General features: G+C 43.9%; 2 protein-coding genes across 6 annotated transcripts in view; one reads left to right on the forward strand and one right to left on the reverse strand.

The window, feature by feature from the left end:
* The window catches only part of LOC309853926 (cationic amino acid transporter 3-like), a gene marked incomplete at its 3' end in the record, with an annotated part of 4894 nt that extends 3512 nt beyond the window's left edge, over positions 1 to 1382 (forward strand). The window contains exons 8-11 of the mRNA XM_082712528.1: positions 156 to 358; positions 534 to 694; positions 985 to 1093; positions 1261 to 1382. Coding sequence (XP_082568654.1) covers positions 156 to 358; positions 534 to 694; positions 985 to 1093; positions 1261 to 1382 — 595 coding nt within the window. The remainder of the gene's footprint in view (positions 1 to 155; positions 359 to 533; positions 695 to 984; positions 1094 to 1260) is intronic.
* Positions 1383 to 9524: 8142 nt separating this feature from the next.
* On the reverse strand, positions 9525 to 22987 carry ZNF331 (zinc finger protein 331). 5 transcript variants are annotated; one of them, XM_082710019.1, is made up of 7 exons: positions 22568 to 22987; positions 21796 to 21859; positions 18801 to 19525; positions 18414 to 18577; positions 15128 to 15172; positions 13782 to 13908; positions 9525 to 11357 (listed from the first exon to the last, which is right to left on the reverse strand). In XM_082710019.1, the coding sequence occupies exons 5-7, from the start codon at positions 15134 to 15136 to the stop codon at positions 10171 to 10173; spliced, it is 1323 nt and encodes a 440-aa protein (XP_082566145.1). In that variant the 5' UTR covers positions 15137 to 15172; positions 18414 to 18577; positions 18801 to 19525; positions 21796 to 21859; positions 22568 to 22987; the 3' UTR covers positions 9525 to 10170. The 5 variants fall into 5 exon arrangements, with proteins under 5 accessions (XP_082566145.1, XP_082566146.1, XP_082566147.1 ...); XM_082710020.1 differs by lacking the exon at positions 18801 to 19525 and adding an exon at positions 19678 to 19847 and having other exon boundaries at positions 18414 to 18499; XM_082710021.1 differs by lacking the exon at positions 18801 to 19525 and having other exon boundaries at positions 18414 to 18499.
* Positions 22988 to 72089: the final 49102 nt, after the last annotated feature.

Raw genomic sequence — 72089 nt, forward strand, 5'->3', positions numbered from 1 at the left:
GACTCATGGGGACTGGATGAGGAGCTAGTCCTCTTCTGCTTCATGCTGCCTCCTAAGCATACTACAGCACTCAGGGTAGGAAAAGGTGGATCAGGATGCCTGATATTGGACGAGCAGGGGCTGGTGTTCATAGTGCCTTAATACCTCTCATTCAGGTACCAGCCTGATGAGAATTTAAGTAAGAACAAGAAAACAGGGGTGGAAATAGTTGAGATAAAGCCTGCACCTCGAGCAGGTTCTTTGCAACCTGTACCTGAAGCAGGAACCATGCAGGCTCCGCCCAGTCTGCATAACCCAGACAAGACCACCCCAACTCTAAAATCTGGCCGCATTGTCTACGCATGCAGCTTACTGCTTGGTGAGCAGTGGGGTTTCTGTCTGTGGAGGGAGAGGGTGGGAGTGTGTCTTTGGCAGCTGAGGAGGAAGCTCAGAGAGTCGGTGGCCCTTCTAGATGGGGCAGTTTTGGGGTGGGGTGTCTTGACATATTTGGCTTCTGGAGTTGGACCTGTTGTCCTCCAACTTGACCCTTGCAGCTCTCCTGCTGATGATCCTGGACCTAATACTGGCCCAATGGCCCAGCCACCTGCTGTCTGGAGACCCGGTGTATACCACAGGTGCTGTGCTGCTGCTCATTATTGGGCTCACTTTCATCATCTGGAGACAGCCCCAGAACCCCACTCCTCTTCACTTCAAGGTAGGTGACCTTTTGTCCCCAGACTCTCCACCCTGAGTGCATGAACTCTGTATGCTTTGAAGTCTACCACTCTTGGCTGGGTCAGAGAAGAAAATGGTCAGTTGCTAAAACAAGAAACTATTGTTTCGCATTCAGTACTTGGCTACCTCCATTCACCAACACCCACTCCTTTGGGAGCACTCAGTGGGATAAGAGTAGGCACTGAAGGTGCAGCGTAGGACTGGGGTCTTTCTTCCCACCCAGGTGGGGTAGGGATCTCCCTTCAGACATCTGTGCCGTGTTGCCCACAGGTTCCTGCTTTGCCTATGCTCCCACTGCTGAGCTTCTTTATGAATGTTTACTTAATGATGAAGATGACCGCTGGGACCTGGGCCCGATTTGGCATCTGGATGGTGATGGGTAAGTGGCTTTCTGGGGGAAAAGAGGCTTCTCAAGGGCTACCACTCAACCCTCTTGCTACTGCCTTTCCCCAAAACTGTCTCAGAGGCCATGGTAGAATGCCTGTTGGGCACTTCTAAGTGGGCGGAGTGCCTACTTTTCCATGATTGGTCTCATTTCTCTACTAGGATTTGCCATATACTTTGGTTACGGGATCCGACACAGCTTGGAGAAGGACAGTGATCAACAGCCACCTGCCTCAAGCTCCCAAACTCTTGGCAAAAACATCCCTAGTGCTGAATTAGCTTAACCACAGGAAATAGATGCTATGTGGAATTCCTCTGTACACTGGAGGTATCTTCTGTTTCAAGGGAGACTTTGAGCCTCTATGGAGTGAGCCTCTGTGTGTTTAGAGCACTGTATTTTTTGCCAGTGGACAAAAATACCCTTAATCTTGTTTAAAATTTAAGTAAACCTTTGAAAGCATAAAATAAAAAAAAATTGCATACTTCATAAATGTGCAGTGGGATGAATTTTCACAAGGTACCAACAATGTAACCAGCAACTAGAGGAAAGGTAAAATATTACCTGCACGTAAGAAGTGCCTTCTTGTGCCTATTTCCAGCGAAAACAGAGATTGCCACATGGGAAGAAAATGCAGGTTTCTCCTCTGTATTGTGTCAAGAATTGTACTTAATTTTTTATTTTTTAAATTTAGTTAAAAAAATACTCTCTGTGAAGTGTGCAAACCTGGTGATTCACAGACCTGTACCCCTGGGGATAAAAATATATGTTTATAAAAAATAAAAAATTAAAAAAAAAATACTCTCTATCCCCAGCACAGGGCTCAGACTCATGACTCTGCAATCACAATTTGTGTGCTCTACCAACTGAGCCAGCCAGGTGCCCCTGAAGAATTGTACATTAAGTTTTAGGGCCCCCGGGTGCCTGGGTGGCTCAGTCATTAAGTGTCTGCCTTTGGCTCAAGTCATGATCGCAGGGTCCTGGAATCGAGCCGTGTCAGGCTCCCTGCTCCATGGGAAGCCTGTTCTCCCTCTCTCACTCCCCCTGCTTGTGTTACCTCTCTCGCTGTGTCTCTGTTAAACAAACAAACAAACAAACAAATAAATAAATAAATTGAAAAAAAATTAGGGCCCTAACAGACTGGAAGCAAAAGGAAGAGACACATCTTGCAAGTGCTAACAGGAAGCTGGCATAGCTATGTTAGTGTCAGACAAAGTAGACTAAAAAAGAGCATAATATCACATGAAGTGGATCATTTCAAAATGCCCAAGAGAACTGGTTGTTTTTATTTTCCTACCAGCTTTATTGAGATATGACTGACTTATAACCTCATGTAAGTGATCATCTTTCTTTCTTTCTTTTTTTTTTTTTTTAAAAGATTTTATTTATTTATTTGACAGAGAGAGAGATCACAAGTAGGCAGAGGCAGGTAGAGATGAGCAGAGAGCCTGATGCGGGGCTCGATCCCAGGACCCTGGGATTATGACCTGAGCCGAAGGCAGAGGCTTTAACCCACTGAGCCACCCAGGCGCCCCAAAGAGATCATTTTTCTTTGCATTTCTGTGGTACTCCTAGAGAGGCTGATGAAGAAAAGTTGTTGAGTTGAAGAAAACAGCATTTCCAGAAGTGGGGGCAGTGTGGGAAATAATGGTGGTTGATGCCGTTGGGTGGAATGAGAAGACAAGATAGCAGAACACAATGCGTGAAACTGAGATTCTAGATGCTAAAGATGTTGGTAATAGTCAAGGACAGAATTGTCTGTGGGGTGAACGACTCAGGGAGAGTGACCATTGCAGGGATGGAGGTCAAAGAAATGGAGTAGCAAAGTCATTCAGTGAATTTAAAAATGTAGGTGGAGGATTAGTAGCATTAGAAATAGCACCATTCTGCAAGTCCTAGGGAAATGATAGGGCTAGGGCAGCATTGGTTAATGGGACAAATTAAGATGAAAGTCTGATGGAAAAAGGTTGATTACCATTGTCACCACTAACATGGGACAACCAGATACATGTGCATCCTAGAGGGCTGCCATAGGCAACAGTGCTATCCATAAAGTGTTCGTGACAAAAGGAATCAGAACATAATCAAACCACACAATCTCCCCTCCCCCAACTCTCCAAGGGAAGTCAATGATCAATGAAATTTTCACCGAGACCCTGAGAATAAGAAGAGGTTCTCTGGAAAGGTGATATGTGTAATGGTATAAAAATAATATATTCTTATAAGTGGAAAGGCTGAGTCAGACCATATACACTTAAAAGTTTTGGCAAATTTCGCCAAACTGCAGCAGTAGAGTATTGTGCTGTCCAAACAGACCTAAAGAGAGCACATAGGTAATTGAAGTGTTCTAGTTTCATGTTAAAAAAAAAAAAAAAGGCGGGGCCCCTGGGTGGCTCAGTGGGTTAAAGCCTCTGCCTTAGGCTCCGGTCATGATCCCAGGGTCCTGAGATTGAGCCCCGCATTGGGCTCTCTGCTCAGCCAGGAGCCCGTTTCCCCCTCTCTCTGTCTGCCTCTCTGCCTACTTGTGATCTCTGTCAAGTAAGTAAATAAAATCTTCTTTAAAAAAGGCAAAAAAACAGGTGAAATTAATTTTAGTAATAGATTTTATTTAGCTCAGTATATCCAAAATGTTATTTCAACATGTAATACATGTAAAAATTATTAATGAACTATTTTACTTTTTTATTTCTGGACAGTCTGCAAATCCTAGTATATATTCTACACTTAGTTTACCACCTAGCCACATTTCAAGAGCCCAATGGTGGTATGAAGCTACTGGCTACCACACTGGATAATGCTGTTCTAGAATTTTCTCCCATGCTCAAATGTTGGTTTAGTGCAGCAGTCAGGTAATCTATAGTCCATGGCCCCAATACTGCTTGTGGACCTATTTTTGTATGGTCTAGAGACTAAGAGTACTTATTTTTAAAAACAAAACAAAACAAAACAAACAAACAAAAAAAAGAGGATGAGCACATGTGGCCTGCAAAGCCTTAAGTATTTACTATTTGGTTCTTGGTAGACAAAGCTTGGCAACTGTGGGTTTGCAGGAACAGAATGTGTTCAGGTGTGTTTGTGCATGTGCTGTGTTGATGAGCTCAGATTGACCTTGGGTTTGGAGGACCTTCACTTTAGCCACCTATGCCTAGAAGAGATCAGAAGCATCGCTGGTGATCTCTGCCTTTCCTTTGGATAATTACTTTATTACTTTCTTCTCTTAGCCTGGTCAAAGCCTTGTCAGTTTTGTTGATTTTTTTTCCCCAAAGAATCAATTTTTTGTTCCGCTAATTCTTTGTACCTCTTTTATTTATTTTTTAAAGTAGGCTCCATACCCATGGGCATGGAGCCCAACAGGGGCTGAACTCACAACCCTGAGATCAAGACCTGAGCTCAGATCAAGAGTCAGACGCTTAACCAACTGAGCCACCCAGGTCCCCCTTTGTGCCATTTTTCTATTCTCTATTTCATTTTTCCTCCACTCCAGTACCTGCTATTTTCTTCCTTCTGCTAACTTTGTGTTTAGTTTGCTCTTCTTTTTGTGGTTTCCTATCTTTTCAAAAACAGGTGTTTACTGCTCTAACTGTCCTTCTGAGCACTGCTTTCACAGCATCCCATTTATCTTGATTTTTACTCCCGTTTTCTAGTTTCCTTGTGAGCTCTTCTTTGACCTGTTTGTTGTAGTGTGGTTTAATCTCCACATAGCATTTTCTTCTCTTTCTGTTGATTTCTCATTTGATTTCCCTTGTGGTTGGACAAGATGCTAGGATGCCCTACTTTTCAGTTTGTTGAGACTCGCTTTGTGGCCTAACATGATCTATCCTGGAGAAGGTTCTGTGTGTATTCTGTTGCTGGTGGTGCTGTGTCTGTTAGGTCTACTTGAGTCTGTACGGTGGTCTTTTATTTTTTGTTATTTTTGTATTTTATTTATTTATTTATTTATTTTTAGAATTTATTTATTTATTTGACAGAGAGAGATCACAAGTAGGCAGAGAGGCAGGCAGAGAGAGAAAGGAGGAAGCAGACTCCCTGCTGAGCAGAGAGCCCGATGCGGGACTCGATCCCAGGACCCTGGGATCATGACCTGAGCCGAAGGCAGTGGCTTAACCCACTGAGCCACCCAGGCGCCCCTGTATTTTATTTTTTAAAAGAGTTTATTTATTTATGACAAAGAGAGATAGAGAGGGAACACAAGCACAGGGAAGCTGGAGAGGGAGAAGCAGTCTCCTTATTTTTAAATAGACTTATTTATTTATGTGAGAGTGTGTGAGCAAGGGGAGGTGCAAAGGGAGTTTTATAGGATTTATTTTAGGGAGCGATGGGGAGGTGGGGGGGAGGGCATGCATGTGAGTGGATGAACAAGGGAGGGCAAAGGGAGAGAGAGAATCCTTAAGCAGACCCCTTGCTCAGTGTGGAGCCAAAATCAATTGTTGGTTGCTTAACTGACTGAGCCACCCAGGTGCCGGTCTTCTATTTTTTCAAATCAATCTCTCATCCAGATATTCTAACTGTGGTTGAAAGCGGGGGTACTGAAATCTTTAACTATGACTGTAGAACTGTTTCTTTGGTGATCAATGTTCATTTCATGTATTTGGAGGTTCCTTTGATGTGGATATAGTTGGTATATGAACTCAGTATATTAATATAAGATATCCTTTGTTTCCTATAGAAGTTTTAGACTTGAGGCCTGTTTTGTCTGATTAATGTAGCCACTCCAGCTATCTAGTGGATGAGGAATTCATACTTATAAAGATATTTTCTTAGTGATTACCATGGCAATTATAACTGACATCTTATGTTTGTAACAATCTAGTTTGATTAGACTTCTAGAATCAGTAACAGAGACACTGTGCTCCCACTTAGCTCTTACCCAATGCCTGCTTATCATGGTCAGTTACAGCTTCAGACATGTAGCGCCATTAACCCAGACTCATCATTTCTTATGCATTTATCCTTTAAATCACGTAGGAAATAAGAGGGATTACAAACAAAAGGCGTATCACTCACTGTGTTTTATATTTACCTGAGTAGTTACTGTTTCTTTATATGCCTTCAAATTATGGTTGAAGGTCCTTTTGTTTCAGCCTGAAGGACTACTCTTTGGTATTTCTTATGGGGCAGATCTGTTAGCAAGCAAACTCCTTTTCCTTTTGTCTTAATTTCTTTTTTAAAAATATTTTATTTACTTGACACAGAGAGATCACAAGCAGGCAGAAAGGCAGGCAGAGGGAGAGGGGGAAGAAGGATCCCTGCTGAGCAGAGAGCCTGATGCAGGACTTGATCCCAGGATCCTGGGACCATGACCTGAACCAAAGGCAGAGGTTTAACCCACTGAGCCACCCAGGCGCCCCTCTCTCTTGTTTTTGAAGGACAGTTTTGAGAGATAAAGAATTCTTGGTTGGCAGCCTTTTCTTTCAGCACCTTGTATCATTCCTCCCTGCCATGAGACCTCATGAAGTCTTGCAGTCCCTTTTAGACATATCCTTAATGATAAAGTATGTCTTATACTCATATAGAGGAGAATCAGCAATTCATGCATTAATGAGGCTCAACAAAATTCATTTGTGAAACAAACATTTCTTGACTGCCTACAATGTATATGGTTCTCACTGTTCAAAGGGGTAAGGAGTCAGAGGTGAGCAAGCCAAGACAGGTCACAGGATTCAAGAACCCACTCTCTAATGGAGAACTCAGACAATAAACTACTGAACCAGTAGAAACTTCAGTTTTGGATATGCACCAGAAGCAAAGGAATAGTGATGTAACAGAGAGAGCTGCAACAAGATGCCTTAAACCTCAGTCTTTCAACAACTGAGCCTGAAGCAAGGGTTATGTACTGACACTTTGATATGCAGCAAGAAAAAAACTTCCCAGAACTCTGATGCCAGAGTGGCAACTGCTGGGAGACTGCACTCTTCAAAACTAGATTAAGAAAAGAGTCCAAAGAAAGCAGAGTTTGAAGGTTTTTAATGTTGAAATTGTGGAACAAATGGGGGGCTTTGTTGTAAAGGAAATGGAAGTCAAATGTAGAGTATGAAATTCTGAGATGGGACTGGCTCCCAGGCCAAAAATGGAAACCTTTGTTGAGTAGCACAATACTGGGAACTTTGGTGATTTTCAGGTAAGCAGTGCTAGCACTAGAAAAAAGAATCTGAACTGAGTGCAGGACGTGGCAAACAAAGTAATACAGTGTGTTCTGGAGGCCCATAAAATGGGCCACTTTCAGACGGACGTGTCAGAAGTATAAAATATGGTGTTAGAAAATTACACTAGGCATTCACACAGCATATGCTTCTAATCCTTGATGGATTAGTGGAGTACAGGAATGTTCTGTGTAAATTGGAAGCTGCAATTTTATGATGAACTCTGGAGCACCCGTAAACAGGCCAAGGGTGCACCATGTGACTAGCGACTTAAACTCTTGGCTTTTACGGACCTCCTTTCATCTCCAATCCAGGATTGTACTGCTCTGTAAGGGTGATTTTAAAACTGAAGAGGGACCGAAGAGCTGAGAAGCTGCCTCCACTTCCTTGCCCCACACAGACCAGCAGAGGGGTTGTCAGCCACTTCCGAATCCATGCCCTCATCTAGTTGCAGGAACGTTCTGATTCCTGGCCTGGTGTGGAGAGCTGCTGATTCTGGTGTCTGGTATCTGGCTGACATATGTGAGGGCTCCTGGCATTAGGTTTCCCAGCCCCACCCTGTGTCCGTAAGCTTTAGGTGAGCTCCAGAGTGGTTATAAGGCTTGGGTGGCAACTGAGATGTTTCCAATCCATCCTGCCATGGGCAAAGTTTCCAGGATAGATTCATGAACCAGTCAGTCAGCGAGACTCTATTCTGCAAAACCTGTGGAAGGGTCTGGGAGACTTTCTCTTGTGTTATGAGTCCTAAGAATGACGAACCTGGCATGGTGAGGACCACTGTGTGCAGCATCAGCAGAAAAGCTACCCTAGGAAAGCAGAGCACAAACTCAGGGCAGGTATCTTGAGGTGTTGTGTAGAGGCTATATCACAGTGACTCCTCTGCACAAGCCCATTTTTTTTCTCCCCACCCTACTCCCTTTGGCTACTTTCAATAGGTTTTTGTTCCTTGAACTAGGAGTCCTGATGGACATATAATCTTCTGGTTTCCTTCTGTGGATCACCCTTGTGTGTCCAGACAGTGTCCTGCATCTCCCCTGGGGCTTCCAGTCTGTCGGTGTTGTCTCCACTGTGACCCTCCTGTTCCTCCTCTTTATGGTCCCCCATGCTACCCTTCCAATTCTATCCCCTCATGTCCTTTCCCCACCATACTCCTCTCCTTACTCCTCCACCTCCTCCATTTATTCAGGACAGCACCCACCCACACCTGTAGTCTATGGATACTGGCACCCCAGCCCTGGGGCAAACCACACATAAGCCCTATTTGTACCCCCGACTCTGGATCCTTGTTGACCTCTGTGAGACACTCCTCTGTGCTCTAACCACACAGCCAGCATGGTGCCAAGGCTCTGCTTAGGTCTCCCAGGCCACACTCATGAGCATTCAAGTCTTCCAGCTCTTGAAGGCTATCCTGGACTCTCCTTGAGTCTCCCAGGACCTGTCTGAGCACTAGCCATTCCTCCCCCCAACACCAGGCCCTTCCACCCCTCTTCCTGCTTCTCAACTCACTCCTGTGGGCTCTCTAGTTCTTTCCACAAAAGGACCCATACCCTTCTCTCCAGGGCTGACAACTTCAGATGGCTTAGGCCCATCCTGAGTCTAACAGCTCCCTCAACTCTTCCAGGACTGGATCCTGGGCCCGGGCCCCTCCCACAGGACACAGTCACTTGCCCTCCTCAAGCATCACCTCTTTGCCCCTGCTGCAGGACCTCCAGGATCTGGTGGAGGTCCCGAGTACTGGTCCCATTCCTTCCTGAACAGATCGCATGTGACCACCCAACAAAGTGACAGGCTCATGCGTGATTTTAATGGTAACTATTCTAGTGAGTGTCTAGTTAAGCTGCATGGTGGTTTTACTTTGCATTTCCTTGATGAAAAATGAAGTTGAGCCCATTTTCACTTGCTCACTGACCATTTGGCCAACTTCTCTTGGAAGTGGTTATTTAAGTCCCCTCACCCCTTTAAAACAGACTTTTTACTGACTTGGGGGATTCTGTGTTCTATATGCATCCTGTCAGGTGCATGGAGAATTATTACATTGCCCAGTATGCCTCTGACTTTTTTCAATCTTTGAGGTGTCACTCGATGAACAGAACTCTGTACTTTCGATGAAGTCCAACGTATAAACTTTTTATGTTTTGCATCTTCTGTGTACTAAGGAACACCGTCCACCCAAGGCTGTGACAGTAATCTCCCGTATTTCCTTCTACAAGTTGGACCGTCTTTTCTAAATTCTTGTGCCCACGGGGGGTGTTCCTGTAGGAGTTCACTAAGAGCAACACTAACGGTGATGATGGTAAGAACAACAGCTAATATTTATTGAGCATACACAGTATTCCAGATACACCGTCAGAGTTTACATGTACCAAACTCAGTCACCACAACAGCAGTATTAGGCAGGTGTGATTGTCCCCATCTCACACACAACGCACAGGGGTAACAAGGTCATTTTTCCAGTGTGTCACAGGAGTAAAGGGGTGGGATGGTGATGGTAAGGGAGGGTGTGTACCATGGCGGGACGCTCTCCCACATGGGTTACATTAGCAGAGTTATTCCCTAGAACAAATCTGACATAGAGCTTGAATGGTGGAGGGAGGCTTTTATCCACCCATGAAACCAATTCAGCAAGACAAAAAACCCCACAGAAAACAAGTCTACACTTAGTGTGTTGTGATCATGAAGAAGTGATTTCTCCATTCTCCAAATCTGCCTTGAGCATGACTATTCTGAGATGCTATAAGCAAGCAGGAGAGTGACCAGTGAAGGCTTTCCCATGCTAAACTGTATCATGGATTTTCCTTGTGCTGTGGAAGGAAGGAATGCTGTATAGAAACTTCTGTCCTTTCTTTTCGTTCAAAAGGTTTATCAGCAGCGTGAACACTTGGATGTTCTCTACGATGGTTCACGTGGTGACATGCCTTCCCACATTCCTTACACTCAAAAGGACTTCTCACCAGTGTGAATTTTCTGATGCTGTGTAAGTTGATGGCCATGACTAAAGGCCTTCCCACACTCTTTACACTCATAGGGCTTTTCCCCTGTATGAATCCTCTCATGTTTAACGAGGCTTGACCCATAGATGAAGGCCTTCCCACACTCCTTGCACTTGTAAGGCGTCTCACCCGTGTGGATTCTCTCGTGCTGGGTGAGGTGGTAGCCACAATTAAAGGCCTTCCCACATTCTGTGCATTTATATGGCTTCTCACCAGTATGAATTCTCTCATGTTTAACCAGGCTCGAACCCCAGCGAAAGGCCTTCCCACACTCCTTACATTCGTGAGGTTTCTCACCAGTGTGGATTTTCTGATGCTGGGTGAGATAATTGACTCGAGTGAAGGCCTTCCCACATTCCTGACATTCGTAGGGCTTCTCACCAGTATGAATTCTCTTATGCTGAACGAGGCTCGAGCCACAGATAAAGGCCTTCCCACAGTCCTTACATTCATAGGGTTTTTCACCACTATGAATTCTCTTGTGCTGAATTAGTTTATACACACGGCTAAAGGTCTTGCCGCAGTCTTTGCATTCATAGTCTTTCTCCCCAGTGTGAAATCTCTGGTGCTGAGTGAGTTCGTCACCACGTCTAAAGGCTTTCCCGCAGTCCTTACATTCATAGGGTTTCTCTCCCGTATGGATTCTCTTATGAATGACGAGGCTCGAACCCCATCTAAAGGCCTTCCCACAGTCCTTACATTCATAGGGTTTCTCACCAGTGTGGATTTTCTGATGCTGAGTGAGCTGATTACCCCAACGAAAGGCCTTTTTACAGTCCTTACATTCATAGGGTTTCTCACCCGTGTGAATTTTCTGATGCTGAGTGAGCTGGTAGCCACGACTAAAGGCCTTCCCACACTCCTTACATTCATAGGAATTCTCCCTAGTATGAAGTCTCTGCTGTGGTCTAACAGAGGTATTTTCTCTACAAGCAGGCGTTTTCTCACAGTTGATTATCATTTGATTGAAACAGCCCTCTTGAGGGCCCCGTGGTCTTTCACACTCACCTTCACACATCCAGTCAAGGCCAAGGGATTTACTTTTTCCATTTGAGTTCCATTTGGATAAATTCATTTCATAAAGGCCCTTTTCTGTAGGCAAACTCTTGGTCCCATATGGTGACTCTAAATCTGGAAAAAATTAACAGTTTGTTTCATTTTAAGGAAAATTAAAACGCAAACGAACCTAACCACAAACCAAAAACTTCTCTGACAGAAATAAAACTTTTCTAGGAGAACAACACAAGTCACCTAGGGCTCTCATTAAATGTATGGCTCCACTGTACTTAATGAGGAAACATTGCAGACGCTCCTGCTGAAGTCAGACAAGGAAGAGGAACCGCCTCTTAGCCCGCCGATTTCCTATGAGCTGCCATAATTAAGGAAAAAGCAATTGGAGGGGCAGATCTTAAAAACAGAACACAATGTGTGGATGATGTGATGATGCACCTGGACAAACCCAGGAAAATCAAATATAGAACTAATGTGAAAAACAAGAAAATAACCTGGGTATAAAACTAACATTCTGAAGTTAAGGTACCTGTCAGTCACATAACGAAAACGATTCTGGACAAAAAGACCCACCATCAAAGGCAATGAAAGGGACATTGTAGGAGTAACTGCAACAAACATGGTCAACGCCTGTGAGGGAATGTTTTGGGGGATCTGACCGTCAATGGGGACACTTAACTCCACCAGGCTGCAAAACCCAGAACGCACTTAAGTGCATGACTTCATAATGGTGCCAGAAAGTGTCAGATGATCAGCTTTGGGGCATGCGAGCCAACCAGCCCTTTATTACAAGAACTAACAGTTTTTCCTTTAAAAACAACATTTTTATCCATTACGAACAGTGTCACTACATAACCAAGTAGCAGATACAGCACAGTTCTCTGTAAGAACTGGGAGCGCAAAAAACCAAGCAGTAACAGAAGGGCGCTCGGTGCATGCCCGCTGAGCTGTGGGTCTGCCTACTGGGTGTCGGTGAGGGCTAACCGCACAGGAAGAACCATACTGGATGACGTCCTGTGACGTCAGAATGTAACAGCATCCAGGAAGGAGCATTAGCGAACATTAGAGAAAAGGAAAAGAGCACTCAAGGCTAGGATACCAACCACCTCGCAGGAGCTACGAAGGGCATGGGGTCATGTGGTCTGCACAACTGCTACTCAAGGCATGGCCCACAGACCAGCAGCATCAGCAACATGGGAAGCAGGAGTAAGGGAGAAGCAAACCAGTAAGAGGGGAATGGGACGAAGATCAGGTTCATGGTGGTGACTTCTTCCCCAGAGGCCATCCGTGGCCTTCATAGGGAGCTTTCCAAATGCCCAAGGGGTACACCCGTTCCTGCCTCACAGAGCTGTTTACTGAAGCGATGGCTTGTCCCAGCCAGCCCAGCTGTCATTCTCCTCGGCACTGTGCTCCCTCTCAGCCATCAAGGCTCTTTCCCTTATTCCCCAACACAGCAAGTCACATCTGGCTTAGAAATGAAAGGTCCTGCTTTCACAAAAAAAATGTCACATGGTGTAGAATTTGAGAAAAAAATTATATGCTCAAAAGTTCTTTGGAGGAACGCCTGGGTAGCTCAGAGGGTTAAGCATCTGCCTTCGGCTCAGGATGTGATTTCCAGATCTTGGGATCAAGTCCTGTCTCTGGGGCTCTCTGCTCAGCAGGGAGCCTGCCTCTCCATCTGCCTGCTACTCCCCAACCCCCCGCCATGCTCTCTCTCTCTCAAATGAATAAATGAAACCTTAAAAACAAAACAACAAACACAAAAAAAACTTTGATGGAGACTTAGAAATTTATGTCAAGCTGAAAGTCAAAATGATGAGAATGCAGAAAAGAAAAGGGATTAAAGAACAGGCAACCAGAGAGGAAAGGTCTTATTTCAAATTCTGAGGGTCTTACCTTTGGAGGCAGGACAAGAGGGGAGGTGACAGTGTGGATTCTTGGTTCTGCCTCCCCTGTCTGATCAAGTCACTCCGTGTCTGAATAAACTCACCCACAAGTTCGACACAGCAATCGTGCCTACCCCACAAACTCGTGGGACTGAGGCCAAGTGTAGCAATCAGCCACTACTATTATGGCTGTTACCTCTCTAATAGAAAAACAAGACATAGCCTGAGATGTATATAAGATGTTTCCTCCAAACTGTAACTCAGAATTCAGGAATTGTAACTTTCCGCTTCACCTCAGGTACAAAGCACAGCCCCTGGAAAACGCCGCTTCGCTCCACTTCCAATGCAGGCTGGCTTACTAGAGGAAGTCAAGCTCCCTGAGGTGGCCCCCCAGAGTGCTGCAGACCACTAGCAGCAGTCGGGCATGAACACACCAAGCCGGGGTGCAGCTCAACTCTGAAGACGGTTAGAACTGGAATTCACCCTCTGGTCACTGAGGAGGAGAGGGGCTTAGAGGAAGGGCCCGGCCAAGATGGGAAGAGATGAGACAAGGCTCAAGACACTTCTTGAGAAGAGGAAGAAATTCAACCCATTCTTGGAAATCAGTCCTGACACTCGCAGTGGAGGGAGCAGACATTCCAGCGCACAGGCAACTCACCCAGGGAGACCAGGTTACTGTAGTTCTCCAACATCACGTCCCAGTACAGGTCCCTCTGTGAGGAGTTCAGGCACGCCCACTCCTCTTGAGAGAAGTTGATGGCTACATCTGAGAATGTCACCAAACCCTGAAAACACAAACCCACACCGTCCCTGAGGAGAAAGACAGCACAGAGAGGGCTCTGCTCTGGGTTGGGCTGGACTCAGCAGCAGACCACAGGACGCACAGTGGGGACTGGGACAGAGCAGAGCCCCTAATGCTCCTGAAGAGCTCGCTGCTGCAGAGAAAGCGCACACCCTGCGCAACACCTCATCACCCCAAGCTGTCAGGAGGCACGAAACTATCCCGGGCTGCTCCTGTTCACAAGCACGGGGCCCGCTACGGGCCTGCCTCGTTACATCTCGGCAAGCGTGGATGCCTGCGGCACCTTTCCACCCTCCCAGGGAAGGAAAAGGCCTAGGCTTTTGATTCTGAAGTGTGAAGTGAGAGCTTTTATTTTTGAAACGAGGGTTTATGTGCCTGAATATTCTCAGCCTCAAGGTCATCATTTTGCCAAGGTTTTAAGCATTCTTCCTATGTGACGACAAAAGCATTTTCTTATTCCATCGCAGGGATGGACTGGACTTAATTCTTAGTTGTACACTTAGGTACAACCAAACATCTAAGGTTTTCCCCAATTCTGGGGGTATATGATCACCTGCAACTTCTGCACTGGGTGGCCGTGACAACCTACCACCCCGGGCTTTTCTCTGCTCCTGATTGAGAGAACTGCTGTCAGACGCTGTGGACGCTGGCTGGTGTGGAGGGTGTGCTCAACAGGCGCCCTTCATATCCCCTGGTAACCTCGCGGCCTCTCAGCGCTCGGGCCCCCATCATAGTCCAAGCCAATCCCAAAAGCCTCACGGAGATCCAGCTCTCACCACCACTGACCCGGAGAGCCGCCAACGTGAACTTTCCCTCCCCTCCGCCGGGGAAAAACGCCGGTGGAGAACGGCAGCGAGTTTCCGTTTTTGCATGCGGTCAAACGGGGACCAACATCTGCAACTCATAAACCACACCCATGACTCGTATTTCTCCCAAGGGACTCTCCTCCCCTCCTGCTCCCGCATTCCTCTTGACGGCAAGGTGAGCACAGAGGAGACACGGAATGCCCAGCTCGGGGGTGAAGAGAGCATTAGTCACACAGGTGGGCAGGGGCTATACGGCACTGCCATTCGCCAGAATAGGAAGAACCTGGCAGTGGGTCATTACATGGGCCTGGGATGGGCAGGAGGCTTCAGGAATATTTCACAAGAACAGCCACGGGACCTAAATACATTTTAAGAAGGAAAGAAATATATACTTACGTGTGCCATAGTTCTAGAATCAACTGATCTGTCCTCTTGGGGTTTCTTTTATCAAAGACACAAAATCCAGAGAAGCCAGAGATAGACGAGAAAAAAACAGGCATTAAAATAAGTGCACCTTGGTCCCCAAATGACTTAATACGAGCTTACTGGTCCTCCATCTTTGTTTCCAAGCCTCCCGACCCTGGCTGTTTCCTCTCCCACAAGACACACACACCAACATGATGAATCCAGAAAGGATGAAGAAGGATGTGAACAAAACAGAAAAATAACCTTCCTGAAGCCCTGTAAAACCCAGCTGTGCACACAGAAGAGTTTTTATTTGTTTTTGCCTTGAAGTCATACCTACTTTTATCTGTTGTTTCTCAATGTAACTTAAAAACAATTTTTTTTTTGAAGTATGCTCTACTGCCCACATGGGGCTTGAACTCATGACCCTAAGATTGAGAGTTGCATTCTCCACCGAATAAGCCAGCCAGGCACCCCTCAACATGTTTTTTCTTACCTGAACTATGCTGACACACGGTATTAGTGTCAGGCGTACAACACGGCGATTCCACAAATCTGTACATTATACTGTACATGCCACAGGTGTAGCTGCCTTCCGTCACCACACGTCACCATGGACTATGTTCCCTATGCGGTGACTTCCCTCCCCAGGACTCACTCCCTAATTGGAAGCCTGGGCCTCCTGCTCCCCTTCACCCATTTTGGCCCCCCTGCTCCCTGGAAACTATGTTTATCTGTTTTCTGGATTTATGGGTTTGTTCTTGTTTACGTTTGTTCGTATGATTTATTATTTAGATGCCACGTATAAGTGAGGTCATATGGTTTTTACCTTTCTCTTTTCACTGAGCATCATACTCTCTAGGTGCATCCATCTTGTTGCAAATGGCAAGATCTCATTCCTTTTTGTTTTTTGTCCCCTACTTCCAAGAGGTAATCTACATTATACCTGATAGGAAGGTCTTGGTTTTGACCAGTCGTAGGGCGGGAACTGACTACACCAAGAAGACCCACCAGGAGATTCAGGGTGGCGCTTTGGGTCATGCGGTATCAACTGGCCTGGGAACCGAGACTGACACGTAGATGAGTCAGCCACATCTGGATGATCGATCAGTGAACTGTGCCTAAGTGCTGAAGCCCCAGCGGAAACTCTGGGTCGTGAAGCTCGGTGACCTTCCCCGGCTGGCAATCCTCTATGCATACTGTTCTACATCGATGCCAACAGAGCACCCAGTCCCAACTCCAGTGGGAGAGGACACTGGAAGCTCCGTGCTGGGGATACTCCGGGACTTGAGTTTATAGGCTTGTTTCCCTGGCTGGGGTGAATCTACATCCTCTCCCTGTATTTACTGGGAACTCTGAGTAGAATGGCTCTCAAGGGACTACTAGGAATCCTTCTAGTTCCGAGGGAGATATAAAACAGAAACAGAGAAACAGCAAAAAAAAAAAAAGAAAAGAAAAGAAAAGAAAAAGAAAAGGCCTGGGAAGGTCACGATCCCTTGTGCCGAAAGAGTCACGAGCAAAAACTGCTTGTGAGACTGGCCCATGACTGGACCTCCAGAGGGTCCCCGCGGTTCCCTGCCTGACAGGAGTGGCTCATGGCTCTTCAGCTGTTTGTATGAATGATGTGGTTTATCCTGCTGAGCCCGTGCTTTCCTCTGGGAGTCTGGAACTTTGGTATGTGCCAGAGAGAGGGTCCTCTGTGACTGATAAAAACCCTGGCCTTCCCCGCCCACATGAGCTTCCCTGGTGGACAAGGCTTCGAGGGTGTTGCTGTAACTTGCTGCTGGAGTGATTATGCGTGTCCTACTTGCCTGCACTGGGAGAGCGCTCTGGGAAGCACGTGCCTGGTTTCCTTCTGGTGTCGTCTGTCCCATGCACCTGTCCCTCTGCTGATGGTGCTATGTATCCTTTCATTGCATAAATCCTGGCCTTGGACAGGACTACGTGTTGAATCCTGTGAGTCCACCCAGAGAAACAAGAACCTGGTGGTGGTCCTGGTGACACCCAGACACACCCTTTGACCTTGCTTTTCTTCTTTTTAAGTACACCTCATGGGGTGTCTAAGAGGAGCAAGGCATTGGCCTGACATGTGTATGTGTGTGCGTTTCTTTTTAATTCATGAAACAACAGACTCTCAAAAAACTTCTTTTTAAACAGTTTCCCTCTGAGGTATCTTTGCATTATTTTACTCACAACTTTTGTTTCCTTTCGCTTCCTAACCCCTAAAGCAACTCTTTGATGTCTACCTACACCCACATATGTCAGGGCACTGACTAGAAAAATGACTAAGATTCTGAAGGACGTTCTGTGCGTGCTGACGGCTATCTGGGTGGGAGGCTGAACTTGACTGAGCTTTTTCCTCCAGCCATGGCGTCCTGTGGAACCCTACACCACGGGACCCTGTAGGCTTCACTTTGCATCAACATCATTAGAGAAAACATGTATGGTGTAACACTTAGCAAACAAATTCCGCTGTACTCCACACAGAGCCCATGTGTTCAGAATGATCCTGTCATGACCTGACAAGAGAATGATGTCCCCTTCCCAGCACCTCTTACGGCACAGTCACCTAGAAGTCTCCACAGGCCGTGACCACAGGCTGCCCTGGGCTTCCATTCAGTTTCCCTTTCCAGCTGGCTCATAAGAAATGGGCAGGGAACAATGTCCTCTCAGTCACCTGCTATTCTAAGCACTGCTATTGTATTGCCGGCACTTAACAAGAGTATGGCTCGGCTGCAGCATTCTACTTTCTGGAGTTATCCCTTGGAAATAGGTAGAGTAGTGCACAAATGTATGTATCAGAATGTTCAAGGGCTAGGTTCCAAAAAACTTTCTGAACTAAGTGTAGATTCATGTGCAGCTGTAAGCAATAATACCGCAGGATCCCGCACCCTTCCCCCGACTGACCCCAATGGTAATCCATCACAAATATGTAGTACGATGTAACGACCAGGACATTGATATTGATGTCAGCCACCAATTTTATTCAGATTTTCCAGAGAATCATTTTAAAAAATGAAAGAAAAAAAAAAAGCAGAGATATCTCATATAAAAGAGATTAAATAAATTATGTCTGCGATAATTGCATCTAATGTGCTTACTAATAACGATACTGATTTATACTATTTGAGAAAGAAATTTAAGCTGAAGTGCTAAGTGAAGAAGGTAGGTTTAATAATGTATGCATAATGTGGGAGGAGAGCTCTTGGTGAAAGTAAGAATAAGGCTCTGTGGTCTGACTTTCAGGATGTGAATCTGAGCTCTGACCATTACTAACCTCATACTGTCTCTTCCCCGCGGAAGACTGGGGTTAGAAACAGCACCTGCCAGGTTAAGACTGCATTGAACTTTTAGGAAGATAATCTACATGAAACACAGTAATATCAACAGTTACTTAATACAATTTAGCAGTTATAATTGAAAATCAGTAAATTGGGACGCCTGGGTGGCTCAGTTGGTTAAGCAGCTGCCTTCGGCTCAGGTCATGATCCCAGCGTCCTGGGATCGAGTCCCACATCGGGCTCCTTGCTCAGCAGGGAGCCTGCTTCTCCCTCTGCCTCTGCCTGCCATTCTGTCTGCCTGTGCTCACTCTCTCCCCTTCTCTCTCTCTGATAAATAAATAAAATCTTAAAAAAAAAAAAAGAAAATCAGTAAATTACACAACCCTTAATCTGATTTTATAGAAAAAACTCAAGCCTGCCTTCTCTTTTCTTCTTATGCTAAAACACGCACTTACAACTGTGGCCTCTATAATCCACACTAACTCAAAACTTTCAGAGCCTCTTAAAAACGAAGTTCTTTTATATTAGCATTAGCAAAAAAAGAAGGGTCTAAGACATATAAGGAGGAAATGTTCCCTCTCCATCCGCAGAGAGGGACAGACATGCTTCTGCATGGAAAATCCAGCTCAAAGAATGTAAACTGAGGGGCGCCTGGGTGGTTCAGTCTTAAGTGTCCAACCCTTGGTTCTGGCTCAGGTCATGATCTCAGGGTTATGAGATCGAGCCCCCCAAAAGGCTCCATGCTGGGCGCGGAGTCTGTTTGAGGCTCTCCCTCTGCAACTCCCCTGCTCACACTCTCTGTCTAAAATAAATAAAATAAAACAAACTGAGGAGAGGCCAAACTGAGAACACTAGCAAGTGGCCAGATCTTTTATTCCAAGGAAGATTTCTGTGAACACTTTAATTTAAAAAAAAATAAACAATCTTTAAACCCAATATGGGGTTTGAACCCATGACTCTAAGGGTCGCATGTTCCACTAAGCCAGCCAGGTGCCTCTGTTTACATGAACATTTTAAACTACTGTCTTCTTACATTTTTCTCAAATATCCACTCATGGAAATGTTACATGCAGTTCGTATTTGTAGTATCAGTGACTCCTGTCATGCTCTGTGAAAGAAAAATTAAAATCCTAGAAAATCAAATTTTGAAAGCCTGTCTTTACTGATCATGTGTTCGTGGCATTAGTTTCAAATGATGTCTTTCTAATCCTTTAAGGTGTAAATGTATGAGAGGTTTTTGGAAAGCAAGATGTGACCCACCGGTACACCACTCTCCTCTCCACATGCACACAGGTATCACGTCACCCGCAACGGAGCTGGACTCCTCTATAAACCAAGATTTGGAGACTGTTTGGTTCAATTATGTATCAGCAGGATCCAATGCTCTGGAGACATATATGCACACACCCATGCATGGGGCGGGGGAAGGGCTGGAAACACACATACCAAAATATTAACAGCAATTATCTCTGGATGGTACAGCTATGGGTAATTTCAAGTGTCTTCTTTACGAGCTCCTTAGGAAACAACCTTTTGCTGCAGGCCTGTATTAATTCCATGATAAGAAACAGGATTTAAGATAGTCCCCAGTTTAAAACAAATCAATAAAGAAAAAATCCAGTTATGGGGGAGTGGGTATATTGTGGTCATGAGCCTAACTGTGTGTGGATAGGCCTGTCTCCCCAACATGTCCATGTCCTAACCCTGGAGCCTGTGAACACATTATATTACATGGCAAAGGGGAGTTAAGTTGCCTTGGACTTGGGGTTGCTGGTCAGCTGACTTCAAGACAGGGACGTAGCCCAACTTACGCCAGGTAGGCCCAACATAATTGCAGGGGTCCTTACAAGTGAATGAGTGGGAGAGAAGAAAGAAAGATGTGACCACTGAGGCAGGGTCAGGATCAGTGTGACTAGGTTCTAGTCTAGACAGGATTTCTGAAACATGCAGCTGTTCCCTGGGGAGACCTGGTCTTTGAAAAATGGGAGTAGCTTCATAGTAGAGAAAACTGACAAACCACCTCAGCTAGATAACCAAGCACACACTCCGCAATCATAAATCATGCTGACGGTTTGTCTTCCTGCCACGACATGACGAAAGTAGTTATCCCAAAACCAAAGGCCCAGGCCAATCACGAGAAAAGCATCAGGTTCCAAGACAGGGGCATCCTACCAAACACCTGTACCTCTTAAAACCTTCAGGGTCATCAGAAACAAGATAAGTCTGAGAAACTGTCACAGCCAAGAGGAGCTTAAGGACACATGACAATGAAATGTAATGTGATCTCCGGGATCGCATCCTGGAATACATGAAGAATGTTACATAAAAACTAAGGAAATCCGAATAAAGCATGAACTTCAGTTAACGTATCAGAACAGGCTCACCAATTTTAACTACTACCCCATACTAAGGTAAGTTGTTAACAACGGGACAGTGGGTACAGGGTATCGGGGAAGTCTCCCTACCAACTTTGCAATTTTTTCTGCAAATCTAAAACCACTGTAAAAATTAACAAGATCAATTGAATAAGAAGAATATGGAACCATACGTAGCCTACAAAGCATGAACTGTTCGATATGTGACCTTTCAGAGGGAAAGCCTGCCAAGCCCTGCTCTAAGTCCCAGAACTCACACTTAACATCAAGCCACATTGCTTCTCGCAGTTCATGCAAAGATACAACTGAAACAGACTGAAGGTGTCAGACTTCCAACAAGATGTGGACAATACAACAAATTTCTATTTACTGATCAGTGAAAAAAAAAAAAAAATCCCTGGCTTTGATGATAAAGACCTTTGTTCAAACCCCATTTTTATTTATTTACTTATTAAAATAATGGCTCAATTCCTTCGAATTTTATTTCATTTTATTTTTTAAAAGTTTAAGTGGGCTCCTTGGCAAACGTGGGGCTGGAACTCACCACCCGGGATCAGGAGCTCCACGCCCCACTGCTCGCTGGGGCAGCACACTTCCTAATAGTTGCACACTCTACTCACTGGGCCAGCCAGGCGCCCCTCAAACCCCACTTTTAAAATTTTTAAATTTAAAAGCATCACCAAGCTGGAAACGTTGTTATTTAGTGGCCACAAGAATCAAACCTTCTCTGTTCTCACTGTACTCTTGACAGTCAGGCCTGTGGGAAAGACAGAATCCCACCTTAAAACAAGTATCTTCCTAACCAAACCACAGGCTAAAATCAAGCACAAGGCGAACCTCCCGGCCCTGTCCTTCTGTTCTGTGCATACAAATGCAAGGCCCCATCTCGCCTCTCCGCAAAGAATTCGTCCTGGTGGGGGGCATTTCAGGCCAGGGAGAGCAAATATTCCAGAGTCCTCTCAACACCAGACATGTACCGAACGAAAAGGTAACTCATCTGAACCTTGACTTTAAGATGCGTTAGGAGTCTTCTTCCTTCAGGGTGCTTGTTCCGGAGGACGGCTGGCCTGGGGGAAAGAGAAGGAGATACTAGGGCCTTTCTGGAGCACACGTGGGATCAGAAAGCTCCGTCCAGACCAACGCACCCTAACTCAACCCGATCGCAAACAAGGGGGAACTGCGATCTGGTATCTCTGAGCTTTCTGGGGACCAGGCCGCAGTAAGAGGGGTTCTGAGGTATGCAGCAGCCCCCTGCCCGCATCTCCCGGTTCCCTCCTGCTACTCAGGGAGCCAGGAGAGCGCTGCTCCCCTCAGTCATCTCAGCCCTGTGCCTGCGCCCTTCCTGCTGGTCACTATCTGCGGGGCGCGGGCTCTCCCCTCCCTCTGAGACCACTGCCCCTGAGTTGGCCTGCGAGGCCGGAGAAGGCAGTCAGACCTCAGAGCTGCAGGCTGCACTGTCCCCCCGCCCCGGCCGGTCCCCCCAATTGGTCCCGCGGCCACCCCCGCGGCGGCGCAGGGGTCCCTCCCCGCGCGCAGCCGCTGCCGGGCAGCGCCGCCCCGCCCCCACACACTCCCCGAAGTGCGTCACAGCCACGGAGCCGGGGACTGTCCCCTCCCCGGGGTCCCCGGGCCCCAACACCCCCGCCACCACCGCACTCCTCTACCGGGCGGCGGGCCCCGGCTCCGCGTCCGGCCTCCTCTCCCGGGGCGCCCTCCTGGCCGCCCTTTCCCGCCGCAGCGCGCATGGCTTTCCTGCCAGGAGGCCAGTCTCTCACCTCTCGGGACCCCAGGACTCAGGGCGTCGGGAGGGGGCGCAAGGCTGGATGTCAACTCGGGACCGCGGCCACGGGATGCTGAACCCAGACAATCCTCCGCGCAGTAAACCTCTCCCAGCAGGCACCTCGGGGCGCTCCGACTCCGGGCAGAGAGCGGCGCAGGGGTCTCTGGGAAATGTAGTTCAGCAGCCCGGGAATACGCGGAGCTGCACTTGAGGCGGTCTACTTCGCCAGCATGGAACCCTACGCGGCCCACAAGGAGCTGTGCCTCACAGACTTCTGGGAAATATAGTTCAGAGCAAAGAATTGCTTGGGGATGAGAGACCAGCCCTGCTCCCAACATGCATTTCGCTCTCTTACGTAAGGGTGGCTAGCCGTCTGTGTGACGTTACTCATTGATCAGTAATTGATTTTAGAGTGATTCAGACTTGTCCTTCGTTATTTGATTAAAAAAAAAAAACCGTTTTTCTAATTCTGACATCCCTTCTACATCCATTAATATCCATTATAAGGGAAAGTAAGTCTTTCCCTTACAAAGGTGGACGATGTGGTTCTACTCTAGTATTGATCCCTTGTAAAGGCAGCATCTTTGTCTTCTTAACCCTTTTTAGAGTCATCAGTCACTTTTAAAAGCTACCTTTAGTGATGATAAGTTGTCTCTGGCTTTTTCTTGTAGGCACACTTCATTTTTTCTCAGAGATTTTATTTATCTGAGAGAGTGTGTACACAAGTGGGGTGTGGGGAAGGGCAGAGGGAGAGGGAGAAGCAGGCTCTCCACTGACCAGGGAGCAGGGAGCCCCACGTAGGGCCTGATCTCAGGACTCTGGGATCATGACCTGAGCTAAAGGCAGAGGCTTAACCAACTGAGCCACCCAGGCCCCCTCTTGTAGGCTTACTTTATTCCTTCTCTGTCCCAGATGCAGAACCAGCCACTTCTCCAAAAATCCCTGGCTCCTGTTGTTTGGAAATGACATTAGAGAACACAAACTCTGTACTTTTGGGTTGACAATCCTTTTAGGTATTTCCAGTGAACAGAAGTGGGAAAAGAATCCTTGTGTTTCTATTCAAGTATTTTCAAATAAAACTTAATCTTATAGCATTGTTCCCTCATTAGGGTCTGAAGTCAAAGGCCAAAAAAGAATTCTTGAGATGTCTTTGTGCCAAAAGGTTGTTTTATTAAAGCATGGGGACAGGACCCAGGGGCAGAAAGAGCTACCCTGGGGTCATGAGGAGTGGCCCATTATACACTTTCAAATTGGGAGGGGGTTAGGGATAGTACCAATCTCTAAGAAATTTTGGAAGCAAGGTTTCCAAGGTTTCCAAGACCTTTAGTGGGCTCACTATTGTTGGGAAAAAGTTATTTATTACTAATAAAACCTGAGTCATGAGACCCTTCAGATGTATATCAGTGGATCATGTGTTTGGGGGATGATTGCCCATCTGTATCTTGAAGGGTAAATACAAAGGAAGTTTCCAATGGGATTTAAAAAAAAAATATTTTATTTATTTATTTGACAGACAGAGATCACAAGTAGGCAGAGAGGCAGGCAGAGAAAGGGCCAGGGAAACAGGCTCCTTGCTGAGCAGAGAGCCTGAGGTGGGGCTCGATCCCAGCACCCTGGGATCACGACCTGAGCTGAAGGCAGAGGCTTTAACCCACTGAGCCACCAGGTGCCCCTCCAATGGGATTTCTATATGCTAAAGTAGACTTACAGGATCCTGGGGGTTAAGTGACAGTTGGTTGCCTTTTGCCCTTAGCAAAGTATTAACATTGAGGCAGTTCCCAGAGGAATGTCACTCTGCTTGTTTCAAGGACTTGTCAATGGGCTGTAGGTGGTAAGGGAATTTAGTAATTTTTCTTCTTCTTGTGGCACCTGGGTGGCTCAGTGGGTTAAAGCCTCTGCCTTCAGCTCAGGTCATGATCCCAGGGTCCTGGGATTGAGCCCCGCATCGGGCTCTCTGCTCCACAGGAAGCCTGCTTCCCCCTCACTCTCTGCCTGCCTCTCTGCCTACTTGTGATCCCTCTCTCTCTATCAAATAAATAAAATCTTAAAAAATAAAAAAAAATAATTTTTCTTCTTCCTTTGTTTCCCACATCATCAACTTTATAACACAATTATTTCCTGTTACCTACAATATATACTTTCAGAATAGTAATGTCAATAGTACTATGAGTGATGTAACTAAAGAAAGTTGGAAATGTTCTCTGTAATTCCTTTTGTCTTTAGAATGGGTAAAGCCGATGGGGCACCTGGGTAGCTCAGTTGTTGAAGCACCTGACAAAGACTCAGGTCATGATCTCAGGGTCTTGGGACTGAGTCCCATGTCAGGGCCTGTGCTTATTAGCAGGGATCTGCTTGTCTCTCTGCTCCTCCCTCTGCTAATGTTCTCTCTGTCTTGCACAAATCAATCAATCAAATACATAAGTAAATAAAAGATTTTACTTATTTATTTGAGAGAGTGAGTGAGTGAGAGAAAGAGAGCGCAAGTAGGGTGAGAGGCAGGGAGAAAGAAGCAGACTCCCTGATGAGCAGGGAGCCAGTCATGGGGCTTGATCCTCGGACTCTGGGATCATGACCGCAGCAGCCTAGGGCAGATGCTTAACCGACTGAGCCACCTAGATGCCCCTAAAATCTTAAAAAAAAACAAAAACAAAAACAAAAATAGGTAAAGTCAAGATACTGTACTGTTTCTTCATCAGTAATGAACTATGTAAAAATTGTGCTGGAATGACAAGAGTAGTTATTTGGAGAAAGATCAAATTCACTCACTATCTCAAACTATATATCAGAGATGTAAATGTAAAAAAAAAAAAAAAAAAAAGCCCCCCAAAAGCCAAAAATAGAACTATCCTAAAACTCAGCAATTACACTACTAGGTATTTATCCAAAGGATACAAAAATAGTGATTCAAAGGGACACATGCATGCCAATCTTTATAGCAGCAATGTTCATAATAGCCAAAATATTAAAAGAGCCCAGATGTCCACTGAAAGATAAATGGATAAAGAAGATATTAAATATATAATGGAATATTACTCAGCCATCAAAAAGAATGGAATCTTGACATTTGCAATGATGAAACAAGAGGGTATTATATTAGGCAAAGTAAGTCAGAGAAATACAAATACCATATGGTTTCACTCATGTGGAATTTAAGAAAAAAAAAAAAACAGATTAACAAAGGGGAAGGGAAGGAAAAAATAAAATACACTAAAAACAGAGAGTCAAACCATAACTCTAGGAAACAGGATTGCTGGAGAGGAGGCATATGGGGGAATAGGGTAACGGTGGTGGCCATTAAGCAGGGCACAACTGAGCACTGAGTGTTATATGCAACTGAGGAATCACTAAATTCTACCCTTGAAAATAATAACGTACTATATGTTAACTAAATTGAATTTAAATTTAATAAATTTTTAATAAAAATGTCATAGGGCACCGGGGTGGCTCAGTGGGTTGAGGCCTCTGCCTTTGGCTCAGATCATGATCCCAGGTTTCTGGGATCAAGCCTAACATCTGACTCTGCTCAGTTGGGAGCTTGCTTCCCTCTCTCTCTCTGCCTGCCTCTCTGCCTACTTGTGATCTGTCTCTCTGTCAAATAAATAAATAAAAAATCTTTTAAAAATGTCATAAACATGATAAAAATGTGTCCATAATATGGAAATAAGATCATTTCTTTTTTTTTTCTTTTTTAAGATTTTATTTATTTATTTGACAGAGAGATCACAAGTAGGCAGAGAGGCAGGCAGAAGCGGGGGGGGGGGGGGGGAAGCAGGCTACCCACTGAGCAGAAAGCCTGACATGGGATTCAATCCCAGGGCTGTGAGATCATGACCTGAGCTGAAGGCAGAGGCTCAACCTACTGAGCAACCTGGCCGCCCCAAGGAGATAATTTCTAATTCAATTCAAAACCCAGAAGTTGTAAGAGACACATCATAAAGCGTTGAAAGCAAAAGACAGAAAGAAACCGTAAAGCAGTTAGAGAAAAGACTCATCACATTGAGGGTAACAACAACAGGACAAATGCCTGGCTTTTCATAACTAATAGTTAACAAATGAAGGCAAAATCAAAGAGGAATACTATATCCAGCAAAACTGTCCTTACAAAATTAGGGCAAAATGAAGACACTTCCGGGTGTGTAATATGCAAAGAACTTTTGTAACTTATGAAGAAACCAACCCAATTAAGAAAGAAATAGGAGGGCGCCTGGGTGGCTCAGTGGGTTAAGCCGCTGCCTTCGGCTCAGGTCATGATCTCAGGGTCCTGGGATCGAGTCCCGCATCGGGTTCTCTGCTCAGCAGGGGCCTGCTTCCTTCCCTTCCCCTCTCTCTGCCTGCCTCTCTGCCTGCTGTGATCTCTCTCTGTCAAATAAATAAATAAAATCTTTAAAAAAAAAAAAAAAAAAAAAAAAAAAAAAAAAAAAAAAAAAAAAAAGAAAGAAATAGGAAAAAGACTTAATAGACATGTCACCAGAGATATGTGAATGGCTCATTAGCAAATGAGAATATGCTCACCATCACCAGGCATTAGGAAAATGCAAATCAGAACCAAAATGCAATATTACACCCACTCCAATGGCTACAATACAAGAGTGAAAGCATTGTTATGAAGGCTGTGGAGAAACTGGAGGCCTAACGTATTTCTGCTCAGAATGTAAAATTGTAAAGTACTTCCTATTTTTATTTTTAATTTATTTTTAAAAAAGATTTTATTTGACAGACAGAGATCACAAGTAGGCAGAGAGGCAGGCAGAGAGAGGAGGAAGCAGGCTCCACACTGAGCAGAGAGCCTGATGCGGGGCTCAATCCCAGGACCCTGGGATCATGACCCAAGCCGAAGGCAGAGGCTTTAACCCACTGAGCCACCCAGGTGCCCCTGGAATCAAATTTAAATGAAACTTGAGGATACAGGGATAGGAAAAACAAAACAAAATGAAACAAACACAAAAACAAAACAAAAAAACAAACCCCAAACCCAAAACTCTTTTATGGGGAAAACCCTTTCCAGTGGGGCACTGGGGCTGTACACACTCCACTGAAAGAGAACTTTGGGTGCCTCCACTTTGACCTCAAAATTTCTGGTTGGGTTCTTCTTTCCAGCTCGAGTCTCAGCTCACATGGAAGATCCTGAGAGCAAATCAAAATCATCCTGAGGGAAACTGAAACCACCCCCTTAAGCAGTTAAGGATGGCCCTGAGCCAGCAAGTCCGCACCAACTATTGACTCACAGACGCCATCACTTTTGACTTCCACTGCTTACCTGCACTACTCATCCATCCACCTTTGCCCTACATTTTCCTTAAAAACATTCTTAGAAATTCCTGGGAGTATTTTCAGTACTTTGGACACAGTTTTTGAGAGGCTACTCTGCTGTCTTCCCACTTCCACCTCCCCGAAGCAAATCCCTTTTTCCTTTCACCGCCACTGGTTTCTCTGCCTTTGAATTTTGTCAGTGGGAATGGCAGAACCTGGTCTGTTTGGGACCCCAAAAGATGTGGATCCCAGCCCTCCACTGTGATATGGGAAACAGGCAGAAGAGAAATTATTAAATGCCTTTACTGTTTACAGCCCAATGACAAGTCCTTCAAACAGAGAGACATTCCTCTAGGAACTCGGCTGCCTTGATGTTAACACTTCGCTAAAGGCAAAAGGCAATCCCAGCCTGACCCCTACCTGGATCCTGCAAGTCTACTTTAACATGTAAAAATTCCTTTAGAATTTTCCCAATGCAGGGCTCAGACCTGAGCCTCAGGCAGACAATGACTGAGCCACCCAGGCGCCCCTAGAACTACACCGATCATGCTCTGAGAAAAGGGAGGAAGGTCCTGCACAGTGGGGAAACAGCTTCCCTGAAGGATCATCCAACCACACCGATCTGACCTTGACTGGGATTTTCTACCTGGGAAATGGCTTGTAAGCAACCACAGCTCATGCCTTGCTGATCTGGCCTATGCCACTGTCATAAGTCTTCTTCATCCCACATAATTCCATCATCCAACACCCTCTTCCATCCCTTGTCATGGATCTAGCCAGGGGAACTTACAGTAATCACTGATATCCAACAGCATTAGTCTTCAGGAAGACACAGGAGGTCGATCAAATCATCAGGATAAACCAAGACTTTCCTACTATTGAGAAACCCACATTTTCCATTTCTTTTCCCCATTAAATGTATTCATCAGATGACACCAGCAGGAGTTCCTTGTGCCTTTGCAGTGACTAAAAGGAGCCACTTCTGGGTCCCTCCCAACATGGGAAATAGTTCCTCACATTTCCTTTTAATAATAGGTCCTGCCTTTCTGGTGAAGGATGGTGCCTTCCTCACAGTTTACTTAGACTCACATCCCACATCGTCGTGCTACATGTCTGCATTAATACCCATTTGCTTTCTATCTGTCTAATATCAATTAAGCATTTTCTGAGGACACTATCTCAATAATATAGGCAAAAAAGAATGGTTTTAGTCCCTACATAGGTGGAAAGAAACATGACCACAAATGCAATTGGAGCTCTGAAGATAAGGTCATAAAACAAGTAAGAGTTATTTTTCTACATCTAGGGAGTCACAGTCAACTAGGGATAGTTGTCCTCCTCTACATGCTAATTCTTCAGCTTAAATATTTTCCATCTCTTCCCTGGGCTACCTCATCACGTCTATTGGGATAGAGGTCTCCTTCTTATGGGGTATCTATGACACACATAGGATGGTCATATGCGCATGTGCACCTCATAGACACATCAAAACAACACTCAATGTAGGATGTGGGGCACATACCTTCATTTAGGGCCATGGTGCAGTGCTACAGAGTCCCAAGTCTAAGTCCAGAATATGCCACTCCGACAAAAACAGATTTAGAGAAGTGCTGTGGGAGGGGGAGTCTTCTTTATGAGACATGGGAAGGAAAGCACTGGGAGAAAGGAGAGATGGTGGCTTACAAGGACAGAGTGCAGATGTCATATGAGATGTTCCACTAACCTGTCACCCTGCAGCATGCGGACAGTGGAATGCACTAGTTTTCAATTTCTTTTCCCCATTACATGTATTCATCAGATGACACCAGCAAGAGCTCCTTGTGCCTTTGCAGTGACTAAAAGGAGCCACTTCTGGGTCCCTCCCAGAAGTGGGAGGTCCCTGTAAAACTGCTGGCTACACAAAATCAATGCCAAGTAGTGGTATCATGGAATACATGAGCTCAAACATGAACAGTATCTCTCTGTTACACACCTCGGTAATACACGCACTATAATATCATTGTATTCACAAAGAGGAGAAAATCACATCATAGACTACGGGAAAACATAATCACACAACCCTTCAACCTTCAGACCACTGGGAAAATGGATTCCTAGGTTTACTGTTCTACTCCAGAATCAAACAGGTGATTGATTCAATCAGCTCCCTACAACTCTCAATGAGATAGATGAACACTAGACATAGGACAACACATCATTCATGACACATCCATATCCGTATGTTGAAAACCAGTATTTTATTAATGAAAATGTATTATGTTCACACATACACTAAGTTATGCTTTGAAAATCCACTCTATTGTTGACATCCAAAATACAGAATACACATGTGCAAAAGCATTCGAGTGTTGCAAGAAAGACACGGAGTACCTATTTCCAAAAATTTCACGACAGAGGTACACTCCTCAGAAATGTGTATGTTCAATGGTATGGCATTGGAAGAAAGCGTTAGCTACCCTCCTTCAGTCATCTCTCAGGATCTCCTCATTTAACCATATCCAGTCATACTCAGTAACGATTGCACTTAGGAAGATACATTCATAGTTTACTGCACAGCTACCTCTTTTTCCTTGAAGAACAATTAGGAAAAGCTCCTATTTCTAATGTTCAGGAAGTTCTTTAATTTCAGTACATCCAGGAAGTGTGTGCTCTGAACACCTATCCCATGGACTGTCGTATCAGTGTTGTAATTCTAAACACCATCTCCACAGAGATGTACCTCATATGTTGTATATCATATGGTCCTCTTGCATGGAAAATTAGGTACGCCATAAGTCCCACTTACTGGAGCAGGACATCTAATATCTTTGATGTAGCAACATGGGTGTTCTTACACACCCACGAGGAACAGAGAAATTTTCTGGAGTGATTTCAGAAGAAATACATTAATATAGTTGGTCACAAATCTCAAATAGGGGGGCACCTGGGTGGCTCAGTGGGTTAAGCCGCTGCCTTCAGCTCAGGTCATGATCTCAGGGTCCTGGGATCGAGCCCCGCATCGGGCTCTCTGCTCAGCAGGGAGCCTGCTTCCTCCTCTCTCTCTCTGCTTGCCTCTCTGCCTACTTGTAATCTCTCTCTGTCAAATAAATAAATAAAATCTTTAAAAAAAAAAAAATCTCAAATAGGGTTATTGTAAAAATTTAAAAAATACTGAAATCTATATATATATACACACACACACACACATACAAGTCCACCCACTAAATCTGTTCAACAGACTACCATATACATTTTCTAAGTGTACAGGTCTGGTGTGTACGTATGTATGTATATATATACATATATATATGTATATATATACACACACACACACACACACACACACTTATACAAGTCCACCCACTAAATCTTTTCAACAGACTACCATATACATTTTCTCAGTGTTCAGGTCTGATTTCTCCTTATAATCACTATTTTCATGCAGAGTAATGTCTGAGTAGGGTCAATAATGTATTCTATTGGCTTGATTTCCGTAACACTCATTGGCATCTGATGTTCAATTCAATAGTTTTCTAAACATTGCTAACTTTCAATGGACTTTCCTTAATGCACTCTCTGGTGTGTGTTCCAGTGTATACTAAAATGAAGGCCTCTCCACATTCACGATGTTCCAAGGGTTTGAATCTAGTGAGCATTTTGACATATTGTGTAAGGACTAAATTCCAGTTACAGGCTTGGCCACTTTCTTTACATCTCACACTTTCACTCCTGTATGAAACCAACGATGTGAAGAAAGCTGGGAGTCCCACTGAGAGGTCAGACACATTCTTAGTATTTGTACACTTACTCTCCTATTTAAAATCTCTTATATGGAGTGAGGAGGGAGCAGTCCTTAGGCACTCTCTCACATTCATTAAATCCGTAATTTTCTCTGCAGGGTGAATTCTGTGATGTGCAGTAAGGGTTGTGTGCCTGCTAGAGGTTTGGCCACATTATTCATCCGGTGTCTTTCCAGTTATGAATTCTGTTTGGAAGGTGTGCATGCTGGAAAAAGGCCTTGCTGCACTGGTTATATTTGTGAGGTTATTGTCCAATATGAATTCTCTTGTAGGCCTGAATCGGTGAGCACTCTTTAACCAATTTTGCTCACATTCTCTTTTTCTTTCATTCTTCACTATATTATTTATTTGACAGAGAGATGGAGAGAGAGCCCAAGTAGAGAGGATGTCAGGCAGGAGGAGAGGGAGAAGCATGCTGCCCACTGAGCAGGGAGCCCGATGCAGAGCTGAATCCCGGGACCCTGGGATCATGACCTGAGCCAAAGGAAGCCGCATAACCTCCTGAGCCACCCAGGTGCCCCTGTTCTTACATTCTACACACTGGTAAACCTTCTATCTAGTATGAATATTATTTTTAGTGAGGACCAAGTACCTGAATAGGCCTAACAACATTCTTGATGTTGGTAATGTTTCTCTCCAGGAAGAATTCTCTGATTCTCAGTAACACTTGACCTCCAGTTAAAGGCCTTGACATTCATGACATTTGCCTGGTTTCTGTCCAGTATGAATTCTGTGATGTCGAGTAAGAGTTGAGCTGTGTATAAAGACCTTGCTACATTCTTGACATTGGTAATGTTTCTCTCTAGTATGAATTTTGTACTGCTGAGTAAGACCTGAGCTGTGGTTAAAGGCCTCCACAGTCTTGATATTGGTAAGATGTCTTCCCATCACAAAATCTCTGATGCAGACTAAGCCTTGAGTGCCAGTTAAGAGGCCGTGCCACATTTTTGGAATTCATAGGGTTATGCTCTTGTATGAGTTCTACTATGTCGACTGAGGTGCAGAGTTCACCTTGAAGGCCTTGCCACATTCGTGACATTGGTAAGGTTCCTCTCCAGTATGAGTTCTGTAATGTTCAGTAAGAGCTGAGCTGTCCCTAAAGGGCTAGCCACATTCTTCACATGGTAACATTATTCTCCACAATGAAAACTGTAATGGTAAGTTAGATCTGACCTCCTGCTAAAGGCCTTGCCCCATTTTTGACATTGGTAAGGTTTCTCTCCAGTATGAATTCTGTGATGTCGTATAAGGGTTGAGCTGTTGTTAAAGGCCTTGCCACATTCTTGACATTGGTAAAGTTTTTCTTCATTATGAATGTTTTGATGTTGATAAAGATATGACCTCCACTTAAAGGCCTTGCCACATTCTTGACATTGGTATGGTTTCTCTACACTATGAATCTTGTGATGCCGAGAAAAACTTGACCTCCAAGTAAAAGCCTTGCCACATTTTTGACATTGGTAAGGTTTCCTTCCAGTATGGATTCTATGATGTTGAGAAAGGTGTGAAAGGCAGTTATAAGCCTTGCCACATTTTTGACATTGGTAAGGTTTCTCTCCAGTATGAATTCTGTGATGTTCAGCAAGAGATGACCGCTGGTTAAAGCTTTTGCCACATTCCTGACATTGGTAAGGTTTCTCTCCAGTATGAATTCTGTGATGTTGAGTAAGGGTTGAGCTGTGGTTAAAGCTCTTGCCACATTGTTGACACTGGTAAGGTTTATTTCCACTATGAATTCTGTGATGTTGAATAAGTTTTGAGCATGATGTAAATGCTTTGGCACATTCATTACAGTTGCAATTTTTCCCTGCAATATGAATTTGGTGCTGTCTATTAAGACTTGAGTGATTGTTAAAAGACTTGACACATTCTTGACATTCGCAGGGTTTCTCTCCAGAATAGATCTGCGAATGTCCATTTATTGATGAACAGTCCTTAAAGCTTTAATTGCCTTCTTCACATTTGTATACTTTTTCTCCGGTATGCATTCGCTGATGTTGAGATAGTGTTGAGTGGCAGTCAAAGGATTTACCACATTCCTTAAAAATATAAGTTTCTCTTCCCATAGGGATTATCTCATTGATGTTTAGGCTTGATGACTGACTAAACATGGTCCCTGGTTTATTATATCTGAATGGGCCTTTTCCCTCATGAATTCTCTGATGATCAGCAACACTGGAGGACTGGTTACAAGCTGTCCCACATTCATTATCCTTGTGAGGACTGTCTCCTGAAGGGAGTATACTGAGGTACAGGAGATTAGAGATAATAATATATATATTAGTATATAATATATATTAGTATATACTAATACTCAGTATACTGAGCCTTCCCCACATTGATCACATTCATGATGGTGCTCAGCAAACCTAGCCCTGACACATCTGTGAACTCTGGAGCCCTGGTCCAATGTTTTCTCAGATTCAGTGCATTGAGTAATTCTGTCTCCAGTGAAAAGCCTCTGGTCATACTGTTGGGTCGACTCCTCAGTGAAGTCCCTCTCAAATGGATCCCACTGAGGACTTTGTTCTTCATTTCTAAATCTCTGATTTAAGGTCAGGCCAATCCTATCTTCCAAATGGCTCAAATCATTATTTTCAGCATGAATTCGGTTACGTTCCAGATGTTCCAAGTAGTCTGTCCACAAATAGCTATGGTTGAATATTTGATTGGAGCTTGTACTGACAGAGACCCACTGCTCTGCAGAAACAGTTGACTTAAAAACGGAGTTCTTCCACAGCGGTTTATATCCTTCACCATTTGGGGCAGTGAGAGTCTCATTAAGGGCAATTGCCTTGGTTTGGGTGTATCATCCAGGATTTCTTTGATGCCCGTCACCATCCCCATCACTGTTCCAGTCTGTACATGAGTGTAAAATCTCAACAGCACTATGTTTGTATCTGTGCATTGACCCGTTCTGGTAAGAACCTTCTCTGCTCTGCTGTAGCAGGAAAATCGGGGTCTCATGTGAAGACAGAGCTGAAAGATACCAAAGAGTAAAACCACTGCACTTACTACATTCAGAAGAATATATTGATGACTTCAAATGCAGAAGCACCAAGTCACTCAGACAATGGCAGAAAGATGGCTGAGAAAGAGTCATCAGGATCTCATATCCCCATGGATATGCAACATGGTACACAACATACTGACCATATATCCTAACAGATAATTCTGTGATATGGTCCCAGTGTAGCAGAAATCACTTTCCTCTAACAATCACAGAAAGGATCATATGAGCTCTAAGTTAGCAGAAGAATGGAAGATATGGAAAACAGAAAACTGAACTGAATCAAAGAGAGTACAGTAAAAATAGGAACATATCAAGCACAGGAAGAGTTGTTTGGCAGAAAAGACCAACAACACTGACAGCCCATGAAGTAAGTGAAGAGTAACAGAAAAAAGACTGAGTGACAAGTGAGGAAGTGAAAGAGGACAAAGTATAACTGATTGTAGGAATAAAATTTTAAGAGGCAACAATATCTGAGGGGGGGAAATCACAAGATTTTGGGTGGGAGCTACAGAAAGAGGGAATGACATGTAGGCATCACACTGAATACACAGTGTGACTTGAGCCTACATCACAGGAACCTGATATCTGAGCAGAAATCAAGAGTCGGAACTTATCCAAGTGAGCCACCAAGCACCCAATTATTTTTTAACTCTTATCTCTGTGGTAAAGTTCTCACTATTGTTTTCTCGGACCTTCAGTATCTTTATGGCTTCCCAACCTTAAATTCTCCATCAAGTTCCTTACTACTGTTTTCATTGTATGTCTGCCCTTGGTCTTATCTGCTGATTTTCTTTGGGATAAATTCTTTCATCTCGGCATTTCTCTAAGTCTCTACTTTCCACTGTCCATTAGAAAAGCCAGTGATGTGCCCTATTGTATCCTTCAGACCAGTGGTCTGCAAGGGCTCTCCTTGCCTGCTACAGGCAGTGTTTGGTCCCTGGCCTGAATGTAGCCAGTTTGAACTAGGACAGCTCTGCTCTGATTGTGAAAGGAGACCTCACATCAACTCCACCAGGACTGCAGCCCTGCAGCTCAGGAGACGTGATGTGGGCAGGGGCTGACCTTGCTGAGCCTGAGGAAAGCCTCACTGAGAAGAGCAGTCCCCTCAGATCACAGTGGGTGGGGACTGGTGCAAGCAAGGCAGACAGCCAATGTCCTCACTGAGTGGGGCTCTGCTTTATGCTACAGGAGAGGGCTCCCATGTTTTGGAAGTCACATGTCACTGAATGTTTCCTCTCAGGAATGTGCTCCTAGACTACTGAATACTCTCCCCACTGTGAACCCCAGGTGTTCTCCAGATGACTGTTTCCACACTCGGTGCCCCCAGGTTGTTTGCCAGCCTTCTCTCCAGGAGCACCCCAGTGCCCTCCTGGTTCTCTCCCATCCAAAGCTGCTGACCATTAAACCTCCAGACTTTAAGATGTGCTGGTTCCAAGAACTCAAGAAATTCAGCCCTTCTCCCTCTCCAAGCCAATGGCTTTGGGAAAACTCCTTAGGTCCTCTGTCATGACACCTACTACACAACCGGGGTTTCCTTCTGGCCACAATGCTATACTCCTTTCCTCCCTAAACTATGTCTCCACACTATCTGCCATCTTCCATGTGGCCTCTTCTCTCCTCTTACTTGGGGAGTTTCTCCTATCACTCTTCAGCCCAATGTCTGAGGCATTTAGGAAGACCTGATAGTTACATAATGGTGCTCATAACAGGACACATGAGTCTAGGACCCTCCTACGCCACTGCCATTTCTTCTCCTCGAAATCCTTATTGTTTTAATCCTGTTAAAACACATATGGATTTTATAAAGCTGGTACAAAAACCAACACATAAAAATTAGTTTTTTCTACACAACAAAGAACAATTCCCAAAACAGAGACATCATACATTTACAGCAAATGCCCGCACCCCCCCTCCCAATAAATGCTTCCAATTTAACATAATGGTAGAGGTCAAACCACAAACGATGAAAAGTGCGATAGACTGTGCAGGAATCAAAAGATGAATAAGTAGGAAACCTAGCTATATTCTTTAAATGGAATAATTGACACAATAAATCCTGAAGGGATCTACAGAAAATGTAATCTCTGCCAAAACTCCAATACCATTTTTGCACAAAGATCAAAATCCATCCTTTTGTTATAACCCACACCCAAAATAATCTGGGAAATAAAGAGCATATGTTCTGATTTAAGACATACAACAAGTCGGGGTGCCTGGGTGGCTCAGTGGATTAAGCCACTGCCTTCGGCTCAGGTCATGATCTCAGTGTCCTGGGATCAAGCCCCGCATCGGGCTCTTTGCTCAGTGGGAGCCTGCTTCTCTCTCTCTTTCTCTCTCTCTCTCTGCCTGACTCTCCACCAACTTGTGATCTCTCTCTCTGTCAAATAAATAAATAAAATCTAAAAAAAAAAAAAAGACATACAACAAGGCACAGTTATCAAACTAATGTCCTACAGACATGACGTCAGGAGTAGAATAAAGAGTCTGGCTGAGCTAGATGTGCACGTCTCCAACGTTAATGTGTATGACAATGGACTGAAGATCCTGTTAAAATTCATACTCCCATTTGGATGTTTGGGTAGCATCTGAGTTTCTACTTTTCACAAATGTGCCACCTGATCAACAATGCATGCTCCGCTCGAAATTCCAGGACTGAATCACGATAGTTTCAAAGGTTCCTAAAAAGGGGGCAGAGCATACAGGTGAGTATGCAGTCCTTCGCTTCCCTTCACTCTTCATTGAAACCAACCCTACTCCTGCATAACAAACTTAACCCAATCACTCCTCTCTGCACTTCTTATTTTTTTTTCTTCAATTTTCCATGCCACCATACTCATGGAAACAGCTCCCTTCTTCACAAGAAATGCAGGTACAATCTGCTTCCGGCTGCAATGCTAGATTTTGTAGCTTGAACCTCACTGCATCCGTGGCCTTTATCAATTTCAAGTTTCCCCTGCATTTCTACTAATACCCATGGATTCAGGCTACAGGATCACTTCTTTGAAACTAGGCTTCCTTCTGAAAACTGACTTTGCCTAAAATGAGCAGTTCTACAAACTCGTTGCACTTTCTGGTCTTCCCCGAGGAATACACCTCCAAAGAAAAGCCTTCCTGATATTCCTCAGTGGTGAGAGGAGGGAGACCACACTCAAGGAAATGGAGTTAAGAAGCTCTCACAGGAATAACTGTCCTTCCATGTACGCCCTGGGCTGCTCTTCCTGGGCTGCTTGTGAGGACCACAGGCTCTTCTTGGTCTTCCAGTTCCCTTCTTTGCTCTGCTGGGCACATGCTTCTCTTTTCCTGTCCCTCCCCTTCTACACGGAGGAATGTTTATCTCCACTGTGATACAGATCAGTTTGCTTTCCTAGGACTTTATCTTACTGTGAGTACTTAGGATTAGCTTCTTTGGAAGAGTAGGGTTAGTTTTCTTTACCTGCAAATTCTTAAGACACTACTTTAATCTACGTATGTATATGCTTCTTGATATCCATCTTGATTTCCTTTCTATTAATATATACTTTACAGTGTTCCATTACATTACGTGTACAACATGCGGATTCAACAACTCTATAGGTGCTACTATACTCACCAATAGTAGCTAATATCTGGCACCATAAAATACTATGGGAAAACCATTGGAGGAGTTCCCTGTATTCTTTTCACCCCACAGAAGCCTGTACTTCCCATTCCCACTTCCTCATGTTGCCCATCATCCTTCTCCATTCCACACTGATAACATTCAGGCTATACATTGTATTTGTGTCTCTTTCAGCTTTTTTCATTGTCTTGTCATTTCTGATAATGTGGTTTGACCCAGAAGGTGTTATGCGATGTGAACTAAGTGACATACAAATACTATATGTATTCACTTATGTGTACAACCAAAACAACAACTTAAATGAACAAACAAGAAACAGACCTATGAATGTCTATTTTGTTTTGAATAAAGTCCATGGATAATCTCAATAAATATAAAAATTTCAAGATGACATGCATTCTGTCCTGTAACCCATTGGTCTGTAACAGTGTTCCAATATGGGCAGAAGCCAAGAGGTTCCCAGGTCAAAGTCCAAGTGTCTTATGGCTCACGACACAGCAAACATCATAAACGTCTTCATCACACTAATTCTGCTGGCCAGCCACCCACCCCCAACTCATACAGGGACACGATGCACATGTGGTGGGTTTGTTTTGGACACTCTGAGCACAGGAAACCCCAGTATCTTCAAGGTACATCTAGCTTGTATGCCCAATCCTTGGCCATGAAAATAGACCATCTGTTTTCCGGTACAATAAACTCACCTGTCCTCGACCCAAGATCAAGATGCTATCACTACACTACCAAGCTTTCTTATACGCAAATATGAGTGGAATGACCATTATAACTAAAATGTCCATCAAGGAAACGCTCATGCAGATCACGAGGTCATTACATGACTTCAAGGAAGAGTGACATTGCTGTATAAGGCACATGTATGATTTGGCTCAGATATCCACCACAGTACAGGTACATTTTCCTTCATGATATTTTGCTGCTCACCTGGCATTGCTATACAGTCACTTGCAGGGTAGATGCCAAAATCAATGTACCTGGAAGGTTTGACTTTGAGATCTTCCAGGCATCCGCCCTAGGGCCAACTGCAAAGACCTGGAAGACGCACACCGTACCACCAAAGACACATCCCTGGCCACTCTGTGAACCTAACAAAGTAGCATTCATCCAAAGTCAGGGTAAAAATCTTTCACCCAAAACCTGTCGGTGTGGGTGGGAGTCTATTACAGACAATGTCCACTGATTGCCTATTCCCCTGTTTAGATAAACCTACCTGGCTAAGGGGAATTGTCAGTACCTGTGACTGACTTGAGTGTCCAGCCAATGCTTTGAACAAGAACATTCTCTGTTCTCTGTCTGGATAGCTATGCACGTTCTAAGTCACTTCCCATGGTTGATGCTAGCCTCCGTTCCTGGACCACTAGAAGCCTGAAGAGAGACCCTAGACAACCTGAGAGCCTCTCTTATAGGCTCCTGTCCAGCAACAGAAAATGGCCTTCGGTCCTGCCACATGTTCAGTATCACTTCTGGCCCTGGCTGATCACGGAATTGGAGGTTTTGGAGGCACTCAGGAGTCCACGCGTGTCCATGGACAGATGTCTAGCCCTCTGTGCAGAAAGAGAGTAAGTTTATATTCAAAATGATTGTGCATGGTTTACACCAGAATTTTCAGAGGTCCATGGGATACCTCTAGAAGGAATGCCAAACAGTTGGCTACATACAGATGATAGAGTATAAAACCACTCATACTTGCCTTCCTGCCATTTCAGAAAAGGAGAAGGCACAGATACAAGAGTGAACAGGATTCCACAGGATTCCAATGAAAATTGGCATCAGACAGATACTTCCCTATTTCAAATGCACACAGGGTATTTTTTCTTTTTACAAGGTCCACTATTGCCATTCAGAGACAATTCCATATAAAACATGACTTATGGGCTACTTTTTAATCATTAAAAAAAAATCCAAAATATTCACTAGCATCTGACACGATCCTCTGTATACTGCATACAATGTATGTCCCACGGTTACTGAATCTGCTCTTAATGTATTCAATGCTCTGGATTCTATGGGTTAGGGCTAATACTATTCTCCTTGAACTGGAAGACATGATTTATTTTTTCATTTATTGATTTTGAAAGAAATGATGTAGATAAAGGAAGGCAGAGTCAGGGTTTGAATCTGGCTGACCTACGTAGGAACATGAGGCACACGGGACAGAGGAGGAGGAGGCCCTTCTAAAAGATGACCCGGGTTTAGATTCTCTTTCCTCCTTGATGCACAATAATATGGTTCATCCAGCTGTCCGCACCTAGAACAGCTTCCCTGAACGGACACTTCAAAGTCAACATTCCAGCCCATACCACACATATGGAGCCTGAGTGGTTTCCTGGTTGACTCCTCCATTCTCCAAGGTCAGGCATCCAAAGTGCAATACAGGAAAGGCCCAACACACAGAAGTCCAGGTTCACACCTGGAGAATCAAGACGACACACCTGAGTATCTCACTACATTACTCAAGGGCTACCTTTCCTGAAGAACCCAACTATGAACCTGTCCCCAGATAAAGGTTCTCAAGGTCTAGTCCCTAGAAAGCCACCTGAGACTGGGTAAGAAAGGAAAGGTGGGGGGCTGCACCCCAGAGCTACTGACATGGTAATGTAAGGCTGGGCACAGTGATCCAAATTTACAAGAATTCCCAGTGTTTCTGACCCAGACAAAACTTGACAACCTTTGCAGGAACTAAGTTACAACTATATCCTGAGTTATCCCCACAGAGGTCACTCTCACAACCCCTCCATGCTTGTGGTCATGTTCGTGTTGGGACACACACACATACATACAACATACACACATACACATTTCCTTCACTCATTAATAAATCTGACTCTATCAGATTTATCTATAACAGAATCTATCTTGGCTTTCTCTTCTTCCATCTCTTTTTTCTCCCCCATCCTTCAGCTTGCTGAGATCACCCCGGATACACTTTTGATCATGTTCCTCAATGAAAGCAATCCCAATTTAGGTGAATGGGAACAGGAGTTCTGGGGTCGCTCAGTTGGTTAAGTGCCCACTCTTCATTACAGCTCCGTTCATGATGTCAGGATTGGGTTAGATTACGTGATCAGTTCTCCTCTCAACAGCGAGTCTGCTTCAGGATTCTCTCTGTGCCTTCACTCTACTCACTAGTGTGCTCTAACATAAATAATGCTTTAAAAAAAAAAAAGTGGGGCTCCTGGGTGCTTAGTGGGCTAAACTTCCAACTCTTCATTTCAGATCAGGTCATGATCTCAGTCTCAGGGTCCTGAGATCCAGCCCTGTGTCAGGCTCAAGCTCACTAGGGAGTCACTTTGAGATTCTCTCTCCCTCTGCCCTGCCCCTGCCTCTCTCCTGAGCTTTCTGTAACATAAATGAATATATCTTATTTTAAACTAATCTGGAACTTATGTAAATACTTTTTTAAGTATTAAAAGTATTTTAAGTATTAAGTTAAGAAACGCATGAAAGACATTAATACATGTTATGGATTATATAGTGCTGAATATAGTATTCTCACGATATATCTGTATTTGACTATTTTTATTGGACGATCAGAAAGAATTGTAGGCTTAAGCAGGTCTCCATCATCATGCCAATGCATGCAGCAGAAAATCCCATGCACTCAGATTAAGGGCACTCTCAATTTTAGGGTTTCTTTGAAACAGCTAGTCAGTTTCAGGGCAAAGTGTCATCACCTTTGTGCCAGCCACTGTGAAAGAATTCAAACAAGACATTCACAAACATCTTCCACATCCACCTCTGCTACAATTGTGTGTTTCAATGTAGACTGGCCCTTGTGACAGTTCTGGTCAGTAGAGAGAGTGGTGCCTTGGGGAGGATGGTTTCCCTGAATGGGAACAGAAATGGTTCAAATCAAATCCCCTATGTCCTGTCAGGTTTACACCATCTCCTTTGCTACAAGAAACATGGATTGGTCCCCAGTGCTGGGCAGTTATCCTGGGACCAAGAAAATTCAAGTATAAGCACTATGGCCAGGGGTGGACAATCCCAGAAAGAAGACATGTAAAATTCAGATTATACTCGAGGTTATCTGGGCTGTTTCAGAAGACCTGAGCATGTACCAACACACTGGATATGTAAATATGCAAATAGCCACCTTCTTTTCTGCATGTACACAACAGGCTTTCATGGTACTGCTGACCATAGGAGAACAGCTACTGAAAAATCTATCATCCTTCAACTGATCCCATGTTCAATATGAGCGTACCATGCTACCCTAACTCGAATGTTACTCCTGGATAAGAACTATGTTGGGTTATATTCCTGGGATACCAATGCTTTGTGAAACTGCAACACACACCTGGCTGGTTCTCACCGGTAGTGTCTAGCAGCCTTCTTTGTCTTCAACATCTACTCTGTCATGTGACATCTTTAAGCTATGCCCACCATGTTTAAATCAACTAATACGCCCTCTCCACACACTCCATGCATCTGGGCCTCAGAGAGTACAATTATCTCTGGCATCCAATAGCAACTGGTCCTCAAGACCAGCAGGGAATACACTACATCATGAGAAAAGCATCGGACGTCCCAGACAGCCACATTTCCCAGGAGTGCTTCTCTGTCCCATTAGCTCATCACGAGTAGCTTCCTAAGGCCTTGCAGTGACCAAAGAGACCTCTCTACCACATCTCTGCTCACATTTCAAGAGTTCGCCATATTTCATTTCCATAGCACTTACCTTCCTCTCAAACTGTCGCAACATCATGTTTTATTTGTCCTCCCAATTTCCAGTGCCAAGTGCCTAAACTAATTCTGTGGCCTAGTGATGGTTTTTTGCTTTTCTTCCAGTGCAGTGGTGAGGACACTGTATTTAAAACAGACATACAGCCTCACGTGGTCCCGTTATCAACCATTTACAGTGGCATTAGAAAACTCCAAGCTACTCCTTAGGCTAGGCAAGGGCCTGCCTGGCTTAGGTAGGAGGGGGAGTGCAGTGACAACGAGATTTCCAGAACACAGGAGGAAAGTCAGCTGTGATGCCTCCACTCCTGAAATAGAGATGAGACAGAAGAAGAGGACAACATTTGGGAAGAAAGGAAGTTTTCTTTCTAGATTCAGAGTCAGTAGTGTAGCCTTGGACAGGGGTCCTCTCCCCAGATGAAGAATCCAAGCCAATGTTTCAGCTTAGATCTGTCTCATCTCTTCTGCTGGGCTGCTCCATCACTCCTAACAGAATGCTGTGTTCTGTTTAAGTTAGAACAACTACTCAGCACCCAGTCCTATCCCATCTTTGTTTCCTTCAAGGAAGTGTTAAAAAACAAAAACATTTTGTTTCTCCACATTTTTACCTAATCAAATGCTGACAATGGGCTCCTGGGTGGCTCAGTGGGTTAAGCCGCTGCCTTCGGCTCAGGTCATGATCTCAGGGTCCTGGGATCGAGTCCCGCATCGGGCTCTCTGCTCAGCAGGGAGCCTGCTTCCTTCTCTCTCTCTCTGCCTGCCTCTCAGTGTACTTGTAATTTCTCTCTGTCAAATAAATAAATAAAATCTTTAAAAAAAAAAATGCTGACACTGAAGTGACCAACATGGATGACGTCACTTCCTAGAAGAGAAAAGAATTATAACTAAGTAACTCTTACTTTTCCAATCCCAAAGGAAGGGCTGAAGTCTCAATTTAACTATGTGGAATTTATAATGCTCCCTGGAGAATTACTCTCACATTTAAATTAAATTTTGAATACCATGTCATTCCATGGAAATTCTTGTTAAAATCTCTATCAAGGTAGGTAAGCAACAGGTTGACAGAGGAATAAGGAAAACAGAGTAGATCCTACAGGAGTAAAAGCCAGTTATGTAAGAGATGATTCGGGGTGCCTGGGTTGCTCAGTGGGTTAAAGCCTCTGCCTCCGATTCAGGTCATGATCTCAGGGTCCTGGGATCAAGCCCCACATCAGGCTCTCTGCTCAGCAGGGAGCCTGCTTCCCTTCCTCTCTGCCTGCCTCTCTGCCTCCTTGAGATCTCAGTCTGTCAAATAAATAAATAAAAATCTTAAAAAAAAACAAAAAAGAGACTATTCACATGGGGAGATTCTCAAACTAAGATACACCAGATGAAGGAAGCATAAATTCAATACAATACAGAGAAAAACACTGTTTCTATTATGAATCTAGAATCTCTTTCCTTGCTAGGAAATCAAACTTGGAAATGACCTTGTTTGAACCAAGATTCCTTTTCCTTCTGAAGATACAGGTACACACACATATGTATGTACATGAGCTTCTTCCTAGTTAGTTCTGGGACTGCAAAATCTGTCTTTAGCTTAATATGACACATTGCATTCTGTGCAGATCAAAACTAAAACTCTGCTTGTGTTCTCTATGCTCACAGACCAACAGGTGAAACATACAGGGTAAAATTTGATCTATAGTCCTTGAGAATTGTGTAGCTATGGCTTATTATTCTATGTGTAGTGACTTTGTTCAATTAGCAATCATTAGGTAGAACCCCTGGGCATTAGATGGTAAGCCATGGTTCAGGACAAGAGAAAGAAACTAACATTTACCAAAATCATTCCTGACAATCCTTATCAAAATCTTAGCAATACGAATGCCTGGGTGGCTCAGTGGGTTAAAGCCTCTGCCTTCAGCTCAGGTCATGATCCCAGGGTCCTGGGAATGAGCCCCACATCGGGCTCTCTGCTCAGCAGGGAGCCTGCTTCCTCCTCTCTCTCTGCCTGCCTCTCTACCTCTTTGTGATTTCTGTCTGTCAAATAAATAAATAAATCTTTAAAAAAAATCTTAGCAATAATTTTGAAATAGAGAAATACACTCAAAACCATTCTGTGAGGTCAGCAGTATGCTGGTATCAATGCAGTATAAACAAAAGATAAAAGGCTAGTTTATCTGATGAAACTTCTGCTACTCTGGCTTTCTTTGGATACCCATCTACATGTACAAAATAGAGTCAAAAGAAAAATGAATCACACTGAAAACAATTGTCCCTCTCTAGAGATCTATCTGCCCCTGAATCCTTTCATGTCTGCTAACAAACACAGTTGACCATTGATTAATGTGCTTTTCACCAATAACGGTCCACTTAGACACAGAGAAGTTTGCTTGATAAATCCAGTGCACTACAATAAATGTCTTTTCCTTATGATTGCCTTCGTATTTTATTTCTTCAAATTACTTCCTTATAAAACTATGGTATATACAGCAGACCACATACAAAGAATGGGACGACTCACGATGTGTTGTAATTAACCCACCCAACACCATAGATGAAGACAGACCTTTGAAACACAATGACAGGGGCACCTGCATGGCTCAGTGGGTTAAGCCCCTGCCTTGGGCTCAGGTCATAATCTCAGCCCCCCATCCAGCTCTCTGCTCAGCAGGGAGCCTGCTTCCCCCTCTCTACCTGCCTCTTCACCTACTTGTGACCTCTCTCTGTCAAATAAATAAATGAATAAACAAACAAATAAATAAATCTAAAAAGAAACACAATGGCAAATCCACTTCATCTTGTGCAAGAGCTCCTAAAAATCACTAGGATTCTCACGAGTCTCAACAGCAATGGGGCCTGACAGAATGTACTCAGGTACTCAAAGACTGAAAAATAGCCACCAATACTTTACCGAGCAAAATTCTTTTCCACAGAGCAGAAACGAAGACATTCCCAAGTAAAAACCCCTCTAAGCTTACCAATAGATCCTACAAGGACCATTAAAGGAAGTCTTTCTAGATGAAATAAAAGGATTCTACCCAGAAACTACAACCACATGAGAACACAGAGCTCTCTGCTGAACATAAATATGTAGACAATTACACAAACGTGCTGTGTGTTGCAATGAGATACCAGTCACATTTATTTCTGCTACAGTTTTGTTTTGAAGAACAATAAAAGAATAAAAATCACAAATGTGGGTAATAAAGGATTCAACATAAAAGAATTTGTGATGTCGTTAATGAAGTCGGGAGGGTGTGCAGGAGTGGAGACAGGAAGAAGAGTTTTCTATATAATTGACAGTGAGTTTTAAAAGGTTTGTTTTAGGGGCGCCTGGGTGGCTCAGTCAGTTGAGCCTCTGCTTCGGTTTAGATTAGGATCTTATGGTCCTGGGATCGAGACGCACCCGGAAATCTCTGCTCAGCAAGAAGGCTGCTTCCCCCTCTGACCCTGCCTACCTCTCTGCCTACTTCTGATCTCTCTGTGTGTCAAATAAATAAATAAAATCTTTAAAAAATAAAAACAAAATTAAAAGATGCGCTTATAGCTAAGTTGTTTTAATGAATCTCTAAGGTAACCACAATGAAAATACTCACAGAAGACACATAACTGAATGACAAAGGTACCAAGACATATGAGTATTAATCCTACAATTAATTAAATTATATCCTTTGTATTTCATACCAAAACAGAAGTATCCAGAAGTATAAAATGTTTGGAAATTACTCTGAATTCAAGAAGTCCTTCTCTCAGGCACAGAATAAAAATTCACCCACAAATACATGATGAAATTAATTCTATGTGTATGACAACTCACCTAGACATGGTAAAACATTCACTGACCATGCATCAAGGAGCCAAAAGTAGGGGTGACACAGTATATATGTGCGACATACAAACACCAGACAAAAACACACGGTAATTTATCGGCAAAAAGCATAAAGGCCACTCTTTTTGGAGTTATCCTCACATGGTCTTGAAATATGCTGAAATATTGCCGCTTCCAGTCGGCGACGAGAGAAGAATTAGGCACAAACAAGTCAGCTACAAGAGACTGGGAGCAGTGGACAACAGTCGAAAAGACTGATGCCCAGAGCAACTCCACAGTCTCACTTTTATTAGATAGAAACAATAGCCACCAGAAGGACCAATGAAAGTCAAACATTAGTCACATGTCTTGCGGACAAGCAAGGAGGAGTACCAAGTTTATAGTTAACCAAGCACATTCAAACGACTCATCTGGGGCGCCTGGGTGGCTCAGTGGGTTAAAGCCTCTGCCTTCGGCTCAGGTCATGATCCCAGGGTCCTGGGATCGAGCCCCCCATCGGGCTCTCTGCTCAGCAGGGAGCCTGCTTCCTCCTCTCTCTCTGCCTGCCTCTCTGCCTACTTGTGATCTCTGTCTGTCAAATAAAAAAAAAAAAAAAGTTTGTCTAAAAAAAAAAAAAACAAAAACAAAAAACGACTCATCTAACTAACAATGGGCACTTCTGGGAAGAGAAAGGAGTGATAATGGAAAAGGGAAGCAGGCAGTATTTCATTCCACCCTGAGCGAGCCGGGCATCCCCAGCTGCCCAGCTTCACGGTCATATATCGTCCTTCTCCCCAAAGACCTGTTGCCAGTATATGCTTTTCTTAAGGCCATATCTAAATGTGCTTGGCAACTAGTAAAATACTTCAGGGGTTATAGTTTAAGTAACAAATTGTTCTGAAGGGCAGTAGCAAATATACTGAGCTAGAAATTCTTCCTCTAACAATCTGCACAGATAACACCCAACCTACACCTAACTAATGTCGTGGAATGAGACAGACAAGGAAGCACATTCTTAGGAAATTACCAAGCCAGAATAAGAGAAAAATCAATCCATGAAATTCTAAATAAAACACTGAAATATGACAGAAAAGGTAAACTTCTATATAGCCATAATTCTGAACTGTGTCCACATACCCATGAAAAACAGGCAATTGATTGGCATGTCTTCATGGATTCTAATATCGTAAAGAATTCTCATTAATCATTAAAATTAATCATAAATAGCTGTAAATGAAAATTTTATTAACACTTAAAAAGCTTGAAAGACGTGTATTGTTATTAATATATTTGTTCTCCTCCACAGAATGTAACCCTACAGTCCAGTCTGTTATGACAGAAGAAACAAACAACATCTTCATTTCTGAATAAATAAACATCATAGATGTTGAAAATATGCAGAGAGACTCTGTATATGAAATTAGTATTTGGGGAAAAATTCTGATACATTCTGAGGAAGGTAGAAGAAAAGCTCATGATTAATTTCCCATGAAGCAACATTGCATTACTGACCACAAGGATTTTTCAAACATGGAGGTTTAAGGTACCTGGGGACTCAGTCAGTTAAGTATCTTCCTTCTGTTCATGTCATCATCTCAGGGTTCTGGGATCCAGCCCCACACTGGGCTCCTGCTCAGCAGGGACTGGGCATCTCCCTCTCCTTTTGCCCTTCTCCTCTGTACTCATTTTCTCCCTCTCTCTCTCTGTCTTGAACAAATAAAAATAGTAAACAAACTATATGGGGATATTATTAATTATTATAATTATTATATTTATATAATTATATATTTATATATAATATTATAAATATTATATAAATATTATATATAATTTATATAAATTATATATTATATAAATATTATATATTTATATAATTATTATATTATTATAATTATTAATTATCTAACTCACTTCTTATAAAGCACATGCCCATGTCGTATCAGGACATTTGATGTAAAAGTATTCAAAAATAAATCTCATATAAAACTAATTAGAGGGGCGCCTGGGTGACTCATTGGGTTAAAGCCTCTGCCTTCGGCTCAATTCATGATCCCAGAGTCCTGGGATGGAGCCCTGCATTAGGCTCTCTGCTCAGCAGGGAGCCTGCTTCCCTTCCTCTCGCTCTGCCTGCCTTTCTGCCTACTTGTTATCTCTGTCAAGTAAATAAATAAAATCTTAAAAAAAAAAAACTAATTAGAAAGTGAAAACACACATGACAAAGTTACCAGAACTTCATAGAAGAATCATACAATGATGCAATCATTAAAAAATAAGGTAATAAATGACAATTTATTAAAGGCTACAAGTTCAAGTTGGAAATGTGCTAGTTCCCCGGTAGCATTTGTTATGTCGGAATTCTAGTAAATAGAGACATTACAGTATTTCACCACTGAGGAATGGAACTCACAGAGCAGAAATTTCTCTACGTGAAAAAAAGAAAAAAGACTATTTGAAGGGAAATAAAACAGTACATTTTCTTATTTTAGGGCAGTGCTTTGTTAACTGATGAGGTTACCAAAACTCAATTTTTTTAAGATTAAGATTAATGCCTCTGTAACATAGAAAGCATAAGCCAGAGAATATTAAAAATCTATCTCCTGGGGCACCTGGGTGGCTCAGTAGGTTAAGCCTCTGCCTTCAGCTCGGTCATGATCCCAGGGTCTTGGGATCAAGCCCCACCTCGGGCTCTCTGCTCGGCGGGGAGCCTGCATCCCCCTCTCTCTGCCTCTCTGCCTGCTTGTGATCTCTCTCTCTCTCTCTGTTGAATAAATAAAATTAAAAAAAGATCTATCTCCAGTGTTCCAGGAATTTCTCCAACAAACTCCAGTGTGCATACAACCACCCTGACCCACTTGTCCATAATGAAAAACAGAACTGACAAAGGCTATAGCATACAGGTCCTCAGAAATAGGATGCCTTCTCCAGGGCCCTCACAACAATAGAAAGCTCTCAGATTAGGTGGCCCTCCCCCTTGAAGGAGAGTCTCCTGGCTCTCCTACGAATGTGATGGACCATCACTGCACCTGAAGGAAAATCCCCAGAAAATGCAAGAGCTTCATGATGCTGGAGAGAGACATAAAACTAGGCAAGTCTCCAACTTATTTTCATTCAAGGAGAGCTAATCAAACCACTGCTTACGGTCTACCTTCCTCCTTCAGACTTGGACCTCCCCTCTGTCATCTGCCTCATTCCTTCCCACCTACCTGGATGGAAGCCTCCGGTCTCCTTTCTCTTCACATCCCAGAGCTGCTTCTCTTGCTCCAAATAAATAATCAGATCTGGCTTTGACAGAAGGAGACCTGTTTATGAGGAAAAAGGAAAATGACTCTTGCTGACAATTCTAACTTTCCATGAGTCCTGCATTCAGGAGAGAAGAGATGATATTGTACAATCCTAGAAAATGGTTTCCCAAAAGGGTTCCCCAACAGTCCCTTTAGCAAACACAGGAGGTGGGGCACCTGGGTGGCTCAGGAGGATAAGCCTCAGGCTTTGGCTTAGATCATGATCTCAGGGTCCTGGGATCAAGCCCCACATCAGGCTTTCTGGTTGGCGGGGAGCCTGTTTCCCACCTCTCTCTGCCTGCCTCTCTGCCTACTTGTCATCTTTCTCTGTCAAATCAGTAAATAAAGTCTTCAAAAAAGAACACACTGGGGGAATTTCCAATGTTCACATCCTGACCTACACTTCCTAGTAGTAGACATGATAATAAGGAGGAGAAATTTCAGTTTAAGATGTGAGCAGCACCATTTATGTCACTAAAGGTTGAGAACTACCACTCATTTACACAAGCAATGATGTTTGCTTGAGGAAGAAGCTAAGGCTGAGAAGGAAAGACCATGAAGATTTTTCTCTCCATCTACAAAGCCCTACTTATTTCCTTTTCTGCCTGGATCTGAATTCTAGTCATTCCAAGAGAAATATCTGAAAAGACAGTCTTCACAGGAAGGAATAAAACCCTGAATGGGGTTTGGGAAATCTGGAAAGAGTCTTCCTCACCCAAGAAGAGGAGGTGTCCATAGTTCTCCAACATCACATCCCTGTACAGTTGCCGCTGACTGTGGGTCAGGCATCCGCACTCATCATCAGAGAATTCTAAGGCCACATCGCTGAAGGTCAGCAGTCCCTGTAATAAACTTCACAGTCACCAAGTGGCCATTGACACAGTTCACGATGTTTACTAAGATGAAAGTGGGAGTTAATGTCACCAGCTAAAACCAGATCCGACCTTTCCTTCTCCCTGGGATGGGTGTGGAGTTAAAGAAAAACCTATGGGACAGAGGGCTGCCTCGTTGAGAACTTTCACTCCTTTCACTCCCAGACGTCAACTCTATCCACTACAGAGGTGACAGCCCTCCTTGTCCAGTGCAAAGTGTTGAGATGTGGGAGAGAAGCCAAAGGTCAAGAAACTCTAGACATGTTTCTGATGTGAAATATTAGGGTTCTGGAGTAAATGATAAAGAAAGGATTGTTGAGATACCCGTGGTACAAACACTGTGGTCCTAACGCAAGGGGAGAGGAATGTGAGCAGTGACTGGTTCTATGCTTTCAGGTGGGGAAGGGGTGAGGGATAGCAGGAGGCTCTAAGGAATTTGGAAGCAAGTGAGGCCACTCACTGTTTAGTTAACACTTTAGTCAGGAGACCCCCCAGATATCTATCAGGGGCCACGAGCTTGAAGGAGGGTGGCCAAGCTACATTTGGGGGATAGAGTTCAAGAAGTTTCCAAAGTAATTTTCATCTGTTAAAAAGGAATTACAGGATCCTGGAGGTCTACTGTTAGGCTAAGGCTGCTTTTTGCATCCAACAAAACATTAACTTTGAGGCAGTTGTGAGTTCCCTGAGGAATGTCCTACTCTGCCTTTCTCAGATATTTATCAACAGACTGGAAGCTGAAGGACATTTAATTTTATCCACACCTCTTTGGCTTTGTTTTCCTCCTCAGAAACTACAAGTAAGGGGAACCAGATAGTTCAGTGGATTAAAGGTCTGCCTTGAGCTCAGGTCATGATCCCAGACTCCTGAGTTGAGCTCCCCACTCAGCAGGGAATCTGCTTCTCCCTCTTTCCCTTTCCTCACTCTCATGCTCGCTCTCTCTCAGCTGAGAAAACATTTAAAAAAAGGAAAGAAGGAAGGAAGAGAGGAAGGAAGAAAGGAAGGAAAGAAAAAGAACGAACCTACGAGCAAGAAAAATGCAGAAGAAAGAAGTTGACACCTGAAATTCAACAGTTCCTACATATTCCTCAGTACCCCCTTACAAATGACAGGAGGGAAAATAGGAACATTTCAGGGGAGGATCTGGCAGACAGCACAAAGCCAGTTAAGAGAAGTTCCCATCAGCTGAATGGAAAGAAATGTTATCAGCACCTAATGCACATCAAAGGACACATCACACTGGAGTTTCTATTGGATTGAAAGCAGGAATTCAGAATGTAAATCTCATTGTGCAAATACAGTGGGTATACATTCACAATTCAAACACTTTCCTTCTGTAGAGACTGCTTTTAGGCAAGCAGGCTTGAGCAAAGGAGTGGAGAAGGGTCCCAGTGTCCCCTTGGCTGAGTCCAGACAGGGCCATCAGGGGATACACCTCAAAATTACCAAGACCCTAAGGAACCAATGGGCTTCTGACAACCAGGCACAGTGAGCAGAAAGGAGCAAGTTCCTGGTTCCCCAGAATTCCTCACCTTCCTTCCCCCTTTAAGAACCGCCTCCCCACCCCTTGCAGACAAGCTCTCCCGGTGTCCTCCTGTCGGCTCATCTCTTCCGTCTTCAGGAAAACTTCCACTGCCTTTGTCCTGCCTCAGGGGAATTCCAGCAGTGCTGCGGGACAGGCTTCTAGCCAATCATGGACCCATCCCACATCTAGCCCCCCAAGCCACTGACAGACACTACACTGAGATGGCACAGCGTCCTTGTGCTAGTAATACGTAGTTTATGCCTTTCTTTTCTTTTAATTTTTAAGATTTGTTTTTATTTTCATCTTTAAAGATTCTATTTATGGGGCAACTGAGTGGCTCAGTCAGTGGGCATCAGCCTTCTGCCCAGGCCAAGACACAAGGTCCTGGGATCACCTCCTACATTGCTGGGGGTGGGAGGGTGTCCTTGCTCAGCAGGGTGCCTTCTCCCTCTGCCCATAGCACACCCTACTTGTGCTCTCACTCTTTTTCTTACAAATAAATAAAATTCTTTACAAAGATTGTATTTATTTCAGAGAACAAGTGAGAGAGCACATGCAGGTAGAGTAGGAGAGGAAGAGGGAGAAGCAGCTGCCCACCTGGGAGCCCGATGTGGGGCTGGACCCCAGGACCCTGAGATGATGACCTAAGCTGGAAGCAGAGGCTTAACCCACTGAGCCACCCAGGTGCCACAGTAAATAAAATTCGGAAAAAAATAATGTATTTATTTCAAACAGAGAAGAGAGAGACGACAAACAGGCAGAAAAGCAGAGGGAGAGGAAGAAGCAGGATCCCTGCCCACCTGAGAGCCCGATGCGGGCCTGGATCTCAGGTCCCTGGGATCACGACCTGAGCTGGAAGGCAGAAACCAGACTCTTAATCAATTGAACCACCCTCAGTCTTTAAGATTGATTTATACTTTAGAGGAGATGGAGACCGGCAGGAGAGGGAAAAAGAGAATGTCAAGCAGACTCCCCTCTGGGCACAGAGCCAGAAGCGGGGATACTAGTCCAGGAACCTGAGATCCTGACCTGAGCTCGACCAACAGTCCAAGCTTAATCAATGAAGACCCCCAGGCACCCTCCTCTAGTAGACTTTAAGTAGAATATCTCTTTCACGTACTAAAGATGAAGACACACATATCCCCTTTCTTAGAATGAGAAGTTTCCAAGTTTTTCTGGACTCATACCCACCGAGCTTGTATCTGCATTTCCTTACTCCCCAGCTGCACACAGCTGATAGAGAATCCAGATAAGCCCGAATGAGAATTGATTTCCCTCCCTAATATCCCAGGACCAGACCTCATCAGCCACAGGAATCTCAGACTTGACTCCTTCCCCTCCGGATCTGCCACCAACGGAATATTGTCACTCCTCGCGGGACTTTAATTCTAAGTGACAACGGCTGATGCACTATTGAAGCCAGGTTGGGGACACAGGACAGAAGGCTCTGGGGCATGGAAAAGCATTCTAAAAACCTAACTGTGAGTATCACTTCTGACCAGATCTTAAAAACAGGTGAACGCAGAAGTGAGAAGCACCCGGACTCGAGGCATCCATGTCTGCAGCTTCTAAACGCAAGGGTCTGTGGAGAAACAGAGGACACGGCTCCGCGGGGACACCAGGCTCACCTGACAACCGGCCATTTCTGCCTTCGCCTCCACCTCATTTCGTCCTCACGAGGGATCTGTGGGAAATCACAGCTGCATCAGGAGAAAAAACGCCCTGAAATCCAGAAACAGAGCTGCTTGTCCTCACAGCGCTTGCCCACGGGCAGGACTCAGATGCAGAAAAGGCCCAACTTCCCAGTCCTTTGTGTCCGGAGCAGCTCAGAAACTGTGAGATCCCAGGAGGACACCCATCCCTGCATTTTCCTCACCTGCTTTGTGGGGAGGGAGGGGTCCCCTGCCACCGCCCCTCACAATTTCAGGGTCAGCATCAGAACCGCGGGCTGCATGAACCCGATCCTCCCAGACTCGCGGAGCAGAGACCCTGTCACCTCTCCAGGACCAAAGCCGCAAATCCACTCTCAGAAAACCACCAAAAGCCCTCGGACTCCCCCCTGGTCTCGCTGAGAATCTCCTGGAGCCCTTAATTAACACAACAGTGTTGTTTTCACCCAAACCAATTGACAGAATCTGAGGGGGAGGCCCACAGAGAAGATCCTTCCTGAAACTCCTGTGGGAGGCCCCAATGAGGCTTGAGACCAAACCAGGCCGTGACTTGTGCCTCCTTTAAAGTCTGAAAAACCTAACAAAAGGTTTAGGACGGGAAAAGTCGAGTAGCACTGAGAAAGGGCCTGTGCTGTGTGTTGCACGCTCGCCTACGTGACTTCCCACACTATTGCTAAACAAATGAGAACAATTTGGTTGGGGTCATAAGTTCATGACTGGTCCTTGCTGCACTAGTACAGTCCATAAATTACTTTCAGGTTTGTTGTATGAATACAGAATAATTGTACTGGCATCAGCCGTTTGGCGTCACGAGGTCTGCTTATAGTTAAGTGTGAAACTTACTATGGAAACTCGTGGTTGTTTCACTAGACACAGATATATTGCTTCTCCTAGTGTAATATCACTATATATATGGACTTAATGCTTCGAATAAACTTAGCGCTGTTGGACATCCTCCTCAGTGCTCCTCCTGCCCCCATCTCTCTGCTTCTCGAGTTCTTTTCTTCATCCTCTTACCCTCATGTTCCTGGTCGATTTGTTATGCCGGCCACAACAAGTGGTGCCCAAACAGGGACCTGAGAACATATCAAGGGAGTGCACATACAGGTAAGTAGTTACTGATATTCAGGTAAGAGGAGCCCGGGTTGACGGGTGACAGCAGGAGTAAAATAACATGGGGCATTCTCAATCCTTAGAACAGGATCTTTTTGTTACTGCACTGCAGGCCTTTTTAAAACAGAAAGGGTCAAAAGTCTCTAAGAAGTCTTTACACCAGTTTTTTTGCTGTGGTTTTTGATCTCTGCTCTTGGTTCCCCAAAGAAGGAACAGTAAATCTGCAAGCCTGGCAGAGAGTGGGGGGAAGAGATTAAAAATCAATTAAAAATTAGGGGGTCGGGACGCCTGGGTGGCTCAGTTGGTTAAGCAGCTGCCTTCGGCTCAGGTCATGATTCCAGCGTCCTGGGATCGAGTCCCACATCAGGCTCCTTGCTCAGCAGGGAGCCTGCTTCTCCCTCTGCCTCTGCTGCCACTCTGTCTGCCTATGCTCGCTCTCTCCCCCCGCCTCTGATAAATAAATAAAATCTTAAAAAAAAAAAAATTAGGGGGTCATGTGCTTGTCCTGAAGGAACAATGAAAATTTGGGAGGATATTCAGGAGGCTTTAGATCCGCAGCACTCTATAGATTTAATATCTATAGCCTCTCGGGATTCCCTCTGAATTTGGCAGTAGAAGAGCAAGAGGATATATATGAGCATTTGGGCACGGATATTCCTCCTCCCTGTCCTGAATTAATCTCTGGTCTCACTGGTTCACAATCAGACCCTTTGGATGCCCCTGAAGTTGGAGTGCCTGTGGATGATGATAAAGAGATATTTCTTGCCTCTGCTCCTCTAGACTCGGGCCAATCTAGTCGTCGGCCTGAGCATTCTTATTTTGGAAAACCTATTAAATCTGCCAGAGTCCAGACATTATTCATGAGGCAAAAGCAAACTCAAACATCAGGGATGAATGACCCCCTCAGGGCCTCTAAAGACTCACTTGCTGAATTCCCATTAATGCAGCATCCCCAATCCAGTGTACCTTATGAAGAAGGGGCACCTATGCCTAAGAACATGTTCCCAGTGAGTCCTCATTCGGCAGTTTATCCCAAACAGCTTCCTGAAGAAGCTAAGCCTCTAAAGATTACACCCCTTCAGCGGACACTCTATCAGGCCCAGCAAGCTGGGGAGGACACCTCTGCCTTTTCTGCCTATCCAGTGACTCAAATGGCTAATGGCCAGTGTGCCTATAATAGTGTAAATTTTAAAATGCTGAAAGAAATAAAAACGGCCACTTCTACAATATGGACCCACTGCACCACATACTTTGTTGGACAGTGTGGGTTTAGAGGCCTTATGCCCAGGAGTTTGGAAGATCATTGCTCAGGCATATCTGTCAGGGGTGGGGAGACTATTTGTTATGGAAAACAGAATTCTTTGAAAGAGCTAACAAATTGGCAATGTACCATCGAAGAACCAACATTCCCATTTCATATGAGATGTTAACAGGAAATGGGGCTTATGCCGAAATACAAGCACAAACTGAGTATCCTGAGATTGCTTATCAGCAGATTTCGCAGTGTGCCTTGAAAGCATGGAAGCAGCTCCCCTCCTCTGAGGTAAGAACTGAGGAATTATCAAAAATACAACAGGGACCAGATGAGCCATATCAAGATTTTGTGGACCGGTTATTAAAAAGCGATGGGCAGAATTGTGGTTGACCGAGAGGCTGGAACAGTTATTGTTAAGCAATTGGCATTTGAGAATTCTAATTCTGCTTGTCAGGCTGCTATCGGCCCATGGGAAAAATCAGGTACCTTAGAGGATTATATTCGCCTGTGTGCCGAGATTGGGTCATCTTATATTCAAGGGGTAACCTTAGCAGCAGCACTAAAGGGTATCTCACCTATAGAGATGCAGAAATAAATGATGTCAAAAGGACAGTCACAAAAACGTCTTTGTTTTCAATGTGGCCAGCCCGGACATTTTAAAGCTCAGTGCCCACAGTTTGGAGGCCGTCCAGCTCCTCCCGGGACCCATCTCCCATCTAACAATGGGAAGAAGTCTATGCATAACTCTTTATGTCCTCTTTGTCAACAGGGATTTCACTGGGCGAATGAATGTCATTCCTCAAAAGACAGATTTGGGAACCCCATTCAGGGAAACTGGAAGCGGGGCTCGCTGCAGCCCCAATAAACAATAACAGCAATGATTCCTCAGTCACCCATATCAAGGCCAATACCTCTGACCTCCTAGGTATCGACATACTATACCAAGGTACCCCCTCCAGTGCAGGATTAGATTTGGCCCCCTATACACCTGTTTATATGGAGGCTGGAGAGCCTCCCAAGGCTATTACAACTGGGATTTGGGGACAACTACCTAAAGGGACCTGGGGATTATTACTAGGAAGGTCCAGCTGGACAATGAAGGGACTATCTGTCCACCCCAGAGTGACAGATGAAGATTATACGGCAGAAATTAAAATTATGACCACCTTGAGAGAAGGAGTACTCGCATTGCAACCTCAGGTCCCCATTGCACAATTAATTAATTATTATGCCACGAATGGAAACTAATCATCCAGCAATAAAGGGCAGGAGAGGAACTGGGGGTGTTGGTTCTATTGATGTTTGTTGGGCTCAGTTACTTTCTACAGATAAACCTTATTTAACTTTACTTATTCAAGGCCGAGCCTTTCTAGGGTTAGTGGATACTGGAGCGGATGTTTCGGTAATTGCTTCCCAACATTGGCCTAAAAACTGGCCCCTTATAGATTCAGATACTCCCATTAGAGGTGTGGGACAAGCTTGTGCACCTAAGTTGAGCGCTGATTTTTTAAATTGGTTTACTACTGAGGGGCATCAAGGGGTATTCCAGCTGTTTGCGTTGCAAATTGATCTTAATTTATGGGGCCGGGATGTTCTAACATATATGGGTGTCTCTTTAACAACAGCTATTCCCAGGGCCAAACAGCCTTCGGTCGCAATGGTTCTTAAAAAATGGGATATATACAAGGCAAAGGCTTGGGAAAAACATTACATGGAGAACCCAATCCCTTCCAAATACAATCACAACATTCCAAGGTTGGTTTGGGTTTTTCTCAGGGTCACTGAAATCCCCTCATGTGCTGCCCATCGAGTGGAGATCTAATGACTGATCCACCCTGTATGGGTGGATCAGTGGCCCTTACCTGCAGAAAAACTGCAGGAACAGCTGCTTCTGGGTCATTTAAAAGAATCCTACAGCCCTTGGAATACTCCTATATTTGTAATAAAAAAGAAGTCAGGAAAATGGAGCTTGTTATAGGATTTAAGAGCAGTAAATGCCACTCTGAAGCCTATGGGGGCCCTTCAGCCTGGACTACCTACACCATAGGCTATCCCTCTTCAATATAAATTAATCATATTGGATTTAGAAGATTGCTTTTTCACCATTCCTTTAGCCCCCCAGGACTGTAAGTGATTCGCTTTTACCATTCCTAGTACTAACCATAAAGAGCCTGCTAAACGTTATCAGTGGCAGGTTCTGCCTCAGGGAATGGCTAATAGCCCCACATTATGCCAAGAGTTTGTTGTCAGGCAGTTTCCCCATTTGAGCACAATTTGAGCCAATGGTCTACTGCATACATTATATGGATGATATTTTATTAGCAGCTGAAACAGAGGACATTTTACAGTGTGCTTTTGCTTTTTTTTTTTTTTTTTAAAGATTCTATTTATTTACTTGACAGACAGAGATCACAAGTAGGCAGAAAGGCAGGCAGAGAGAGAGGAGGAAGCAGGCTCCTTGCCAAGCAGAGAGCCGGATGCGGGGCTGGATCCCAGGACCCTGGGATCACGAACTCAGCTGAAGGAAGAGGCTTCAACCCACTGAGCCACCCAGGCGCCCCATGCTTTTGCTTTTTTAATTAATCAATTACAACAATATAATTGAATAGTTGCCCCTGAAAAGGTGCAAAAGATGGAACCTTTTGAATATTTGGGTTACATCATTGAGAATAAAAGAATTCGCCCTCAAAAAATTTCCTTAAGAACTCAGTCTTTGCATACTTTAAATGATTTTCAAAAATTATTAGGAGATATTAACTGGATTAGGCCCTTTCTACATTTAATGGCTGACGATTTGAAGCCTTTATTTGATCTCCTAAAAGGAGATAGCTCTCCCTCCTCTCCCCAGACTTTATCCGAGGACACTAAAACAGCGCTGCAATTAGTTAATGATAAATTGTCACAGGCGCAGCTTTGTCAGCATGATCCTATTATGCCAATATATTTAATATTATTGATGCCATCCAAATTACCTTTAGCAGTAATATGGCAAATTCATGGGCCTTTGGAATGGATTCACTTAGCACTACACCAGCTACACATCATTACTGGGCAGATAGAATTAATAATGCAACTGATTACTCGGGCAGCCAGAGAATCATTCATATTACAGGTAAGGAGCCTGACGACTTCTTCTTCTTCTTCTTTTTAAGAATTTATTTATTTGACAGAGTGTAGTGAGTACGAACCTTTAATAAATAAAGTGTAATAAATAAATAAATAAATAGTGTGTAGTGAGTGCAAACCCCTACTAAATAAAAAACAGGAACAAAATAGCAAGTAAGCCTAGACCATATGCGTGTAGTGATAAGATTAGCGCAGAGTAACAAGTTGTAAATATTTTAACTTGTGCGAAATATCGTAGACCAAAACATGTTTACGACGTGTGTGTGTTTTTGGTGTGTAAGCATAAGAAAAATAAGTGATGTAATGTGTTTATGAAGGAGACTTAGCACAGTATATAAAGAGGCATCGGGGGCGCCTGGGTGGCTCAGTGGGTTAAGCCGCTGCCTTCGGCTCAGGTCATGATCTCAGGGTCCTAGGATCGAGTTCCGCCTCGGGCTCTCTGCTCAGCAGGGAGCCTGCTTCCCTATCTCTCTCTCTCTGCCTGCCTCGCCATCTGCTTGTGATTTCTCTCTGTCAAATTAATAAATAAAAAATCTAAAAAAAAAAAAAAAAAAAAAAGAGGCATCGGGTTGGACTGGGGTGAAGCCAGTTCCCTGTCGGGAGGACATCATCCCTGTTGCTACCGACATCCCGACAGTTTCGTTGCCAACCACTCGCTGGTTCTCAGTCTCAACTTCTGCGGTGACCTCTCTGTCTAGATTGTGAGGTGACGTCTCCTTCTCCGTGACAACGTCAGTGGACCGTGACCGGACCACGATAGTGGTACGGACCTCTTCCCAATAAAGATCAAGTGAGTTACATCATATCCATCTCTCTATCTCTTCTTTACACGTTGCGACCTCCTGGCGGGACGCAGGGGTTTTGCTCGCGACACAGAGAAAGATCACAAGTAGGCAGAGAGGCAGGCAGAGAATGAGAAAGGAGGAAGCAGGCTCTCTGCCGAGCAGAGAGCCCGATGCAGGACTCGATCCCAGGACCCTGAGATCATGACCCTAGCGGAAGGCAGTGGCTTAACCCACTGAGCCACCCAGGCGCCGGTGACTTCTTAATTTTACCAATACTAACTGTTGACCGTGTACAAATGTTGTTTAAATTTAACCTTGCCTGGCAAATAGCTCTCTCTAATTATCCAGGACAATTCAGCTATCATTTATCAGCGGACAAGTTGTTGCACTTCCTTTCCACCATTCCTATTTCAGTAAGCAATCCTGTTCAGATAATTCCTCTTGCTTCTGCTATTAATGTTTTTGTGGATGCCGATAAAAGAGGGCATATTGACATTTATAAATCTTCCTGCTCTGGTCATGAGTCCTTTTGAGCATTCTATGCTACTAAATCGGTGCAAAGGGCTGAGTTGAAAGCAGTACTGTTGGCCCTGGAAATGTTCTCTGAATCGTGTAATTTATACAGTGATAGCCATTATGTGGCGTGCGCCATTCCGCTGTTACCCACCGCTTACATTCTTACTAATGATGAGGAACTCCTCTATCTTTTCACAAACATTCAACATTTACTAAATAAAAGAATTAATCCTATATATATTGCACATATTCTAGCGCATACTAATTTGCCTGGGCCCCTAGCTGAGGGCAACGCTATTGCGGATGCCTTAACCCATATACAGCTTGTAATGATCACTAACATTGAGCAAGCTACTCAGAGTCACGCTCGATTTCATTAAAACGCAGCTGCTCTGTGTAAACAATTTCGATTAACCAGAGAAGAAGCTCGTCAGATAGTTAAAAATTGTTCTACTTGCCCTATTCATCATCCACAACTGACTTAAGCTGTAAATCCTCGAGGCTTGATGCCTAACCATTTATGGCAAATGGATATAACTATTTTTCCCCCTTTTGGAAAGCTCAAATATCTCCATGTTTCTTTCTTTTTATTTTTTTTTTTAAAGATTATTTATTTATTTGAGAGAGAAATAGTGAGTACAAGCAGGCAGAGCAGCAAGCAGAGGGAGAGGGAGAAGCAGGCTCCCTGCTGAGCAGAGAGCCCGATGTGGAACTCGATCCCAGGACCCTGGGATCATGACCCGAGCCAAAGGCAGCTGCCCAACTGACTGAGCCACCCAGGTGCCCTATCTCCATGTTTCTATTAATACCTTCTCTGGGTTTCTACACACTACATACAGCACACTCTGGGGAATCCTTTACAGATGTTCAAAATCATTTGCTTTCAGCATTTGCCAGTCTGGACACCCCAAAAGCAATTAAGACAGATAATGGGACTGCTTATACATCCCAAGCTTTCCAGACTTCTTGTGCCATTTTTAAAATAGCACATTCTACCGGCATCCCATATAATTCTCAGGGTCAAGCTATTGTCCAACGTGCAAATAGTACTCTTAAATCTTATCTTAAAAAATTAAAAGAGGGGGAGATACTACAGGGAAAAGTAAAATATTTCCCGCATATGCATTTAACTTTAACCCTGAATGTTTTAAATTTTTTGAATGTGGATGATATAGGCCGGACAGCAGCTGAGCGATTTTGGCATCCTGATTTCTCTCCACTTCCATATGCCCAGTGGAAGGATCCCTTGACTTGAGTATGGAAAGGTCCAGATCCAGTGCTCTGTAAAGGGTGAGGGTTTGTTTGTATTTTTCCACAGGATGAGGACACCCCACGCTGGATGCCAGAAAGATGGTGCCGCCTCCTTGCCCCTGCGACAACAGATTGCAGCGCTGACCCTGAGTCGGAGGAATCAATGAAGAAGGAGGAGATGTCTGCCCCCCTATCGCCAAGGACAAATGAGAAACCTTGTCCAATAGGCTCTTGAGATCGCTAAGCAGTCCCCTTCAAACAATACCATAATACCTATTCTTTATGCCTTGTTGGCTTTGATTAATGTTTCTGGAGCATATGCTATGCATTATTGGGCTTATTTGCCTGATCCCCCATCAGTGCGCCCAGTTATTTGGGCTGATCCTACCCCCCGGGTTCATACTAATGTCCCAGAATACTTTGGGGGCATTACTTCTGAAGGAATAGAGCATGCAGAACACAATATGAATTGGTCTGGAATTTCAGTACAGGTTCCTATTTGTTTGCAAGCTTCTTCTCATGAGCAGATTCTAATGAATGGGTGCATGATGGTTAAACAAGTTCTGCACATAGTATCTTATCTTAAAGAGGTACCTCAAACAGGAGCTATTGCCAAACGAATGGGGGAGGAATGGAATCTTTATGAGATCGTAGGTGATGAAGCCTCTACCTTTTTGGGATTAGGCATGCGACCCCCAGGTTATTTGCCCTGTCCTAGAGAACTCAGTTTTTCTGTTCCAGGACCCATTTGGAAGGAATGCATACAGGAGATACCCCAAATTATATCCCCGCCTGGCATCCCAGGGCTTTCCATCACTGATTGGTCCAAGGCACTGAGGAATCAAAATGAAGGACATTTTGCACATCCTTTAGACCTTCAAAGGACCCATCTACATTTACACAATGTGACATTCCCAGGAGGACTCTTCACAACGGAAGAAATGATCTACCCTGAACTGTGGAAACTGGTGGCCGCTTTGGGTCCTGTTACAGTCAAAGTGGGGGACAATGGTTTTGCCTGAGCCACTCAGCTGGACTTTTCCATAAAAGCCTGCATTCCCCGTCCTTTTCTTCTGATTGTGGGCCCAGGCACAGTCTTACCTTATGTGTTTACGGGATCCAAGGGGCGGTATCTTACTTACCATGTTGCATGTAATGAATGTGTATTAACTAATTGTGTACCTATTTCTTTCCCAATTCGTAGGAATCTTCCTACTATTTTCTTTTTTTTTTTTTTTTTAGTAATGCAGCCCCCTTATGTGCTCCTTCCAGTAGAAGTAGAGGATTCCTGGTATGCCAAATATAGATATCAGTTAGCATTAGAGTTACAGGCCCAAGTAAAAAGGGTAAAATGTTTTTTAGGGCTACTCCTTGCGGGGATAACTGTGCTAGTCTCTCTAATTGCCACTGCTACCGTTTCAACAGTGGCTCTCTCACAATAGGTTCAAACCATCGCATTCTCTAGCAAGAAATATCTCTCATGACCTTGCTACTCAGGCACATATAGACCAGAAGATATTAAGCCACTTGGAAGGACTGGAAGAAGCAGTAGAGTATCTGGGAGGACAATCATCTATGTTAAGAACACAAATGTCTTTAGTATGTCATGGAGGGTTTCAGCATATCTGCATTATTCCCTTGAAGGCCCTGAATTATTCTTGGGACACTGTTAAGCATCATCTACAGGGGGTATGGCTTCATAATAATGTAAGCTTGGATCTTGCTGAGTTGCAAAAAGAAATTGCTAATATAGGGCATGCACAATTAGATGTAGAAAATCCTGCTACTATAGTATCTCAAATTTTGGATGGTCTTCATGGGTTTAATCCTGGAAATATGATGAAATATTCCTTTTGGATTCTTATCGTAATCTTTACAATATTAGCTGTACTACTTGTGGGTTGGGTTGTTTCCCTGTTTCATACTGGATAGCAACGATTACATGTGCAGGCACAAATTCATATGCTTGACTTATTTAAAAAAGGAAGGGGGAGGTGTGGGAGGCCACAATAAGGCTTGAAACAAGGACCAAACCAGGCCCTGACTTGTGCCTCCTTTAAAGTCTGAATAAACAAAAGGTTTAGGATGGGAAAAGTCGAGTAGCACTGAGAAAGAGCCTGTGCTGTGTGTTGTGCACTCACCTACGTGACTTCCCACATGCTTGCTAAACAAATGAGAACAATTCGGTTGGGGTCATAATTTTATGGCTGGTACTTGCTGCCCTAGTACAGCCCATAAATTACTTTCAGGTTTGCTGTATAAATACAGAACAATTGCACTGGCATCAGCCATTTGGCATCATGAGGTCTGCTTATAGTTAAGTGTGAAACTTATTATGGGAACTCATGGTTGTTTAACTAGACACAGATGTATTGCTTCTCCTATTGTAATATCACTATATATATGGCCTTAATGCTTTGAATAAACTTAGCACTGTTGGACATCCTCCTCAGTGCTCCTCCTGCCTCCATCTCTCTGCTTCTCGAGTTCTTTTCTTCATCCTCTTATCCTCACGTTCCTGGTCAATTTGTCCCACTGGCCGTGACAACTCCACAGGTGACCCTGCTGGGAAGGAACTGGGGTGGTGACCAGGCCAAGTAGGGGAACCAAGTCTGGGGCTGGGAGCAGAGTTCAAGCCCTGCCTTCTCCACCATCAGAATTTCAGGAGACTGACACCTTCCCTCTGCTTCTTTTTTTTTTTTTTTTTTTAAGATTTTATTTATTTATTTGACAGACAGAAATCACAGGTAGGCAGAGAAGCAGGCAGAGAGAGAGAAGGGGAAACAGGCTCCTGCTGAGCAGAGAGCCCTATGTGGGGCTCGATCCCAGGACCCTGAAACCATGACCCGAGCCGAAGGCAGAGACTTAATCCACTGAGCCACCCAGGCGCCCCCCCTCTGCTTCTGCTACACATAGGGAGACACCAGACAAACCGAACTTTCCCATTTAAATGCAAATGTCTGTTTGAAAGTAAATGCAGGATTTCAGAGCTCTTCCTTTATCTGCATTTGATTCAAAATAACCAGTTGAAAATAATTCTCAGGCCAAGGAGCCATATTTTGGTGTCAAAAATATTCCCCTTCAGTAGGTGTTTCTGTTCATAAAGACTTGCAGATGAAGTTCTAGAACCTAGGTGAGGTTGGGTGGGGTGAGGTCCAGAGCCGACGGCTAAGAAAGAATTCTTAAGACGTCTCTGGTGCAAAAAGGTGGTTTATTAAAGCATGGGGACAGGACCCGTGAGCACACAGAAATGCTGCCCCACTATCCTGAGGAGTGGCTGATTATATACACAGGAGTTGGGTAGGTGAGGACAAAGGGGATGATGTTAGCCTTTAAGGAATTTTGGAAGCAAGGTCTCCAGGACCTTGGGGGGCTAGCTATTGTTGGGAGAAAGGTTATTTATTACTAGTAAAAAATCTTCTCATGAGACCCTTTAGATGTATATCTGTGGGTCATATGCTTGGGAATGATTGCTGACACTATCTTGGAGGTTTAGAGATAAAGTTTCACATTTCTCCTATCAAGTGTCCTTGTTAGTGAGATTAAGGTTTAGAAGAAATTTAACTTTATTTACATTTACTTCTACCTCAGCCTCCTTCAGTTTTTATGGAGGGGAGGGCGACATTAGGGCTCTAGGAACTGAGTTTTTGTCTCTGGAAATTGGGCTATTGATAAGATAGCTTCTTTGTTGTAAATCTCTAGGAAATTTGTAGAGGAAGGGAGACTCCTGTCTTGCAGGATTGTGATCTCTGCAAGTTAACTGTTTGTTTTGCTTTTAGGGCAGTTAGGGGTGCCTGAGGAATGTTACACACACTACCAAGGGGAGCGGGCGGAGAGGGGGTGCAAGGTGCCAGCTTTTGCTTTGTCCTCAGCCAGCCTCCTGCTCTCTCATCATTCCCCCGTGGACAATTTTGCCCCTCCCTTAAATCTTTAAGGTAGTTGAAAGTGGAAGGTCTCATCTTCTGTAACTTCATCCTGCTGAATAGGGGCGTAGAACTGTCCCTACCTACTTGGATCAACATTGATCAGTTGAGGAATGTGTAGGGGAGTTACAGAAGACAGAGCTGAATCCAGGGCTGACAGTGAAGAAGGGTCTCTGTGCGTGGTAAGGATCATCGTGAACTCATTGCAGCAATGGAGTTTTGGCACCAAGTAGAGAAACATTGAACAAGGCAACACATTAAGATTAATAAGGCTATAAGAATGAGAAGCCTGAAAAGATTTTTAATTGTTGGCTATAGTCCTCCTTTAAACCAGGAATTTAACCAATCACTGAGAGGGAGAGAAAGATCTTGTACAGCTTTAATCTGGGTATTCATATCTTTTCTTAGTTATGTGACATTTTTGTGATAGTCTGGGATGTACACGCAACCTTCCGCTTTGATAATTGTTCATGTGCCAACCTGTGCTGCTCTCAGGACATCTAAGGCCATCCTATTCTGTAGGACTGCCTTGTGTATCTGTGAGACTTTGGTATTAAGTAGGGAGATGCTATTTAGTGAATCACTGAGTGCCTTTGTAGTATATTTATTAAGGGCTACTACATGCCAAATGACACCCTCTAGTCCCACAGATGGAGCAAAAAAGGATGTTAAATGATCGTACCATTTAAAAACAGATTGTGTCCATCTTTGCTTTAAATGGGGGAGATTAGCTGGAGTGGTGATGGTTTTAGTAATGCGCCCATGAATCCAGGCAAATCCTAAAGTACAGCAACCTATCCACCCTGGAGGAAGGCAGGGCCACAGGTTAGTTCCACAGATCCAGTGGGTTCCGTTTGGAGCTGGCCATCTAATGCCAGGTCGCCTTACCCAATCAGTAGCAAACCAGTCAGTAGCCTGGAGTACTATAATTTGGGAACACATTTCTAGTGATAGCCATCCTACATGTCGTGTGTCATTTGCCCAAGTATTATACGTATGATTTCTTTGTTCCCAGCATAAAACTGCCTTTCAAGTGAGATGTCCAATAGTGGGTGAGAGTCACAAATATGTATCCCAGATTTGATATATGCCATCCTCAGTATAGCGATAAGGAGGGTTTTGTAACTTGGGCCCTAATTGGTGGGTATTGATTTGTGGGCTTGTAAGGTCAATTAGGATTTTAATAGTTTGAGAATATGAAAAAGTTTGGTTATGTCCTGGTGAATTCCATGTTTTACTGATAATGGGCCAGGAAGAAACATCTTGATTAATGATAGATTTATCCTGGTACATATAGTCTCCATCTATTATATCTGAAATATAATTTTGCAGAGAATGCCAATCAGTGCCCTGTAAAGGGGAAACCCACGAGGGTAATCCAGATGTACCTGAAATAGGCAAAATCCTACATATCCAACAATCTGATTTTATAGTTCAGCATCATGCTGTGCTCACTGTAGAAAGGAACTGTCAGCTAATATAGGTGAAAGGAAGATAAAGAGGATATATAACAGCGGCACCTGAGTGGCTCAGTGGGTTAGGGCCTCTGCCATTGGCTGGGGTCTTGATCCCAGGGTCCTGGGATGGAGCCCCACGTCAGGCTCTCTGCACAGTGGGGAGCCTGCTTCCTAAGTCTCTCTCTGCCTGCCTCTCTGCCTACTTGTGATCTCTGTCTGTCAAATAAAAGAAAAAAATTGTTAAAAAAAAGAATATATACAACCTTCATTTTTGATTGAAGAGACGTTTGAGGTCTTCTATGGGCTCAGAGGAGTAAGAAGTCATGTTAGTTTGTTCACTGGGTCCCTGTGAAGGAAGTACAAGTTTTATTCTAGATATATGGACCCATGAAGAGTGTCCTTCTAGCGTTACCGCAGTGGGGGAGTACATAGTATGACCCGATATGGACCTTTCCATATTGGATGTAGGTTTTCTGTTGTATCTGACTTCCAATTTTTTAAATAAACCATCTTTCCGGGATTTACATGGGGTGGGCTTTCAGTTATAGTTAAATCAGGTTTGGGGAGTATACGATTAGTATACTCATTGAGTACCTTATGAATTAAACCAGCTTCCAGTGAATAATTTACTAAGGCATTATAATCTTCATCTAATAACAGATCTACAGAAAGAAGTGGTTTCCCATATAATAACTCGAAAGCCTGAGTCTTAGAGGTTGTTCTGGAACAGTTCTCATCCTGAGAAGTCCTGCTGGTAGGAGAGTAACCCAATTTTCCTGGGTTTCTAGACTAAGTTTAGTAAGATGACATTTTAAAGTATGATTAGTTTTTTCTACTTTTCCAGAGGCTTGTGGATGCCAGGCTGAATGTAAGAAATATTTAATTTTTTTATTAATTAATTTATTTTCAGAAAAACAGTATTCATTATTTTTTCACCACACCCAGTGCTCCATGCAATCCGTGCCCTCTATAATACCCACCACCTGGTACCCCAAGAAATATTTAATTTTTAAGGCTTGGGCTATTTGTTGAGTTATTTGAGCAGTGAAAGAAGGACCACTGTCACTTTGAAGAGATGGAGGAAGGCCAAATCTAGGGATAATTTCTCACAACAAAATCTTAGTTACTTCTATGGCTCATTCAGTTTTACATGGAAAGACCTCGACCTGTCCGGTGAAAGTATCAACAAATACTAATAGATACTTACAGCCTTTGCAAGGTGGCATTTTTGTGAAATCAAGTTGCCAGTCCTCTCCTGGATATAACACCTTTGGACTGGTTTTAAGAGAGGGGGAGGGCAAGCTGCACCTTCCGGATTTACTTGGGGACAGATGATACAGGATTGGCAAACCTGTTTTATTGTGGCTGTCAAATTTACTCCATCAAATATATATATATATATATATATATATATATATATATATATATATATATTTTAAGATTTTATTTCTTTATTTGACTGAGATCACAAGTAGTCAGAGAGGCAGGCAGAGAGATAGAGAGAGGGAAGTAGGCTCCCTGCTGAGCAGAGAGCCCGACGTGAGGCTCCATCCCAGGACCTTGGGATCATGACCCGAGCCGAAGGCAGAGGCTTTAACCCACTGTGACACCCAGGCGCTCCCATCAAATATATTTTTAATTAAATGTTTTAAAGTGTCTTTGCCCAAATGAGTAGCCAGGTGCAAGCCCTGTATTATTTTCCATTGACTGTTTTTAGGCATAAAAATTTTTCCCTCATTGTTAACAAGCCAGTCTTGTGTATTTTTAGCATATCCTCGCTCTTGAGCAATATGAGTTTCTTGGTCTGAATAGACTGGAGTTATGGACTCCATTGGAGTTAAGACTGGTATAAGGCTTAATATCTGCTTACCTTTTGCTGCTTCTTTAGCTGTGTGGTCTGCTAAATTGTTTCCTTTAGATTCCAAGGTCATATTCTTTTGATGCCCTTTGATGTGAATCACCACCACCTCCTTGGGCAGTTGTACAGCCTCAAGAAGGGTTATGATATCAGGCCCATGTTTGATTGGGGAGTTATGGCTTGATAGCAATCCCCTTTCCTTCCAAATAGCTCCATGGGCACGTAGTACCAGGGAGGCATATTTGCAGTCAGTATAGATGTTAATTCTTAGGCCTTTTGCCAGTTGAAGAGCACGAGTAAGTGCTATTATTTCGATTTTTTGGCAGAAGTATTTATTGGAAGGGGTTTTGCCTCAATTGTTTTAATCAAGCTAACTATAGCATATCCAGCCCGTTTTTCTCCCTTATCCATGAAGCTGCTGCCATCAGTAAACCAGTTATTATCCACATTTTCAATAGGGGAGTCCTTTAAATCTGGCCTGCTAGAATAGACAAGATCAATGATCTCTGAGCAGTTATGTTCTATGGAGGTAGGATGGTCAGGTCCAGGCGTCAGATACCCTGGGTTTAAAGTTTGACAGGTTTTAAGTATTACTTCAGGTGTATCTAAAAGCATAGCCTGGTATTTAGTAAGGTGGCCTTCCATCATCCATTGGTGGCCCCTGGTTTCTAAGACACTCTGGACCTGATGCGGAGTCACCACTGTCAGGGACTGTCCCATTGTGAGCTTGGAGGCTTCTTTTACTAGGAGGGCTGTGGCAGCCATGGCTTGAAGACAAGCTGGCCACCCTTGGGCTATGTTGTCAAGTGACTTTGAAAAATATCCCATCGGCCTTTTTTCATTCCCTAATTTTTGGGTGAGAGCTCCCAAGGCTTGGCTTTGCTTTTCTGTCACATATAGAGTAAAAGGTTTTTCCAAATTTGGTAATGCCAAAGCTGGAGCTGACATAAGTTTAGTTTTTAATGTTTGAAAGGCTGTCTTCTGAGCTTTAGTCCAGAACAAAGGTTCCTCATTGGGGTCTTTAATTGAGTTATATAATGGTTTGACCAAGAGTCCAAACCCAGGAATCCACAGGTGGCAAAAACCTGCCATACCTAGAAAACTGCGTAGTCGTTTTTTTGTAGTTGGAGGCTCGAGATCTAGTATGGCCCTTTTTCTATCAGTAGATAGAATACGGTGACCAGGTGTTAGTTCGTATCCTAAATGTGTACCTTTTGTTGAGATATTTGTGCCATTTTAGGGGATACACGATACCCTCTATCTGCCAAGAAATTAAGTTACAGAATTTTCATCAGATGTCTCCTTTGTGGGACTACAGATTAAAATGTCATCTACGTATTGAATTATTGTCCCCTTAGATAAGGACACATCATGGAGATCTTTGCTAAGTATAGCTCCAAATAGATGAGGACTCTTTTTAAATCCTCGTGGTAAGACTGTCCAGGTTAACTGAGCAGCCTGTGAGCTTGAGGGTGAAGTCCACTCAAAAGCAAATAGTGACTGCATTTCCTTACTTACTAGGATGCAAAAAAAGGCATCTTTTAAGTCAAGTACTGTAAACCAGTTGGCGTCACCAGGGACGTGGGTGAGAATAGTGTATGGATTTGACACTATGGAATGAATAAGCAATACTGCCTCATAGCTCTGAAATCTTGTACCATTTGATATTCTTCATTTCACTTTTTTACTGGTAAAATTGGGGTGTTATAAGGAGATTGACAAGGCTTTAATATACCATGTCTTAGAAACTTATCAATAAGTGGTTGTAACTCAGCTTTGGCCTCAGGTTTTAGAGGATATTGTTTCTTATGAGGTATATTGGTTGGGCCCCTTAAGGACACCTTGATGGGTTGGGCTGTAAGAGCCCATCCTGGGATATCACAATTCCAGACTTGTGGGTTTACTTCCTTCCAGATGTTGGAAGGGATAGTAAGGTATGGATCAAGCTCTCCAGACGTTAAAGAGAACAAGCCATCTGCCTCTACAGTAAGAGCAAATTGGCTACCCAGTTTATACATTAAGTCTCATCCGAGTAATGGGGTGGGACAAGACAGGACTAGAAAAGCATGAGTTACCAATTGACTCTTATATTTACAGGTTATTAAATGTTAAGGCATTGTTTGATGGCATGTTTGACGGCATGTTCCCCTTCTATGCTGACAATTTTAAGGTTAGAAAGACAAACAGGGCCGGAGTGCTGAGTAAGGACAGAGTAAGTGGCTCCAGTATCAATAAGAAAATTGATAAACTTACCTCCCACATCCAGGGTAACCTGGGGCTCAGTCATCTTGATGACAAAGGGAGCCGGACCAGCCTCAGGGCCCCGTCATGCCAGTTCTTCCCACATTGACTCTTGGGTGGGGAAGTGAGCTCCTATCTCTCTCTCTCTCTGGAGATGAGGACAATCTCTCTTCCAATGTCCCGTTTCTTTACAGACAGGACATGGTCCTGGTGCAGAGTGCTTCTTCAGACATTTTTTGCTCTAGTGTCCGATCTGGCCACACGTATAGTACGGGGACTTACCTAGTTCTTTTCCCGCTGCCGGCCCCTTCTTTTGCCCCTGGTTGGTCTGGTCCTGTGGGGAAACCACAATAGTGGCAGCCATTACTTGAGCCTGTATCTTACCCTGCAATTTAGTCCTCTGGTCCTTTTCTTGCCTTAAGGCCATATCTCTATTGTTAAAGACCTCAGTCGCTACCTCTAATAGGTGCTGGATGGGAGTTGGAGGACCTAAAGCCATCTTAGTTCATTTTC

The sequence above is a fragment of the Mustela nivalis genome (genome assembly GCF_964662115.1).
Source record: "Mustela nivalis genome assembly, chromosome: 18".
In the NCBI taxonomy this organism is placed as follows: Eukaryota; Metazoa; Chordata; class Mammalia; order Carnivora; family Mustelidae; genus Mustela; species Mustela nivalis.

Excerpts from the sequence above, each read along its gene's own strand:
- ZNF331 (XM_082710021.1), bottom strand. Across the intron at positions 11,358-13,781 it reads CAGTAACCTGGTCTCCCTGG|ATTTAGAGTCACCATATGGG; the intron begins GTGAGTTGCCTG and ends AATTTTTTCCAG.